This window comes from Cricetulus griseus, unplaced genomic scaffold, assembly GCF_003668045.3.
Source record: "Cricetulus griseus strain 17A/GY unplaced genomic scaffold, alternate assembly CriGri-PICRH-1.0 unplaced_scaffold_43, whole genome shotgun sequence".
NCBI lineage: Eukaryota > Metazoa > Chordata > Mammalia > Rodentia > Cricetidae > Cricetulus > Cricetulus griseus.
In genome coordinates this window covers 104473-176561 of record NW_023277175.1, presented here as the reverse complement: position 1 = coordinate 176561, position 72089 = coordinate 104473, and the positions used below count along the sequence as shown (strand labels likewise).

The 72089-nt window shown below is 40.6% G+C and overlaps 1 protein-coding gene across 1 annotated transcript; it reads left to right on the top strand.

The window, feature by feature from the left end:
• Positions 1-12038: 12038 nt before the first annotated feature.
• LOC113838580 (zinc finger protein 2-like) lies at positions 12039-50784 on the top strand. Its single transcript, XM_035453853.1, has 3 exons — positions 12039-12677; positions 39669-39795; positions 49463-50784. The coding sequence occupies exons 1-3, from the start codon at positions 12039-12041 to the stop codon at positions 50782-50784; spliced, it is 2088 nt and encodes a 695-aa protein (XP_035309744.1).
• The last annotated feature ends 21305 nt before the right edge of the window (positions 50785-72089 follow it).

Sequence of the window (72089 nt, the reverse complement as noted above, 5' to 3'; positions counted from 1 at the left end):
TGTTAGATATTAGGATTGCTACACCAACTTGTTTCTTGAGGCCATTTGATTGGAAAAATTTTTCCCATCCTTTTACTCTGAGGTATTGCCTATCTTTGAAATTGAGGTGTGTTTCTTGTAAACAGCAGAAGGATGGATTCTGTTTTCGTATCCATTCTGTTAGCCTATATCTTTTTATGGGTAAGTTAAGACCATTGACATTTAGGGATATTAATGTCCATTGTTCATTGGTTCTTGTTTGTTTTGGATTTATTGTTGGTGGTGTCATTGTGTGTGGATTTCGCCCTCCTTTCTTTTTGTGTTTGGTAAAATTAGATTATCTATTGCCAGTGTTTTTGTGAGTGTAGTTATGTTCGTTGGGTTGGAGTTTTCCTTCCAGAACCTTCTGTAGTGCTGGATTTGTGGATATGTACTGTTTAAATCTGTTTTTGTCATGGAATATCTTGTTTTCTCCATCTATACTGATTGAAAGTTTTGCTGGGTACAGTAGTCTAGGTTGACATCCATGATCCCTTATTGCTTGTAGGGTATCAATCCAAGACCTTCTGGCTTTCAGAGTTTCCATTGAGAAGTCGGATGTGATTCTGATTAGTTTGCTTTTATATGTATGATACTTGGCCTTTTTCTTTCCTGCTCTTAATAGTTTCTCTTTATTCTGTAGATTTGGTGTTTTGATTATTATGTGTCTGGGGGACTTCTTTTTGTGGTCCAGTCTGTTTGGTGTCCTGTAAGCTTCTTGTACTTTCATAGGCATATCCTTCTGTATGTTGGGGAAGTTTCCTTGTATGATTTTGTTGAATATGTTTTCTGTACTTTTGAGCAATATTTCTTCACCTTCTCCTACACCTATTATTCTTAGGTTTGGCCTTTTTACGGTGTCCCATATTTCCTGGATATTTTGTGTTAGGGATTCGTTGGACTTGAGGTTTTCTTTGGTTGATGAATGTATATCCTCTAGCGAGTCTTCAGTAGCTGAGATTCTCTCTTCCATCTCTTGAATTCTGTTGGTTATACTCACATCTTTAGTTCCTGATCATTTATCCAGCCTTTCCATTTCCAGCATGGCCTCATTCTGTGTTTTCTTTATTGTGTCTATTTCAGCTTTCATGCTTTGAACTGTTTCAAGAGCTTTCTTCACTTGTTGCGATGTTTTTTCTTGGATTTCTCTAGATTCTTTAAGAGATTTATTTATTTCTTGAATTTTTGTTTGTCTTTTCCTCCATTTTGTTTAATTTTTTGTTTGCTTTTTCTTCTATTTCTTTAAGCGATTTACTTGTTTCCTCTTTAAAGGTCTCTATCATCTTACTGAGATAATTTTTGAGGTCCATCTCATCTTCATGCTCTGTGTTGGGCTTTTCAGATCTTGCTGGAGTGGAGTCCCTAGATTCTGGTGGTGTCTTTCTCTTGTTCAGTGAAATCTTATTCTGTCTTCTTCCCATATCTTCTTTAAGTGGGTGCAGGTGGGGACTCTCTATCTCCTCTTGTGACCCAGTGGTGTGTGGGGGCCAGGAATTCAATGTCCACAACTCTGGGTAGTCTTGACTCTCCTGGTAGTCTCCTCACTAGTTCCTGAGTTGGTTGGTGGAATGGAAGAGTGGGGTGCTAGCAGATTCAGGGAGCAGGGAGCTCCTCCCTGCCTGGGTATGTGTACTCCAAGCCCACAGGCGAAGGCCCGGGTGGAGGGGTGGGGTGGTCGGGGTGAGTGATGTTTTGGGTGAGAGTTGGGAAAGGGCAGAGACTCACTCACTTAGTTCCTCGGTCGGTCGGCAAATGGGTGGTAAACTTCTTTAATCCCAGCAATACTGAACAGAGATAGGTGGATATCAGTGAGTCCAAGGTCATCCTTTTCTATAAAGGGAGTTTAGGACATGCATGGCTGATTGTTACTTAGGCAAACACAGTCTCAAAAAAATGAAACTAAACCAAAACAAAAAAATTACACCATCAAAAAAAAATGCAAACTGAAATGGTCATTTTAAAAATATGAGCTGGATGGGATGGTGTATGCCACTAATTTCAGCACTCCCAAGGCAGAGGTAGGCAGATATCTGGGGTTTTAGACCAGCCTGATCTACCAAGTAAGTTCCAGGACTGCTAGTGTTACACAGGGAAACCCTGATTCCAAAAACAAATATACATATTTGTTTTTGGAATATATATATGTATATATAATATATATATATATATATATATATATATATATATATTATTTCCAACCCACACATATGCATATATACACACACTGTGTGTTTCTATGCATGCACACCTAAACACTTTCCACTCTCACCACCTAACTCTCTACTACTCTGGTCCACAATTTCAACCAATCTCTCCACTATGTTTTTCTCTACTGATTTTGCTTGAGAACCACTGGATTAACCAGGGACTTTTGTGAGACTGAGGATTTGGAGTTACGTGTTGGAGCATGGCCTCAGCAGAGGACTACAACTAAAGGCAAAGTATCTCTTCCTAAAATGCATCCATAGACAGCATTTGAGAGGTGAAGGTGGGGCTCTGTGAGCCTTTCCCTTTCCTACACTGATTTACTGATTGTGGTCTAGGATGAGGTCAATGTAAGTAAGTTCAGCTGTTGTTGGTTAGTGATCACAGCGGCTGTGTGGAATCTAGAGAGTGGCATGTCTTAGACTTTCCTTCTCTTTCCATTCTTATTTCCTTTTTCCTCTGCTTCCACAGTGATCCCAGAGCCAAAGATTTAAAGTGTGACTGATTTCTTAGGGCAAGAAACACATACCTGTAGAGATGCTGTTCTTGTAATAAAAAAAGGATGCTTGCCTGAATAATATATTAGTTGTAACTTTTTTATTTTAGACAAAAAGTGTAAGTGTAGTGATATTTTGCTTGTAATTTACCCAGTAAGCTTTCCTAAATCAGAGTGTAGAGCTAAGCCACGAGTTAAGCTCACTCCTAGTTAAGACCAAAATCAATGGTTAGCCACACACCTAAGGCACTAGTTATTCATAGAAGCAAGGAAGTGGTGGCCACACCTTTAATCACAGGACTCGGGAGACAGATGCAGATGGATCTCGGTGAGTTCAAGGCCACCCTGGCCTACACAAAAATGAATCATTGTAAAAGAGAAAGGGAGCTCACACTTTTTATCCTAGCAATTAGGATAAAGAGCCTTTAATCCCAGCACTAGGGAGGTGGGAAGAGGAATGATGGATGGTTGGAGATAGGAATATAAGTCAGGAGGAGACAGGAGCAGTTCAGTCTGAAGTTTGGTGGAGAGCATTGGGGTGTGAGGATTCCTTGAGACAGGATCACCCATTTTGACTGAGATAGAGGTAAGAACTAGGGGCTGGCCTCTTTGCTTTTCAAATGTTAAGGAAAGCTTTATTGGTTAGATGACAAAATAATACAACACACACCTTACTTATTTTCTGTATCTGGTAGAGCCATTAGTCTTGGCATTGACCTAGGGGTGGGTGTGGATAATGTGGTGGTGGGGGGGGGGGACTCTAGGCACCTTAGATAGCTTCAGCCACAGAATGCCAGTATGTTTTTGGATTACTAAAATAATAAGACTACCATCTACTGATGACAACAGGACAGTGAACGATGAACTCAGACTTGGGCAATTAGCATGGGCTGACGACTGACATATTGATACAACTATTTTTATTTTGGGAGGTGGGGGAAGAGGGTTCTGAGGCAGGTTTTCCCTGTGGCTTTGGAGGCTGTCCTGTAATTAGCCCTTGTAGCCCAGGCAGGTCTCAAACTCACAGAGATCTGTCTGTCTCTGCCTGCCTCTGCCTTGGCCTGGGCCTCTGCCTCCTTAGGGCGGGGATTAAAGGCGTGCACAAACATCGCCCGTTTTTTTATTTTCTATTTCTTTTATTTTGTTTTTTGAGACATGGTTTCCCTCTATTGCTTTGGATCCTGCCCTGGAACTCGCTCTGTAGAACTAGGCTTGCTTTGAACTCACAGAGATCCACTGGACTCTGCCAGGAGAGGGCTGAGATTAAGGGCATGCACCTGCTGTTCAGAATCCAAGTTCATGAAATGTCTCTCCCCAACTCACAATTGCAGTATTTGCTTTTGGCTTGCCAGATTTATGTTAAAGATGAGGCTCTATCATTGAGAATTTAGCTTGTTTGTGTTTGGTGTAAATTGAAGCCAAGGAGTTTGGTAGTTTTAAGTTCTGGTTCGGCTACCTGGTTTTATCTGAAGGATTCAGACTCACTATGTAGGTCAGGTACTGGGGTGCAGAGTTCTCCTACACTCGGTTCTGCTCTGGACTGGCAGCAAATATGTGGATAGGCTGTGTGGAGCCGGTCTAGGGCATGCTGGAATTAACTGTGTGGAAGACAATTTGAGACAGTGGGAGGGACTGGTGCATTGTGGCAGGACTACTCACCTGAAAAGAGAACTTGGGAGGGAGTTAGACTTTAGATGGTTGAACTGAAAAACTGCAGAGTGAAAGAGGCTTGAAATTTCTCAGTAATTGGATTTTGGGATTCCAAGTAAGTGAGGCGTGGGAAGTTTCACAGTGAAGATAAAGAGATAAGTGTCAAATACAAAGTACCAGATATAATATAAATTCCAGGACTTCAATGTGGGGAATTCCTGGTGCAGACCGGGGTGGTGAGAAAAAGGGCAGATACTCATTGTGAATCAAAAACTAAACAGAGTGAGTCAGAGGTTCCAGGTCAGTAGTCATGGAAAGTCACAAGTCAACAGGACAGTAGCAGTATCTTTGACAGCTTGGTGGCAAGCGCCTTTAATTCAGCCACCAGGGAGGAAATGACAGGTTAGATGTAAGCTAGACTGATCTCAGTAGTGAGTTCTATGACAGCCAGGGATTCATGCTGAGATCTTATCTCAGGGGGAAAAAAGGAAAAAAAAGAAATTTGTCTTCTCCTGCAGTGTTTTTAATGTTGCACCTTATAGCCTGGAAAAACATAATATGCTATTTTATGGTATCAGATCACATTACTTTCACAATTATAAAAGGTATTACAAAATGGATGGTTTTGACACAAGCCCTTAATCCTAGTATTTGGGAGTAGTTGCAGATCTTAGAGTTACTTGCCAGACTGATCCACAGTGGGAGTGTAAGAATAGCTGGTATTAATTAGTAACCCTGACTCCAAGGGTAGATGAAGAAAAATAAGATGAAAAGGTATTATCATACAGTATAAAATTAGAAAGCATCTTTTTGAGTAATTACAATAACTCATCTACATCAAAAAATCTCAACAGGAGTCTTATGTTTTTTGGTCCAAAATATATACTCTGTTCATGAACACATGATCAAATTTCGAATTTTGTTCCTGTGTTTGCTGTTTTTGAGACTTGAACTCAAGGCATTGCTCTGTCTTGCCCAGGACTCACCCTGTATAACAGGATGTATTTGACCACAAGAGTTCCATCCATCTCAGTCTCCCAAGTACTAATATTAAAGGTGTGCATAAATCAACCGTTAAAGCTTGGGAGCTAGCAGCCAGTAAACCATAGATGCCAGGCAGTGGAGGCCCACACCTTTAATTCCAGCCCAAGGGATGAGAAAATAAACAGATACCAGTTCAAGGCCACCAAATGCTACAGGAGATTTAATCAGTCTCAAAAAGAATATGGAGCCCACACCTTTAATACCAGTCCTTGGGGGTCACACACCTTTAATCCAGCACTAGGGAGGTAGACACATTAAGTAATTTGGTTGGGCAGAGAGGGATATATAAGGCAGGAGCATATACCAGTTAAGACCATTCAGTCAGAGAACTTCTAGAAACTGGATCTCATCCTTTTGGCCTGAGGATTCAGGAGAGGTAAGAAATCTCACTAGAGGTTGGCATTTGACTTCTCTGATTTTTCAATTTATAGTGATATCTGACTCTGGGTTTATTAAGACTAATTAGAAGTTTGCCTACAAAACCTATTGTGTTCTATTGTGTGGTCTGTTGAGGCCCAGTGGTGTGTTCCTTGACTTCTCACAGAAGGAGGGTCAATGCCAGCAACCTGTTTACAGGGCTCCATTCTGAGAGGGTATTCTACCCAATTGCAGCATTCTACTTTCTGTGGGCTAGAATAGTTTCCTTGCAGTCTCCTTGCTCGTCCTCAGTGTTTCTTGGAAAATTGTTCTGCAAATGTGATTCCCGTTGACAGTTTTAAGTTATTCATCAAATTTGGTCCATAATAAATTGAATACTTTATTTTTGTATGCTTTTGTGATCCCAATCATTCAGCTCCATTTCTGCACCTGAAATTTGACTAAGAAGTGACTGGAAGTGGCACTCAGGTTACACCTCACTGAAAATACTTACCAGGTATTTTCAGTATTGTGACTCTGCGTGATGAGTGAGAATCGTTAGTAGAATCTTGCATCTTTCTCAGTTGAGTACAGTACTGAATTAGAAATCTAGGTGCTTTCTGAATGATGTCTTTCTCAAGTGTAAGGTAAACAAATGATAACCCAGACCCACTCACCTGTGCATCGAAACTAAAATCCCAGGAAAAGAGAGATTGAGGAGGCAGTACCTAAAGATATGTGGGACATGAACTCAGTTATTTCTCTTTTTTGGTTTTTTTGAGACATGGTTTCTCTGTGGCTTTGGAGGCTGTCCTGGAGCTAGCTCTTGTTTTCAAGTCTGGTTTGAACTCACAGAGATCCTCCTGCCTCTGCCAACCCAATGCTGGGATTAAAGGTGTGGACCACCACAGCCCAGCTCTTGAACTCAGTCTTGCTTCATTCTGATTTACAAAAAATCAATCCACACACATCCACTGAGAAAGACCTCATAATTATCCTACTATACCTATGAGAAGACTTGTACATGAGAATTGATATTAGGAGGCAAATCAATTTTATATTAAAATAAATGTAAGTCTTGCATAGTAATTTTAGGTTCTCCTCCCAGAACTGTCTTTCACTAAACCCAGAATATGGCTAGGTTTCCAGTACTAGGCATGATTTCCCTCCTGTTGAAACTGCCTCGAGTCCAATTAGAAGCTGTTGGTGTCCAACAATGTATGTGTGGACTCTTGCACCCTTTGTGTTTTGGTGCAGTGTAGATCATTGTTTTCATCCATAGTTGTCATAGTTGGGTAGGACTGTAGGCTCCCTCCTTTAAAAGCTTGAATGTTGCCTTATGATACCATGAAAACTAGTCCCCAGTAAGGAGGATTTAAATTCTGGTCCATCTCCAGGCCTCTGGCTGTGAATGAAGCACATGGCTTCTTCAGCAGTAGGGGCTCAGCTCCAACCTGTGGGTGGCAAATGTAGACAATCCCAGAAGCCTGTACTGTTTAGGGAATCTCAAGGGCAGCTGTGACCAACAACTTCAAAGCAGGCTGCTGTGGGTGGTGTGTGACAAAATCTATCACTATTGTGAGGAGCATCATCAGCTGAGATGGGAAATTTTCATTTATACTCTAACTGTACATGCTTACAGACACATGTGTACTGTAGGCAGTTTTGGTAGATGATAATAGTAAGATTCCTTATGACCTTTTCCAGACATCATGACTTCTATTTTACTCATCTGTCTTCATGTCTCTCCCTACTCCATACTTTTCTCTCTCTCTCTCTCTCTCTCTCTCTCTCTCTCTCTCTCTCTCACACACACACACACACACACACACACACACACACACACACACACCTTTATTCCAGTTCCCCATTTTTAGATCATTGTTCCCTAGTTTTATTATGTCTATTACTCCACCTCACCCCATAGTGGTCTCTTTTTACTCCTCTGGTTACTGCAGTCACTCCAGGTTGTGGACTCACATCTGAAGATTTGGAGATGAGAACTTCTTGTAAGAGAGAAGTGGCAATGTCTGTCTTTCTGGGTCTGGGTTTCTCCACACAATATGATCTTTTCTTGGTCCATCCATTTAGCTGAAAAGATCATGATTTCAATTCTCTTTACAGCTTAATAGTATTTCATAGTGTATGTGTACCACATTTTCACTATCCATTTATCCAAGTCAAGGACATTTAGAGGGTTCCATTTTGTAGCTATTGTGACTAGAGCAGCAGTGAATACGGATGAACAAGTATCTGTGTACAAGGATGCTGACTCATTTGAGAATTTGCCAAGGAGTGGAAGGGATGGGTTGACTTGCAGAATTTATTTAGGTGATGATTTTTTTTTGAGAAATATCCATTTCGATTTCCAGTTTTGTTGGATTTTTGGTAATGACATATTTATAGACTATGCTTTCCCTTTTTAGTGTTGATGCAGCCTGGACTGTTAGCAGTATTTTCCTTCCTTCTTTGTGAGGATTAGTAATTTGCTGTTTTGCCCATAGATGACTACCTCTGGGATTTAATATTCATCATGTATAATTTATCATTGCCAATTTTCTCATGGGTAAATCCTCTGATACTCCTGTATAAATTTTGCCACTAATTGTTATCTGTAAAACTGCTTTAGTGAAATCAATGATCTTAACTTGAGAGTATTTTGAAATACACTTGGGTCTCCATCAATTTTAAGATATATTTTTTCTGGATATAATATAGTTTATACTAATTTTTCCTTCAAGCTTTAAATGTCATTCAAGGTTCTCTGGATTTAGCATTATAACCTGGATACCTGGTACTTTTTGGTTGGGTTTTATCATGTGATGTGACATTTTGTCTAACACCCATATGTACTAATTTTTCCTTTCTCTTTTTGGTCACTTATATGAAAGGATAGCAAGCCATCTATCTGCTCATTGTTCCTGAAAAAAAAACTCACATAAGAAAAACAGAGAGAAATGGCTGAATCTCCAGTAACCATGTCACAGGTCAGTGGACATGTCCACTTTTCTAAAAATATTGTATGTTTAGATATTGCAAGTCATTAATTTTTGCCAGTGGTTAATATTTTAAATTTTATTATGAAAATTGACATTTAGTATATGCCACTTCTGAATGCATCCACATTTATAGTTATGTTTACTTGCTTAAGTACAACTTAAACACCATAGGATGTATATTTGGACATTGTACTTGGATTTATCTTGTGGGACAACCAGGTCTCCAACAATGACACAGAGACCTATTGTTATTTATGAAAACTTGGCCTTTAGTTTAGTCTTGACCCTCTTATAACTCAAATTTACCTTTTTATATGAATCTATGTTCTGTCATGTGGCGTATTACCTGTCCTTCTTTGCTCACATTTTGCTATTGGTCTTGATGGAATCTACTCCACTACTAGATTCTTCCTGAGTTCTCTCTTTCTAAGAAAGTCTGCCTTAGTTAATGTTCATTTGGCTCTTTATTAAACCAATCAGGTACATTAGGCAGGAGAGGCGATACATACACACACAGTCATGCAATGTAAACACATATCCTGTAACAGGACTTCACTCAAGTTTTAAAACACTTCAGAAATGAAATATTCTTCCAAATATTAGAAATTGTTATTTAGCCTAAGTTGACATATTCCTATTTTAGCAGGGAAATTTTAGATTATGTCAAATGTGGTTGATGTGGCTTTTTCTATCTCCTTGGTAAGGTCTCAAAAATATGTGTAAAAGTAATCACATAGATTACCTGTTCTTCTATGTTAATGTTTAAAACAACAGAATTCAGTGACATTACACACATAAGTACTGTGGAAAAAAGAGAAAATTATTTGCCTGTGAACTATGAATTATGCCTTCCTTTATCTGCCACTTTTCTGTGTAATGGAATGGCAAGGGTCCTAAGGTCCAAACATAGAAAGTGAGCATGTTAGAATAGAATCATGTAAAGTCAAAGAATGCACAGAATTAATTAAAGGGCTGTATGTCATCATGATCTACAGGTAAAGCAATTAAAGCACATTTCCTCGCCATAAGTATTCCTTCTGATTCATGTACACTCTGACCCTGTGGGACATAAGCATAGCATCCATAACAGATAATAACAATGTCCAGACTTTCAATGTGTGTAGTTTTGTGTATAGGGCTTGTGAGCCTGTTGTGTCAAACCATTTTCACTGAGGTAGAACATTCATTATAAAAGATGACTATATTAAAGTCATCGATTTGATTAATAGTGTTCATCATCTACACCCCTAAATTCCTCTAGTCTTCTTACCTACAGTAATGCACCTAGCCAAACAATCTCTTGTTTCAGGATCTGTTGACATTCAAGGATGTGTCTGTGGACTTCTCCCGAGAGGAGTGGCAATGCCTGGACTCTTCTCAGAGGGCTTTGTACGTTGACGTGATGTTGGAGAATTACAACAACTTGGTCTCTGTGGGTAAGAATATTTTGCTTTAAAATTCATAACTAATACCTTGTATGTATTGGCACTATTGGTTGTACACTCTATGTTAAGTTGCCTTAGAAGCAGCAGGAATTCCTGGAAATTTTGGAAGAAGAAAAGAACCTTTTGATGGTACTTTGGGTTTTTTTTTCTTTCCATTGTGCATGTAAAATGTGTCAACCATGCCTCATTTTGATTCCATAATGCATTCAAAAAATTAGAATCATATAACATTTATACCCTTATATTAAAGCTCTACATCCCCAGTTATATGTAACATGGTACAATACTAAGAAAAATCTCAAGATGTACACACTTTAAATTCCCCTAAAGTTCTTGAAGATTCTGACAGGAAATAGCACCTGGAAAACATACCTACATTGCTCTACCCTATGTTCTCTTCATGTGCTGAGCAAATTATTTTGTTAGATATCTGAATTCTTTCACAAATTGCAATGGCCACAGGATACTTCACAAAGCTTGTGGATTCTTGTATTCAACGTAGGCCTGGCAAGCTTTTGGGAGCAAATGAGATACCCCTGTGATGTAGAGTGGAGAGAATGCAGAGTAGGCTTAGGAATGAGCAACACAACAGTGAATTCTTCAGGTAAAAGGGAAAACAAGAGCTGAGAATGCTATTGCCATGTTCAATTCTACTTGAAAAGATTTCTGATCATTACTTTTAGTGTAGCTTTCTGGTACCTGGATGCATTGTGAAAGTTGTAACTACTACAAGAGCAAATAACACCTTAACTATGATGAGTAGTACAAAGTGTAATTTGATTTAATGTTCTTGACATCAGATTAGAATAGTTGTACAAATTATAAGCCTAACTTGGGTGCAAGAAAAAGGATTTTTATTTAATAGCCTTCCTTGATGTCTGTCTTGATATTGATCCTTCATTTTCTTCCTAGTAGAGAATAGACAGACTTCCTTCTGCAAACTCTCTCAGGAGCTAGTGTACTGGCTAGGCTCAAATAACCCTAAGAAGAAAGTTAAGAAGCACAGCACCATGAGGAGCTCAGACAATGGAGAACATAAATATCCAATAGCTGCCCTTGAGAGCCCTGTCTCAAATGATCTGAGCCCCTGATATCTGGCAGAATACTGCCTTTCCTTCTGCTACTTTAAAGAATCTAATATGTTTTTCCAGGGGGAAAGTAAACCCTGTGACATTTTAACTAAGACTGTTTTTAAAGAAATTTGGTCTTATGAACCCTACTCTTCATTGCCTCTCAATAAGTATGAGTACAGTGAACCTGGGATTGGATTGAACACTTCTTCATCAGATTCAGAAGATTTATTTAAAGATAAACACATGTATTCTATATTTAATGAGTCAATGAGCACATCTCAAAGCTTACTATTTCTCTTCACTTTCCTGATCCATCTGGTACCATTACATATTTGCAATAACGATGAGATGTCAGTTGTGATTCACTGACATTAAAGACTACCAGTCTGATTTGGAGATAACACATTAAATTTCAGGTTAAGAAAAATATCTAAGTGCTTGCTGGTTGAATTTCACAAATGAGAGAGCTAAGAGAGATGGTCATTTATCAGATGTTTCATTTTGGAACAATTCCTAATCATATAACCTGAATCATTTTGCAGAGAACTATTACATATGTGATCCTGTCCATCAACATAAGAAGACTGAAAAGAAGTCTTGTCAGTGTACTGAGTTTGGCAAAATTCTTCATGACCCCTCCACATGTGCTCTTTTCCGAATGAGAGAAACCACAGAAAATTCTAATGACTATAGATGCAGTAGTCCTGGGGAAGCCTCTCTTGACTTATCAAATGCAGATAGACATGAAAACATGCACACTGGAGAACAACCTTGCACTTCTAAAGACTGTGAGGAATCCTTAAATTTGAGTTCCAGCATTACTGAAGATCACAGACTCTATACCACAAAGCAAGAACACAGGGAGGAAGAATATGATAAATGTTTTAACACTACATATACTCATTTGCAACAACCAAACTACACTGGAGAGAAACCATACCAGTGTGAGCAATGTAAGAAATGCTTCACTACTGCCTCCTACCTGATTGTGCATCACAGAATTCATACAGGAGAGAAGCCTTACACATGTAAGTACTGTGACAAGTCCTTTGTTATGAAGTCAAATCTTACAAAACATGAGAGAATTCATACCGGAGAGAAGCCTTACGCATGTGAAGATTGCAACAAGTCCTTTAATGTGAGTTCAAATCTTACACTGCATAAGAGAATTCATACAGGAAAGAAGTCTTACAAATGTCAGGGCTGTGACAAATCCTTCACTACTAGGTCAAGTCTTACACTGCATCAAAGAATTCACACTGGAGAAAAGCCTTACACCTGTAAGGACTGTGGCAAATCCTTTGCTGTGAAGTCAACACTTACAGAGCATCAAAGAATCCATACTGGAGAGAAACCTTACACATGTAATTACTGTGACAAATCCTTTACTGTGAGGTCAACTCTTACAGTGCATAAGTGAATTCACACAGGACAGAAGCCTTACAAATGTCAGGAATGTGACAAATCATTTACTACTTGCACATATTTTAGAGAACACCAGAAAATTCATACTGGAGAGAAATCTTATAAATGTGGAGAATGTGGCAAATGTTTTACCACATGCACATATCTCCGAAAACATAAGAAAATCCATGCTGGAAAGAAACCTTACAAATGTGAAGAATGTGACATGGCCTTTGTCCACAGTTCAAATCTTAGAAAACATTGGAACGTCCATACTGGAGAGAAACCATACACATGTTCACCATGTGAAAAATCATTTTCCTCCAAGAGAAATCTTAGTACACATCAGAGAGCCCATACTGGAAAGAAAACATAAAAAAATGTCTGTGGTAGACTTTGGGGAACCCATTTGAGGGCCTTGCCCTCCCTGGGGAGTGGAGAGGGGATGGCTAGAGGCAGGTGGGATGTTGGGGTCGAGGGAAGGGAGAGGGAGCAGGGATTGACATGTGAAGCAAGCTTGTTCCTAATTTGAACTAATAAAAGAATTTTTAAAAATATCTGTAAAGTGACAAATCTTGGCCTACATAAAAGAAAAATTTTAGAACACCTCAGATAGTTCACATGGGAGAGAGAGGTATTACAGATACAGAAATGTAAGTAGATGTGTTCTAAGCTATGAACAGCTACCAAACATCAGAAAATTCATAAAACAGACAAACTTCACCAAAGTTAAGATTGTAGCATTATTATATCCACCTTTCAAATATTAGAAGACATCAGAGTTTATACTGAACAGACAACCACCATTGTAAATCATGTGAAATAGTATTTATACAGTATTCTTGACTTACAAATCCAAGGTATACATAATGGAAACATAACGATAAGGGAATTTTTTAAATCCTTTATGTAAGTTTTAAAACATAAAATAACACAGAGTTCATATTGAAATAAAATTCTGCCAAGGTAACCGTGTGAATTGTTTTTAATGTATGTGGGTTGCTTGTATACAAGGATTTCTGTGCACAACCTGCTTGTTTGTTGACTGTGGAGGCCAGAAGAGGGCATCATATTCCCTGACATGTACTTAAACACAGAGCTATGTATCTAGTTCAACATCCAAAAATTGAGAAAGCCATGCAAAGTGGTACTTACCTGCAATCATAGTACTCAGCAGGCAGAGGCAAGAAGAAATCTGTGAGTCTGAGGTCATCATTGTCTACATAGTCAGTTCTAGGACTGTCAGGAGTTGATACCTAGTGTTAATAATAAGAAGAAAAATGACAAAACATATTAACATAAAAATGTGACAAAGACCTCTAATTGTGCTGTCCATCACATAACTCATATTTTCAAGAACTACATAAAATTTTACCATATATAAAACCTCTGTGATATTGGCCATTAGAAGTTACACACACCAAACACATTCAAATCAATAAGTCCCTTGCCTAGTGTTCAAATTTCTCACAAAAGCAAATCCCACCAAAAATTAAACACAAAAACTTCTCCAATAATATCTCATCATTTGCTCACTTTCAAATTCTTCATAGTAGATTTAAAACTTAAAATATAAAGATGGTGAGTTAGTGCAAAGACAGAAGCTGTCCGTGTTAGTGCAGCCATTTCTGATGGGAATGGTGAAAGCCATGGTTCCAGCCCAAGATCCAGCAAACCTGATCTATATGATGACCTAACCTAATTTAGGCTTTGATCTCCACATGTTGCAACCTTCGGGTCATTCTTAATTGTACACCTTGGGAATATTGGAGTGATGGAAATTCTTAGGAATAACTTATGACTTCTCCAAGAAGTACTGCTTCTAAACTTCCCCACAAATATTATGTGCATACTACCTTTTGGTTTTAGGAATATAGCCTAATATACAATTTTAAGGTCTTCCTTATGCCTGAGAGGATGTGTTGTACATAAAAAACAAGAGCTCAAGACGGGTATTGGTGGCATACATCTTTAATCCCAGCACTCAGGAGGCAGAGGCAGGCAGATCTCTGTGAGTGTGAGGCCAGCATGCTCTCCAGAGTAAGGGCCAGAAAAGGCTCCAAAGCTACACAGAGACACCCTATCTCACAAAAAAACAAAAACAAAAACAAGAAGCAAGAGGTCTCTTGTTGAGGCCCTGAGATATACTTGCAATATCCAATCCTGTACTTAATCAAGAATAACATAATCAGAACAGAGTACAAGTCTTCCTACAAAGTATTTAGGTCATTTTGTGTTACACCCAATAATTAAGTTATAATGGCTGAAGTTGCCTCTGCCCTACACAGGGAATCATATCGACGGGAAAAGATTATTGTAAAACCTGATCAAAGAATGAGGTGTCAGGACCTTCATTTCTTATAAATTTGGGTTGTGTATGGCTACTGTGTTGTCTTATGACCATGGAATAAAACTACCAAGATTAGACATATACATTAATTTTATAAAGATATAGAATATGAATATTGTGTTATTCCCAAATATAGAACATTGACTGCAGTAGCTATGTACTGAGGATCTTTCTTGCACACAGTGACCATTAAGAGTTAATAAAAGGTCTTTTCAAGCCATCACCATGGAGGGCAGGTCAAAGACCCGAGCTTACATGGGATTAGCTTGTTAACCTACAATAAAGCCTCATGCAGTTTGCAGCAAGCTTTCCAATCTGCCTGGTGATTGGGGTGACCACAGTCCTGGGCTAACCACAGAGGCCTGAGTTTTCTGGGGGTCTAACATTTGGGGGTGCATCCTGGATTTGCAACCACCCCTCGATTCGATTTTGGAGGTAAGATGATTCGAGCTCGCAACTTATATGTTCAATGTTATGTCCATGTTTGATGTCTCTTGCTGTTTTGTTGGTTTGGTGCCATGATTTGAATTTGATCTGTGCTAGCGCAGGAATTGTACTTGTATTTGGGAATTTGTAATTTGGACCTCATGGGGAAACAGATGTGTTCAGAGACTCTGAGGTCCGGCCCTGGATGAAAGTCTGAGGGTCATTTGATTTGGACCATAGGGAAAGAAGACATGCCCAGAAACAGGCGTGTTTCTGGAACCCTTGGTTCCACCCTAAATGAAAGTCCAAGGGTTGTTTGTAATTTTGGTTTGGTGGCATGTCTGTGTCTGTAATTTGTTCTGCCACACAGTTTGTCCTGTCTCTTGTGTCTGTCCTGTTTTTCCTGTTTGTGTCTGTCTCCATACTAACCAGCCCCAACCCCAGATTCTGTGATCTGGAGATGTGCCAGAGGATCACAGACTGCTGCCCTGTGGACACCAAGGAGGTCTTTTTATTAATGTTTGTACTTTAAGAGCCTCAATTTAAAATCATATTTAAGCAAAGCCTGACAATGTAAAGTTCTTGTTTTATAAAAGATGCTAATCTATTAAAACCTGTTACACTTTATCTTTTCAGAAGTAAGTTTAGGGCATTGGTGGCACCCGCTTATAAGTTCAGGGTGTTGGTGGCACACACCTTTAAGTTTAGGGCATTGGTGTCACACGCCTTTACTCCCACCACTTGGAGGCAGAGGCAGGTGGATCTTTGTGAGTTCAAGGCCAGCCTGGTCGGCAGAGCGAATTCCAGGACAGGCTCCAAAGCCACAGAAAAACCCTGTCTCAGAAAGAAGTTTAAGCAAGCAGTTAAATTTGTACATGAAGCTACTGTTTAGGGCTAGAAGGTAACTCTATGCAGTTTTAAATTGAACTCAGCTAAGTTTCAAATATTTTACTAAGTTTAAACGAGTTACAGGGGGCTGGAGTGATGGCTCAGATGTCAAGAGAACGGAATCCTATTCCAGAGGTCCTGAGTTCAATTCCCAGAAATCACATGGTGGCTCACAACCATCTTTAATGGAATCTGGTGCACTCTTCTGGTGTGCAGATATACATGGAAGCAGAATATTGTATCCATAATAAATAAATAAAATTTTTTAAGAGAAAACAGTTACACCTGCTGAAAATTAATTACAGAAATAAGAGCTTACCTAGCAACTGAGTGAAACCAAGGCAGAAGCCTGAAGCAGAAAACAACGGGAAATTTGCTCCTTACTGTGTGGTTCCCTGTGGCTTGCTCTGCTACCTGAATTTAGACAGCCCACCCCTACTGGCCCAGGGACATACTACCCACAATGGGCTCCTGCAACAATTTAACATCAAGGTTTCTCTGTATACTAGCTCTGGATGTCCTGTAATTTGCTCTGTATACAAGGCTGGCATCAAACTCAAATATGTCTGTGTCCCTTGCCTCTGGAGCACTGGGGTTACAGGTATGTGCCACCCACCCCTTTTATTGTTTTGTCTTAATTTTTGAGACAGGGTTTTTCTGTGTAACTTTGGAGGCTATCCTGGCTATCACTCTGGAGACCAGGCTGGCCTGCAACTCACAGTCAACCAACTGTCTCTGTCTCCGGAGTGCTGGGATTAAAGCCATGCCCCAGCAATGCCTGGCCTCAGGACCCGTGGAAGTGCAGGCAGTGCTCTTAACCTCAGAGGCATCTCTCCAGTTGTAAATCAATAAATATTTTAAAAAAAACCTATCTTGTGCCTTTGGGCTTTTACTTTTCTCTATGTCTTTCTTTCCTTCTTACTCCATTGCTGGCAGAGTGGCTGGTGTTCTCTCTCCCCCGTTTCCTCTCCTTCCCTTTTCCACTGTCTCTTCTGTATATTCTCTCTGATCACCAGCCTCGTCTATCCTTCTCTCCTACCCAGCTATTGAGAGTTCAGCTATTTATTAGATCCTTCAGTGGTGTTAGGTAGACAAAGTAACACAGATTCACTGAGTTGAACAAATGAAACAGAAAAGAATGTAACACATTTTTACATCAACAAACAAATGTTCTACAGCATAAAAGAATGTAACACACTTTCCACTAATATCCCACAACAGCTGTGAGCTGCCATGTGAGTGCTGGGAATTGAACCCCATTTCCTCTCCAAGAGGGGCCAGTACTCTTCACAGCTGAACCATCTCTCCTAGCCCATAGAATAATGAAATAATTATATAGAATATCTGGCGGAGATTGTAGGGACACACCGTAACCATGCCTCCTAAGGGCTGGCAACAGGTGTGCTTGATCACGCCTGTCAGGGTGTGGTCAAGGGCAGGCCAGGATAGGTTCTTGAAGGCTGCAACCCATGGGGACCTACTCTTTCTGGCTTCCCTGCCTTGCTGCCTTTGGGCAACCTCTGGCTTGTGCTTCGCTGGTGTATCTGAATAGAGAAAATCTATATCCAATTGACCACTGGTCCATCTCTAACAGGAGATTGGTTCATCTTACAGGTTTCAGAACAAATACCACTAAACAAAGTGTAACCTATTTTCTACTTGGCTTTCCGTTACTGTGATAAACAGCTTGACAAAAGTCGACTTCGGAAGCAAGAGTTTATTTTACCCGACAAGATAGAGCTCTTCACTGAATGAAACCAAGGCAGAAGCCTGAAGCAGATCAAAACCACGGAATATTGCTCCTTACTGTTTTCTTCTCTGTGGTTTGCGCTGCTAGCTGATTTTAGACAGCCTAGACCTACTCAGGAAGGAACAAACTACCCACAATGGGCTGCTGCAACGAAAAACCATTAAGGTTTCTCTGTATAACACCTCTGGATGTGCCATAAATTGCTCTGTAGACCAGGCTGGCCTCAAACTCAGAGGTCTGTGTGCCTCTGCCTCTGGACCACTAGGGTTAAAAGTATGTGCCAACACAGCCCCAACCCACCCCTTTTTTTCTTTTGTTTTCTTTTTTTGTTTTGTCTTGCAAGACAGGGTTTCTCTGTGGAGCTTGGGAGCCTATCTTAGCACACGCTCTGAAGACCAGGCTGGCCTCGAACTCACAGACAAACACCTGCCTCTGTCTCGCGAGTGCTGAGATTAAAGGTGTGCTCCACCAAAGCCCAGCCTCAAGACGCCTGGAAGAGCAGACAGTGCTCATAATATCAGAGACATCTCTCAACCCTAAACCAATAAATGTTTTAAAAAAAATACTACCTTGTGCCTCTGGGCATTTACTTTAATCTATCTCTTTCTTTCATTCTTACTCGGTTGCTGGCTGTGTGGCTGGTGTTCTCTCTCTTCCCGGTTTCCCCTCCTTCCCATTTCCTCTTTCTCTTCTGTATATTCTCTCTGATCACCAGCCCTGTCTATCCTTCTCACCCACCCAGCTATTGAGAGTTCATCTCTTTATTAGATCATTCAGTGGTTATAGGTAGGCAAAGTAACACAGATTCACTGAATTAAACAAATGCAACATGAAAGAATGTAACATATCTTTACATCATCAAACAAATGTTCTACAGCATAAAAGAATGTAACACACTTTCAACCAATATCCCACAACAGCTGTGAGCTGCATTGTGGGTGCTTGGAATTGAACCCTGTGTCCTCCAAAGAGGGGCCAGTGCTCTTCACAGCTGAACCATCTCTCTAAGTACATAAAATAATAATATAATTATATATAATTCCTGTGTGAGATTGAAGGGAGACACCGTAACCATACAACCTAAGATCTGGCTACAGGTGTGCCAGGTCAGGATAGGTTCTTAAAGGGCTGCAGACACATGGGTACTCACTCTCTCTGTCCTCCTTGCTTTGCTGCTTCTGGGCACCCTCTGGCTTGTGCTTTGCTGGTGTATCTGAAGAAAGAAAACCTATATCCAATTGACCACTGGTCGATCTCTAACTGGAGATTGGTTCATCTATCAGGTCTCACAGGTCTCAGAACAAATACCACTGACCAAAGTGTACCCTATTATCTACTTGGCTTTCCATTACTATGATAAACAGCATGACCAAAGTCGACTTCGGGAAGCAAGAGTTTATTTTACCCTACAGGTTAGAGCTCCTCACTGAGTGAAACCAAGGCAGAAGCCTGAGCAGATAAAAACCTCGGAAAATTGCTCCTTACTCTTTTGGTTCCCAGTGGCTTGCTCTGCTAGCTGATTTCGGACAGCAAGGCCCTACTCACAAAGGAATGTACTACCCACAATGGGATCCTGCCACAAAAAAAAAAAAAAAAAACCGATCAAGGTTTCTCTGTACAACAGCTCTGGATGTCCTGTAACTTGCTCTGTAGACCAGGCTGGCCTCAAACTCACATGTCTATGTGTCTCTGCCTGGAGCACTTAGGGTTAAACTTATGTGCCAACACAACCCCAACCCACCCCCTTTTTTTGTTTTGTTTTCTTTTTTGGTTTGTTTTTCAAGACAGGGTTTCTCTGTGTACCTTTGGAGCCTATCTTAGCACTCCCTCTGGAGCCCAGGCTGGCCTCCAACACACAACAAACCCCGGCCTCTGTCTACCGAGTGCTGAGATTAAAGGTGTGCTCCACCAAAGCCCAGCCTCAAGACCCATGGAAGAGCAGCCAGTGCTCATAATCTCTGAGACATCTCTCAACCCTAAATCAATAAATGTTTTAAAAAATACAACCTTGTGACTCTGGGCTTTTACTTTTCTCTATCTCTTTCTTTCTTTCTTTCTTTCTCGGTGGCTGGCTCTGTGGTTGGTGTTCTGTCTCCCCTGTTTCCCCTCCTTCCCTTTTCCTCTCTCTCTTCTGTATATTCTCTCTGATCACCAGCCCCGTTTGTCCTTCTCTCCTACACAGCTATTGAGAGTTCAGCTCTTAATTAGATCATTCAGTGGTGTTAGGTAGGCAAAGTAACACAGATTCACTGAATTAAACAAATGAATCATGAAAGAATGTAACATATCTTTCCATCATCAAACAAATGTTCTACAGCATAAAAGAATGTAACACACTTTCAACTAATATCCCACAACAGCTGTGAGCTGCATTGTGGGTGCTGGGAATTGAACCCGGTGTCCTCCACAAGAGGGGCCAGTGCTCTTCACAGCTGAACCATCTCTCTAAGCCCATAGAATAATAATATAATTATATAGAACTCATGTGTGCGATTGAAGGGAGATACCATAGCCACGCCTCCTAAGAGCTGGCTACAGGTGTGCCAGGTCAGGATAGGTTCTTAAAGGGCTGCAGACCCATGGGTACTCGCTCTCTCTGGCCTCCTTGTCTTGCTGCCTTTGGGCAACATCTGGCTTGTGCTTCTCGGGTGTATCTGAATAAAGAAAACCTATATCCTATTGACCACTGGTCCAACTCTAACTGGAGATTGGTTCATCTTTCAGGTCCCTGAACAAATACCACTGGCCAAAGTGTAACCTATATTCTACTTGGCTTTTGTTTCTGTGATAAACAGCATGATCAAAGTCGACTTCGGAATGCAAGAGTTTATTTTACCCTACAGGTTAGAGCTCTTCACTGAATGAAACCAAGGCAGAAGCCTGAGCAGAAAACAACGGGAAATTTGCTCCTTACTGTGTGGTGCCCTGTGGCTTGCGCTGCTACCTGATTTTAGACAACCCAACCCTACTGGCCCAGGGACATACTACCCACAATGGGCTCCTGCAACAATTTAACATCAAGGTTTCTCTCTATACTAGTTCTGGATGTCCTGTAACTTGCTCTGTATACAAAGCTGGCATCAAACTCAAATATGTCTGTGTCCCTTGCCTCTGGAGCACTGGGGTTGAAGGTATGTGCCACCACAGCCCCACCGATCCACACCCCTTTTTAGGTTTTGTCTTGTTTTTTGAGACAGGGATTTTCTGTGTAACATTGGAGCCTATCCTGGCTATCACTCTGGAGACCAGGCTGGCCTGCAACTCACAGTCAACCAACTGCCTCTGTGTCCGGAGTGCTGGGATTAAAGCCATGCCCCAGCAATGCCTGGCCTCAGGACCCCTGGAAGACAAGCCAGTGCTCTTAACATCTGATACATCTCTCCAGCCGTAAATCAAAAAATATTAAAAAAAAAAACTACCTTGTGCCTTTGGGCTTTTACTTTTCTCTATCTCTTTCTTTCCTTCTTACTCCATTACTGGCAGGGTGGCTAGTGTTCTCTCTCCCTGTTTCCCTTCCTTCCCTTTTCCTCTGTCTCTTTGTATATTTCTCTCTGATCACCAGCCCCATCTATCCTGCTATCCTACACAGCTATTGAGAGTTCAGCTATTTATTAGATCCTTCAGTGGTGTTAGGGAGACAAAGTAACACAGCTTCACTGAGTTGAACAAATGAAACAGAAAAGAATGTAACACATTTTTACATGAACAAACAAATGTTCTACAGCATAAAAGGATGTAACACACTTTCCACTAATATCCCACAACAGCTGTGAGCGGCCATGTGAGTGCTGGGAATTGAACCCTGTCTCCTCTGCAAGAGGGACCAGTGCTCTTCACAGCTGAACCATCTCTCCAAGCCTATAGAATAATAATATAATTATATAGAATATCTGGAGGAGATTGTAGGGAGACACCGTAACCATGCCTCCTAAGGGCTGGCTACAGGTGTGCTTGATCACACCTGTCAGGTCTTGGTCAAGGGCAGGCCAGGATAGGTTCTTGAAGGCTGCAGACTCATGGGGACCTGCTCTTTCTGGCCTCCCTGCCTTGCTGCCTTTGGGCAACCTCTGGCTTGTGCTTCGCTGGTGTATCTGAATAAAGAAATCCTATATCCAATTGACCACTGGTGGATCTCTAACTGGAGATTGGTTCATATTTCAGTTCTCAGAACAAATACCACTGACCAAACTGTAACCTATTTTCAACTTGGCTTTCTGTTTCTTTGATAAACAGCATGACCAAAGTTGACTTCGGGAAGCAAGAGTTTATTTTACCCGACGGGTTAGAGCTCTTCACTGAGTGAAACCAAGGCAGAAGCCTGAAGCAGATAAAAACTTCGGAAAATTGCTCCTTACTGTTTTGGTCCCTGTGGTTTGCTCTGCTAGCTGATTTTAGACAGCATAGCCCTACTCACAAAGGAATGTACTACCCACAATGGGCTCCTGCATCAAAAAACCATCAAGGTTTCTCTGTATAACAGCTCTGGATGTCCCGTAACTTGCTCTGTAGACCAGGCTGGCCTCAAACTCACACGTCTGTGTGCCTCTGCCTCTGTAGCACTAGGGTTAAAGGTATGTGCTAACACAGCCCCAACCCACCCCTTTTATTCTTTTGTTTTCTTTTGTTTTGTTTTGTCTTGCGAGACAGGGTTTCTCTGTGTAGCTTGGGAGCCTATCTTAGCACACGCTCTGGAGACCAGGCTGGCCTCAAACTCACAGAAAAACACCTGCCTCTGTCTCCCAAGTGCTGAGATTAAAGGTGTGCTCCACCAAAGCCCAGCCTCAGGACGCCTGGAAGAGCAGACAATGCTCATAATATCAGAGACATCTCTCAACCCTAAACCAATAAATGTTTTTTTTTAAAAAAAAATACTACCTTGTGCCTCTGGGCTTTTACTTTAATCTATCTCTTTCTTTCCTTCTTACTCGGTTGCTAGCTGTGTGGCTGGTGTTCTCTCTCTTCCCTTTTCCCCTCCTTCCCTTTTCCTCTCTCTCTTCTGTATATTCTCTCTGATCACCAGCCCCGTCTGTCCTTCTCTCCCACCCAGCTATTGAGAGTTCATCTCTTTATTAGATCATTCAGTGGTTATAGGTAGGCAAAGTAACACAGATTCACTGAATTAAACAAATGCAACACGAAAGAATGTAACATATCTTTACATCATCAAACAAATGTTCTACAGCATAAAAGAATGTAACACACTTTCAACCAATATCCCACAACAGCTGTGAGCTGCATTGTGGGTGCTTGGAATTGAACCCTGTGTCCTCCAAAGAGGGGCCAGTGCTCTTCACAGCTGAACCATCTCTCTAAGTCCATAGAATAATGATATAATTATATATAATTCCTGTGTGAGATTGAAGGGAGACACCATAACCATACAACCTAAGATCTGGCTACAGGTGTGCCAGGTCAGGATAGGTTCTTAAAGGGCTACAGACACATGGGTACTCACTCTCTCTGGCCTCCTTGCTTTGCTGCCTCTGGGCACCCTCTGGCTTGTGCTTTGCTGGTGTATCTGAAGAAAGAAAACCTATATCCAATTGACCACTGGTCGATCTCTAACTGGAGATTGGTTCATCTATCAGGTCTCACAGGTCTCAGAACAAATACAGCCGACCAAAGTGTACCCTATTTTCTACTAGGCTTTCCGTTACTGTGATAAACAGCATGACCAAAGTCGACTTCTGAAGCAAGAGTTTATTTTACCCTACCAGTTAGAGCTCTTCACTGAGTAAAACCAAAGCAGAATCCTGAAGCAGAAAAAAAACTCAGAAAATTGCTGCTTACTGTTTTGGTCCCTGTGGTTTGCTCTGCTAGCTGATTTTAGACAGCTAAGCCCTACTCACGAAGGAATGTACTTCCCACAAATGGCTCCTGCAACAAAAAACCATCAAGGTTTCTCTGTATAACAGCTCTGGATGTCCTGTAACTTGCTCTGTAGACAAGGATGGCCTCAAACTCAGTGGTCTGTTGCCTCTGCCTCTGGAGCACTAGGGTTAAAGGTATGTGCCAACACAGCCCCAACCCACCCCTTTTTATGTTTTGTTTTCTTTTTTGTTTTGTCTTTCAATACAGGGTTTCTCTGTGTAGCTTGGGAGCCAACTTAGCACAAGATCTGGAGACCAGGCTGGCCTCGAACTCACAGACAAACACCTGACTCTGTCTCCCGAGTGCTAAGATTAAAGGGGTGCTCCACCAAAGCCCAGCCTCAAGACCCCTGGAAGAGCAGCCAGTGTTCATAATCTCTGAGACATTTCTCAACCCTACATCAATAAATGTTTTTAAAAAAATTACTACCTTGTGCCTCTGGGCTTTTACTTTTCTCTATCTCTTTCTTTCCTTCTTAATTGGTGGTTGGCTCTGTGGCTGGTTTCCCCCGTTTCCCCTCCTTCCCTTATCCTCTCTCCGTTATGTATATTCTCTCTGATCACCAGCCCAGTCTATCCTTCTCTCCTACCAAGCTATTGAGACTTCAGATCTTCATTAGATCATTCAGTGGTGTTAGGAAGACAAAGTAACACAGATTTACCGAATTGAACAAATGCAACATGAAAGAATGTAACTTATCTTTACATCATCGAACAAATGTTCTACAGCATAAAAGAATGTAACACACTTTCAACTAATATCCCACAACAGCTGTGAGCTGCCATGTGAGTGCTGGGAATTGAACCCTGTCTCCTCTGCAAGAGGGACCAGTGCTCTTCACAGCTGAACCATCTCTCTGAGCCCATAGAATAATAATATAATGATGTATAATTCATGTGTGAGATTGAAGGGAGACACCATAACCACGCCTCCTAAGAGCTGGCTACAGGTGTGCCAGGTCAGGATAGGTTCTTAAAGGGCTACAGACACATGGGTACTCGTTCTCTCTGGCCTCCTTACCTTGCTGCCTCTGGGCACCTTCTGGCTTGTGCTTTGCTGGTGTAACTGAATAGAGAAAACCTATATCCAATTGACCACTGGTCGATCTCTAACAGGAGATTGGTTCATCTTTCAGGTCTCAGAACAAATACCACTGACCAAAGTGTAACCTATTTTCTACTTGGCTTTCCATTACTGTGATAAACAGCATGACCAAAGTCGACTTCGGAAGCAAGAGTTTATTTAACCCTACGGGTTAGAGCTCTTCACTGAGTGAAACCAAGGCAGAAGCCTGAAGCAGAAAAAAACCTCGGAAAATTGCTCCTTACTGTTTTGGTCCCTGTGGTTTTCTCTGCTAGCTGATTTTAGACAGCCAAGCCCTACTCACGAAGGAATGTACTTCCCACAATGGGCTCCTGCAACAAAAAGCCATCAAGGTTTCTCTGTATAACAGCTCTTGATGTCCCGTAACTTGCTCTGTAGCCCAGGCTGGCTTCAAACTCAGAGGTCTGTGTGCCTCTGCCTCTGGAGCACTAGGGTTAAAGGTATTGCCAACACAGCCCCAACCCACCCCTTTTTTCTTTTGTTTTCTTTTTTTGTTTTGTCTTGTGAGACAGGGTTTCTCTGTGTAGCTTGGGAGCCTATCTTAGCACTTGCTCTGGAGACTAGGCTGGCCTGGAACTCACAGACAAACACCTGCCTCTGTTTCCCAAGTGCTGAGATTAAAGGTGTGCTCCACCAAATCCCAGCCTCAAGACCCCAGGAAGAGCAGCCAGAGCTCATAATCTGAGACATCTCTCATCCCTAAATCAATAAATGTTTTTAAAAAAATACTACCTTGTGCCTCTGGGCTTTTACTTTTCTCTATCTCTTTCTTTCCTTCTTACTCGGTTGCTAGCTGTGTGGCTGGTGTTCTGTCTCCCCTGTTTCCCCTCCTTCCCTTTTCCTCTCTCTCTTCTGTATATTCTCTCTGATCATCAGCCCCATCTGTCCTTCTCTCCTACCCAGCTATTGAGAGTTCAGCTCTTTATTAGATCATTCTGTGGTGTTAGATAGGCAAAGTAACACAGATTCACTGAATTAAACAAATGCAACATGAAAGAATGTTACATATCTTTACATCATCAAACAAATGTTCTAAAGCAAAAAAGACCAAAACTATGAAAAATAGGTATAGAAGAAGGTGAAGAAACACTGCTCAAAGGTACAGAAAACATATTCAACAAAATCATACAATGAAACTTCCCCCAACATACAGAAGGATATGCCTATGAAAGTACAAGAAGCTTACAGGACAGCAAACAGGCTGGACCACAAAAAGAAGTCCCCCCGACACATAATAATCAAAACACCAAATCTACAGAATAAAGAGAAAATATTAAGAGCAGTAAAGAAAAAAGGCCAAGTAATATACAAAGGCAAACCAATCAGAATCACACCGGACTTCTCACTGGAAACTCTGAAAGCCAGAAGGTATTGGATAGATACTCTACAAGCACTGATGGAGCTACTGTACCCAGAAAAACTTTCAATCACTATAGATGGAGAAAACAAGATATTCCATGACAAAAACAGATTTAAACAATACATATCCACAAATCCAGCACTACAGAAGTTTCTGGAAGGAAAATTCCAAACAAACAAACATAACTACACTCACAAAAACACTGGCAATAGATAATCTAATTTTACCAAACACAAAAAGAAAGGAGGGCAAAATCCACAAACAATGACACCACCAACAATAAATCCAAAGCAAACAAGAACCAACAAACAATGGACATTAATATCCCTAAATATCAATGGTATTAACTTACCCATAAAAGGATATAGGCCAACAGAATGGATATGAAGACAGAATCCATCCTTCTCCTGTTTACAAGAAACAAACCTCAACCTCAAAGACAGGTGTTACCTCAGAGTAAAAGGTTGGGAAAAGTCTTTCCAATTAAATGGGCTCAAGAAACAAGCTGGTGTAGCAATCCTAATATCTAACAAATTAGACTTCAATCTAAAATCAATCAAAAGAGATGAAGAAAGTCATTTCATACTCATCACAGGAAAAGTCCATCAAGATGAAGTCTCAATCCTGAATATCAATGCCCCAAATACCAAGGCATCCACATTTGTAAAAGAAACATTACTAAAGCTCAAATCATACATAAAACGACACACACTTATAGTAGGAGACTTCCACACCTCCTTACACCACTAGACAAGACCACCAGACAGAAACTTAAAAAGGAAACAAAGGATCTGACAAAAGTTGTGACCCAACTGGGTTTAACAGATATCTATAGAACATTCCATCCAAACACAAAAGAATATACCTTCTCCTCATCGACACATGGAACCTTCACTAAAATTGACCACCTAGTTGGCAGCAAAAAATCTCCACAGTTACAAAAGAATTGAAATAACCCCCTGTATCTTATCAGATCACCATGCATTAAAGCTAGAATTCAACAGCAATATGAATTGCAGAAAACCTTCATACTCGTGGAAATGAATAACAGCCAATGGGACCATTCTGCGTTGAGGAAGAATTTATAAAGAAATTAAAGACTTCCTAGAATTTAATGAGAATGTAGACACAACATCCCCAAACTTATGGGATACTCTGAAGGCAGTGCTAAGAGAAAAGTTCATAGCACTAAGTGCTCAAATGAAGAAACTGTCACATTAGAGAATTGACAGAACAACTGAAAGCTTTAGAGCAAAAAGAAGCAATCTCACCAAGGAGGAGTAGATGCCAGGAAATAATCAACCTGAGGGCCAAAATTGGTAAAGTAGAAACTAGGAAAACAGTACAAAGAATCAATGAAACAAAGAGTTGGTTCTTTCAGAAGATCAACAAGATAGACAAACCTCTAGCCAAACTAACCAAAAGGCAGAGAGAGAGCTGGCTAATTAACAAAATCAGAAACGATAAGGAGGATATAACAACGGACAATGAGGAAAGCCAGAGAATCTTCAGGTCATACTTTGAAAACCTGTACTCCACAAAATTCGAAAATCTAAAGGAAATGGACAGTTTTCTAGACAGATATCACTTACGACAATTAAACCAAGAACAGATAAGCAGTTTCAATTGACCTATAACCCCTAATGAAATAGAAGCAGTCATTAAAAGCCTCCCAACCCAACAAAGCCCAGGGCCAGATGGCTTCACTGCAGAATTCTACCAGAAATTCAATCAAGAGCTAATTACAGTACTCCTCAAACTGTTCCACACAATAGAAGCAGATGGGATATTGCCAAACTCTTTCTACAAGGCTACAATCACTTTGATACCCAACGCACACAAAGATATGACTAAGAAAGAGAACTACAGACCGATATCCCTCATGAACATCGATGCTAAAATACTCCATAAAATATTGGCAAATAGATTCCAAGAACATATCATAAAAACCATCCACCATGATCAAGTGGGCCTCATCCCAGGGATGCAAGGAAGGTTCAACATATGAAAATCCATCAATGTAATCCATCATATAAACAAACTGAAAAAGAAAAACCACATGATCATCTCACTAGATGCTGAAAAAGCCTTTGACAAAATCCAACATCCCTTCATGATAAAGATCTTGGAGAGAACAGGAATAACAGGAACATATCTAAACATGATAAAGGCAATATACACCAAACCAATAGCCAACATCAAACTAAATGGAGAGAAACTCAAAGCGTTTCCTCTAAAATCAGGAACAAGACAAGGCTGTGCACTCTCTCCAAATCTCTTCAATATTGTGCTTGAAGTACTAGCTGGAGCAATAAGACAAGAAAGGGGGATCAAAGGAATACAAATTGGAAAGGAAGAAGTCAAACTTTCACTATTTTCAGATGACAGGCTAGTCTACATTAGTGTCCTGAAACACTACACCAAGGAACACCTACAGCTGATAAACACCTTCAGCAAGGTAGCAGTTGTATACAAAATTCACTCAAAAAAAATCAGAGGCCTACTATATACAGATGAAAAACCCAATGAGAAAGGAATCAGGGAAACATCACCTTTCACAATATCCACAAGCAACATAAAATATCTTTGGGTAACACTAACCAAAGAAGTGAAAGACCTGTACAATAAGAACTTTGAGACTTTAAAGAAAGAAATTAAAGAAGATACCAGAAAATGGAAAGATCTCCCATGCTCTTGGATAGGTAGAACTAACATAGTAAAAATGGCAATCCTACCAAAGGCAATCTACAGATTCAAGACAATCCCCATCAAAATCCCAACACAGTTTTTCACAGACATTGAAATTACAATACTCAACTTTATATGGAAAAATAAAAAACCTAGGATAGCCAAAACAACACTTTACAATAAAGGATCTTCTGGAGGTATCACCATCCATCCCTGACTTCAAGCTCTACTATAGAGCCATAGTTCTGAAAACAGCTTGGTATTGGCACAAAAATAGACAGATAGACCAATGGAATCGAATTGAAAACCCTGAATTAACCCACGCACCAAAGAACACCTTATTTTTGACAAAGGTGCTAAATGTATACAATGGAAAAAAGATAGCATCTTCAACAAATGGTGCTGGCACAATTGGATTCGGACATGCAGAAGATTGCAGATAGATCCATACCTGTCACCATGAGCAAAACATAAGTGCAAATAGATCACAGATGTCACCATATTTCCAGCCACACTGAATCTTCTAGAAGAGAAAGTAGGAATTACCCTTGAACTAATTGACACAGGAGACCACTTTCTTAACATTACATCAGACGCACAAACATGGAGATTGAAAATTAATAAATGGTACCTCCGGAAACTGAGAAACTTCTGTAAAGCAAAGGCCACAGTCAGCAACACAAAACAATAGCCCACAGAATGGGAAAAGATCTTCACCGATCCACATCTGACAGAGGGCTGATCACCAAAATCTACAATGAACTCAAGAAGGTAGCAATTGTTTAATTGCACCAAACAATGCAATTAAAAGTTGGAGTGCAGAACTAAATAGGGAATTCTCAACAGAGTCATCCAAAATGGCTGAAAGACACTGGAGACAGTGCTCAACATCCTTAGCCATCAGGAAAATGCAACTCAAAACCAATCTGAGATACCATCTTACTCCTGCAAGAATGGCTAAAATCAATAACACCCATGACAATCAATGCTGGAGAGGATGTGGAGAAAGAGCCACTCTCCTCCATTGCTGGTGGGATTGCAAACTTGTACAACCTCTTTGGATATCAGTATAGCAACTTCGCAGGAAAATGGGAATCAGTCTACCTCAAGATCAAGAAATTCTTCTCGTGGGCATATACCCAAAGAATGCACACTCATACACTAAGGACATATGATCAACTCTGTTGGTAGCAGCATTATTTGTATTAGCCAGAACCTGGAAGCAACATAGATACCCCTCAAATGAAGAATGGATAGAGAAAATGCGGTTCATTAACACAATGGAATCTTGAAATTCACAGGTAAATGGAAGGAACTAGAAGAAACCATACTGAGCGAGGTAATCACAAAAAGATAAACATGGTAATTACTCACTCATTTTTGATTTTTAGACATAGACCAAAGAATCACTAGTCTACAATCCACACTGCCAGAGGAGCTAGGAATCAAGGAGGACCCAAAGAGAAGTCCCTCGATGAAGGAATTGGAACAAAAACCCCTGAACAAAGTGGGAGCCCAGGGGCAGGGACAGGAATGAGAGGCTTCATCATGTTGCTGTTTGAAGCAGAAACAGGCACCCACAACTAACCACTGAACCATACTACTGGAAATCAGTTTTGCACAGGGATGAGGAAAGGAGCCAAGACAGGCTTGGACAGACCAGCCGAAGGAGTGGACCTGACCTACTGATAGCAGGGAGACCCTTATCATAAATCTGGGGAAACAGCAATGAGCCGAATCAATCCCTCTGAATGTGGGTGCCAGCTCGGAGGCCAAGACAGTCTATGTGACCTCTAACAGCAGAGCCAGTCTTTATCCATAGAGCACAATGGACTTGGGAGTCTATTCTCTATGAAGGGATACTATTGTGCCCAGATAAAGCAAGGAGGGCATAGGCCATCCCCTAAACGATACGACAGACTTTGAAGGTCTCTAGTCGGGAGCCTCACTATCCTTGAGGAGTAGTTAGGGGTGGCTGGGGGGAATTGGTGGGGAACCTGGGTGTATGAGAGGGCGAGGGAATTCAGGGATGGATATGCAAATATGAGTAGTAATTAAAAATTTAAATAAAAAACACTAAGTAACACATGAAAAAAGGAGATTCCCCTTGCCTCAGAGTTTTAACTGCTATTAAACCAGATAATATCCAGGGTGTGTGGCATACTTCTTTAATCCAAGAATTATAAAACAGCAGAAGGTGGATCTCAGCCATTTACACTTTTCTATAAAAAGTATTTCACGATATCCAAATCTGTTACTCAGGTGAACACAGCCTCAAGAAATAAAAAAGCAAAACAAAACAAAGCACTCATAAATATACAACCGAAAAGAAAATAAAGACTGATATGGTCATTTAAAAAACTCTGAGTCATGTAGGATTGTGTACTGCACTCGGCCAGCAAACCCATGGCAGATATCTGGGATTTTAGGTCAGCAGGATCTGCAAAGAAATTTCCAGGACTGCCAGTATTACACAGAGAAACCTCTATTCAAAAATTTTTTCAATTATTAATTATTTGACACCCCCACACATATGCGTATATACACACAGTGTCTGTGTGGTTTTGTGTATGCATAGCTCAAATACTCCCCACTCTCAGGACCTACCTCTCTGTTACCCTGGTACACAATTCCAACCAATATCTCCATAGTGCTCCTCTCAATTGTTTTTGCTTGAGACCCACTAGAATAACCAGGGAATTTTTTGAGATGGTGGCTTTGGATCTGTGTGCTGGAGTTTAGTGGGCTTGGCAGAGGACTACAGCCACAGGCAATGTACCTTCCCCTAGAATGCATTCATAGAGAGAATTTGAGAGATTAAGGGTGGGGCTCGGTGGGGCTTTCCCTTTCTGAAACTGACTGTGGTCTAAACTGAGGTCAATGCAGGTCAGCTCAGTTGCTGTTGGTTACTGATTACAACTGTGTGGAGCCCAGAAAATCTCATGTCTTAGCCCATTCTGCTCTTTCCCTTTTATTTCATTTCTTCCTCCTCTTCCTCAGTGTTTCCAGGCCATAGGTTGAAGGTATAAGTGATGGTTAAGGTCAGGAAACATATATCTATGGAGATATTGTGTTTGTATTCAAACAAATGAAGTTTGCCTGAATAACATATTAATTGTATTTTTTTATTTTGGACAAAAAGGCACATATAGTTATAGGTCTTTAATCTAAAAATAAGCTTACCTGGAAATCAAAGTGAAGGGCTAAGCCACTAATTATCCACATTCCTAGTTAGCATCAAAGCCATTGGTTGCCCAGACAATTAAGGCACTAATCAGTCCTTGAGGCTAGACTTTGGTAGCCACGCCTTTAATCCCAAATCTTAGTCAGATGTGAGTTCAAGCCCACAGAATGGTGAATCAGTTTAAAAAGAGAAAGTGAGGTCAGACCTTTGATCCCAGCAATTAGGATCTCAAGCCTTTAATCCCAGTACTAGGGAGGTGGGAACAGGATTGGTGGAAGGTTGGAGAGAGGAATATAAGGCAAGAGGAGACAGGAGCAGCGTAGAATGAGGTTTGCTGGAGAGAATTGCAGTCTGAGGATTCCTTGAGAGAGGATCGCACATTTAGCCTAAGGTACAGGTAAGAGTTATCAGCTGGCTACTTTTTCTAATCTTCATGCAAACTTTCTTTGTTAAAGTTCAACAAAATAACACATACCTTACTTTTTTTCTGCTTCTGGTAGGGCCATGAGTCTCAGTAGTCACCTCTAGTTGGGTGTGGCTAGTGTATGTATGTGGTGAGTGGGGGTTAAGCACCTTACTTAGCACCAGCAATAGAAGACAAACTTGTTTCTGAGTTAGTAAAATGATAAGACCACCATCTAATAGTAACAGCACTATAGTGTGGGAAGTACTCAGTCCTGGGCTGTTAGCAATGGCTGACCACTGACTTATTAAGACCCACATTTCTTTTCAAAATCCAAGTTCCTGAAATGTCTCTCCCCACAACACAATTGCAGTATTTGGTTTTGGCTTGTCATGTTTGTATTGGTGATGGGACGCTGGATTCTGAGTTTAGCTGTTAACTTATCTGGTTAATTTTACCTCATGAATCTGGTACTCAAGTCAAGGGTAGGCTGCCTGTTTTTACTTGAAGGATTCATACTAACTGTAGGAAAGTGTTGAGGGCCAAATCTCAGGGCTTGGCATGAGATCCTAGGCCATTCTTGGCAGGCCACATAGTTAACCTTTACATAGCAGCTCCTTAGAACCTCAGCTCAAGAAAAGAAACAACATGACACAGTCCTCCACACACAGGCTCAGTCACCTAGGCAACCCTCCCTGGACCTCTTACTCATGAGCTCTTGACCCTGCCAAACATCCTCTTTGTGGCTTCCCAATATCCTGCCTATACTAACACCTAGCTCACAAACAACCCATTCTGCCCCTCCCCACATCCTGATTATATAAGCTAGCCTGAGAAAAGTAAAGTTTGCCACTTGATCAGAATCCTGTCTTGTGGTCATTCATTCTGCGTCTCTTGTCCCCATTCCCTATCCCTGACTCTCTTGACCCAAGTTGATGTCCAGAAGGTCGGGACATGAAAGAGATACAGGGGCAAAGGGTCCTCCTACCTCCAGTTCTGGTCTAGTTTGCCAGCAAGCCTGGGGCTACTCTGTGCACAGCAGTTCAAGTGTATCCTGGCAACTGGAGTTGTGCGGAAGGGAGTCTGAGGCAGTGGTAGTCACTGTATAATTGTTGCAGGACCAATTACATGTCAAAAGAAGGAAATGCTGACCTGGGACACAAGAAGGAAGGGTCCAGGGGCATGATTACTTTCTCTTCTGTTTATAAGGAATCTGGCTCTGAATTTCTGCTGTGGATGTCTTACCCTCATGAACAAATTTCACATTACATAAACTGGACTATTCTCCTTTATATGGATATTCATTGTCAAAATATTCTTATAGAATCATGTAGTTGAATATGTGAGTTTATGTGTTGATATTTGCCAACTTTATCCCTTTGCTACCACAGAAAGGAAAAAGCTCTTCCAATAAACAGTCATCCATGCTGACTTCCACATTAAATTGCTTCTCTATTCAAGAAAGTGGCACATAAAATTAGGGCCTTGGAATGTCCAACCAGTAAAGGTAATCAAATCCAAAAATAGAGGATTTTTTTTAATTCCATGGATATGGTTGTAAACACTGACATTTAAAATTGAAATTTTTACCCAGCATTGAATTTTCATCTGAGAAATATGCACTGTTATGTAAATATAGCATTCTGAGAAGTGCTTTGACTGCTTGTTGATAAACAGCTTTTATCCCACCAATCGTAAGTCAAATACAGCTGGATCTCAGTAAGATATAGGCTAGCCCCCTCTCCATAGTGAATTCCACAAAAACTAGCCTTCATGGTAAGAACTTTTCTGAATAAAAAAGAGAAATGAATAAATGTGTACTTTTGTGCTGAATCATTGATGTTGCACCTTAGACCCGGGAAAGACACAGTATACTGTTTCATAGTATCTGTATTTTCCCAGTTAGAAAAGGAGTTTTAAACCAGGTGATGTTCGCACAAGCCTATGATCCCAGCATCAGGGAAGCAGAAGTGGCTGGATCTTGGAGATCCTTGGCAGATTGGACTGGATGAAGTTTAAGGAAAGCTGGGATTACAAAGAGAAACTATGTCCCTTACCCTCCTCCCCACCTGTGGGTAGAGGGGAAAAAAAGGTACAAATGAGAAGCTATTATAGTGTGGGTAGGATAATATTAGAAAACATCTTTTCAATAATTACTATAACACATCTACATTTAGAAAAATGTCTACAACAGACTATTGTTTCCCTGGTCAACATAGGCACTCTGTCCATGAACATATGACCGAACTGTTATTTTTTTTTAATCTTGTCTTCACTGTGGTTGAAAGCTGAACTTCAAAATGTGGCTCTGTCTGACCCTGACCTCACCATTGAGACCAGGATCAAGTGGACTTCAAAAACATCCACCGACTTGTTTCTGCAAAAATTCTAGGATTGAAGGTGTACACCCGCACTACTGTTCAAACCGGTGGCGATATTTTGTTTGTGCGCTAACAAAAAAATGCTTGCCTGAAGATCATAGTGTAGTGAGTCATAAAGGCCAAGGAGTTGTAGCACACACCTTTAATCCCAGCCCATGGAATGAGGAAACAGAATTAAAGGCCACCCTCCTCTACCTAAGATTTAATCAGAGTAAAAGAGAAACAGAGCTCATACCTTTAATCCAGTACCTGGGAGTCACACACCTTTAATCCCAGCACTTGGGAGGTGGAGACAGGAAGTAACTGGGCTGGGTAGACAGAGGTATATAAGGCAGGAACAGACACCAGTTCAGCCCACTCAGTCTGAGGACTCCTAGAAACTGGGTCTTCCTTTTGGCCTGAGGATTCAGTAGAGGTAAGTAGTCTCAATACAGGTTGGCTTTTTTACTTCTCTCATTTTTCAGTATTTACCCTGATATCTGACTCTGGATTCATTAAGATGAATTAGAACTCTGATGAAAAACATGTGTTTGATTTTGTGGTCTGTTGACACCCAGGGGTGTGACTGTGTACCTGTCAGAGGAGAAGGGTTAAGGCTTGCAGCCTGCTCAGATGGCTTGTCCAGAGAATGGATGCAGCAGAGTAGCAAGAGTCTGCTTTCTGTGGATGAGAATAGTTTAGATGCAGGACCCCTTGCTCCTCCTGAATGTTTCTTGGGAAATTATTTGTTAAGTGTATTTCCTTTTGGCAGATTTTCATCAAATTTGGTCCATGATAAATTCAATAATTCATTTTGTGTGCGTCTGTGATCCCAATAATACAGTACCATTTCTGCTCCTGAGGTTGACTCAGAAATAATTGGAAGTGGCATTCAAGTTACACTAAATGGAAAAGTTTTCTCCGTATTTTCAGTATTATGACGAGGCATGACAACAGGAGAATTACTTGTAGAATCCTGTATGTTTATCTACTTGAATACAGTTCTTCCTTAACAGTATGGGTGCTTTCTGAATGATCTCTTTATCACCTTGGGGACAACTAATCCCCCAGATCTGCTCACCTGTGAAGCCAAATGCATGCCCCTGGAATGTGGAGAAGGAAGAGACAGTAGCTAAATATCCAGTGGGACATGAATTCACTTTTGCCACATTCTGTTTCACTGGAAATAATTCTATAGACTTCCACTAAGAAAGATCTCAGAATCATCATGGTATAGCTATGAGAATACTTTCTACCTAAGAACTGGTACTTGGAGGCAAATCAATTTTATATGAATATTCATGCACAGTGGTTTTAGGTTCTCCTCCAAGATCTATCCTTCTCTATCCCAAGAAATAGGCTAGGTTTCCAGTACCAGACATGACTTTCCTCTGGATGAGAACACCTTAAATCCAATTAGAATCTGATTGTTACCATCAATGTATGTGTTGTGCTCCTACACCCTTGGTGTTATGATCGTGTAGTGTAGATCATTGTTATGACTCAGAATTTTCATAGCTGGGTAGGACTTTTGGCTCCCTCCTTTAAAAGCTTGCAGGTTCCCTTATGGTACCATGAAGGATAGTCCTCAGGGAGGAGGTTTTAAAATCCGGTCCATGTCAAGTCTCCTGGTTGTGACTGAAACACATGGCTTCTTCAACAGTAGGGGCTCAAGGTCTACCTATGGGAGTCAAGCGTGGCCAACCACAGTAGACTGTACTGTTTGGAAATCTCAAGGACAGGATTGACCAATTGATGACAAAGCAGGCTGCTGTGTGTGCTTGTGAGAAAATACATGGCTCTTGAGACGAGCCTCACGAAGTAAGACAGGAAATTATCATTTATACACTAACTGTATAGGCTTACAGAGACTTGAGTGCATTATAGGCATATTTGTAGATAATAGATAGAATCCTTACGACCTTTTCAGATATCCTTACTGTTATTTTATTCTCTCTCCTTCTGTGTTTATGGCTGTCCCTTCTCCATTAATCCTGTTTGTGCACGCTCTCCATCTCCGTCTCCGTCTCCGTCTCCGTCTCCGTCTCCGTCCCCGTCTCCGTCACCGTCCCCGTCCCCGTCTCCGTCTCTGTCTCCGTCTCCGTCTCCGTCTCCGTCTCCGTCTCCGTCTCCATCTCCGTCTCCGTCTCCGTCTCCGTCTCCCTCTCCGTCTCTCTCACACACACACACCTGTAATCTATTTACCCCTTTTTATATCATTGTTTCCTCTTTATTTTTCTATTACCCATTATTCTCCCACTTTCCACAGGATTTTCCTTTTACTTGTCTGGTTTTTCCAGGCAATCCTGGTTGTGGACTCACATCTGAACATTTGGAGCTAGGAACTTCCTATTGAAGAGAACATGCAACATATTTCTTTGTGGATCTGTGTTACCTCAATCAATTTAATCTCGTTAGGGCCATCCATTTAGCTACAAAGCTCATTTTTTCAACTTTCTTCACATCTGACTAGTATTACATAGTGACACATATTAACACATTCTCACTACCCATTCATCCAGTTCAGGGACATTTAGGTTGTTTCCATTTTGTAGCTATTGGGAATTGTTCAACAATGAATATGGCCAACAAGTATCTGTGGAGAAGGATGCTGAGTCCTTTGAGAATATGGCAAGGAATACAAAAGCAGGGGCAACATGCAGAAATTATTTAAGCTCCGTATTTATTTGTGAGAGTATTCACTCTCTGGATTACCATGGGGGCTAGGTTTTTGATCATGGCATTTTAATTCACTGTGTTTTTCTTCTTGATGGTGTTGCTGGTTGGAGTTTTGGCAGTATTTTTCTTCCTTCCATGTGAAAATTATTGGCTTGCTGTCTTGCCCTTGTATGATAACTTCCCAGTTCTCTGGGATTTACTATTATTCACATGAAATTTAAAATTTCCCAGAGTCTCATGGATAAATCCTGATTCTCCTGTGTAAATTTTGCCTCTAATTTTTGTCTGCAAAGCTGCTTTAGTGAAATCAATTATGGTAACTTGAGACTAACTTGAATTGCACATATGTCTCCATCAATTTTAACATTTTTTTCTCTAAGTAATAATATGGTTAATACTGATTATCTCTTCAAACTTTAAAAGTCTTGCCATACTTTCCTTTATTTGGAATCGTTTTCTGAACACCTTGTTGTATTCATTTTCCTGGATATTTTCATATGACTTGACATTTTTTCTAAAAGCTTTCTATATTAATATTTTTGTTTCTTTTTGACCCCTTATGAAACGACAGCGAGTCATCTGTATATTCATTTTTCCTGAAAGAGAAACTCAAATAAGACAAACAAAAAGAAATGGCTGAATCTCCAGTAAGCGTATCTAAGGTGAGTGGTTATGTCCACTTTTCTAGAAAGGTTGGATATATGTTCAGATTTTGCAAGCATTTAGCTTTCTGTCATTGTTTATATTTTAAATGTTATTATGAGAAACATAGACACATATTCACACAGTATGAACAAATCTTGTAACAGGACTTCCTTCAAACTCATAATATTTCAGATATGAAATATTCTTCCACTTTCTGAAGATTTTTGGGTTTCTTAAAAATTTTATTTATTATATATACAATATTCTGCCTCTATTTATATTATCACACCAGAAGAGGGCACCAACTCATAATGAATGGTTGTGAGCCACCATGTGATTTCTGGGAATTGAACTCAGGACCCAAGGAAGAGCAGTCAGTGCTCTTAAACTCTGAGCCATCTCTAGCCCCCTTTCTGAAGTTTCTATTAGGTCAAAGTGGGATGATTCCTATTTTTATTAGGAAAATTTTAGATTATATCTAATGTTATTGATGTGGAATATTCTATCTGCTTTGTACTGGCTCAAAATATCTTATAAAAGTAAACCCATCAATTAGCTGTTCTTATATGTTAATGATAGTACTGATAGCATGCATTGTTGTTACATACAGTGTTACTAGGGGAAAAGTGAAAATTCCTTGCCTAAGAGCACAACTATGAATTCTAACTTCTTTATCTACCACTTTGTTCTTTAATGGAATGGAATAGGACCCATAGTTCAGACATATAAGCTGAGCCTGTTAGAATACAACCATGCAAGGCAGATACACACAGGGTTCATGGAGTGTCAATGTTTTAACATGATCCACAGGTGCAGCCATGAAAGCCCATTTACTCATCGTGAATTTTCCTTCTGAGACATGTATACTGTGATCCTGTGGGGCATAAACACAGCATCGATAGCAATAGCTAACAATGTCCAGACCTTAAATTTGTGTGGTTTTCTGCATATCAACTGTGAGCTTGTGTCAAATGTTTTCACATACTTAGAAAATCCCTTTTATCCCAGGGGAGCTGATGGGGAGTGCAATTGGAGGGGGGCCAGTGGGAGGCATTGGAAGATGGGAGGGAGAGAGAACTGAGATTGACATGTAAAAAAGATCGATTCATATAAAAAAAAAGAAAAACCCTTGTAGAATGTGACTATATTAAAAAGATCATTTTGAGTAATCAGTCTTCATCATCCATATACCTAATTTCCTCAAGTCTAATTATAATCTGGAAAGCACTCTATCTTTGAGTTCATGGTCAAGCAATGTTTTTGTTTCAGGATCTGTTGACATTCAGAGATGTGTCTGTGGACTTCACCAAGGAGGAGTGGCAATGCCTGGACTCTGATCAGAGGGCTTTGTACATTGATGTGATGCTGGAGAATTGCAACAACCTGATCTTTGTAGGTAAGACATTTTGCTGCTTAATTCCTAAATAATCCATTGTAGATATTGGAACAGCAGGAGACAAGGAAAATTTTGGTACTAGGAAGGAATGTTTACATCGAATTTGATTTTCTTCCATTTTCAAAGTTAGAGCTGTCATACTTCCCTCATTTTGGGTTCATGATGCATTCAAAGACTGATATATATATATATATATATATATATATATATATATCCAGAATTTAAACCTTCATGTTCATAACTGTACCTGACATGGTTTTAATTTTGAGAAAAACTAAAGATGTGTAAACACAATTTTCTAAATTTGGTGAAGATTCTGACTGGAAAAGTAATAGGAAATCATTCCTGGATTCCTCTACTTTGTGTTCTCTCCATTTGCTGAGCAAAATATAGTGATAGATGTCAGTATTCTTTCTAAAAGTTGTACCATGGGTCATGAGCTACCTCACAGCACACATGGATTCCTACATGCAGGGTAGCCCTGGTCAATTCCAGGAGCAAATGATATTACCCTGGAATGTGGAGAATAGAGAGGAGGGTGGGGTAGGGGATGAGCAAGACAACAGTGGTGGCTTCTTGTGAAAGAGAAAGCAAGAGTTGACAATATTTTTATGATATTTCTTTGCACTGGAAAGTATGCCTGATCATTTTACTTAGTATAGCATCCTGGTACCAGGAGGCATCCTGCCTGTTGTAACTATTAAGACATGTGTCTATTGCCACCAGAGTTATGGTGGCAATACTACTACAAAATGCAATTTGGTTTGACTATCCTGACATCTGAATAGAATAATTCTATAAATTATGAACCTCAGATGGGTCCTTGAATTAGGATTATTTTTTAAATGCCTTCCTTGATGTCTGTATTTATATTCCACCCTACATTTTCTTCCCAGTGGAAAACAAACAGACCTGCCTTCTGGGAAATAGTCTCAGGATTTGGTGTACAGGCAAGACTTGAGAATAACCCTAGGAGGAAAGTTAGGAGAAACAGCATTGTGTGGAGCTCAGACAATGGCAAATAAATACAATCATTAGTTGTCCATGGCAGTACTGCCTCAAATCTGAGCCTATGGTGTCTGGCAGAATACTGCCTTTTCTTCTATTCCTTTGTAAGAAACCAATGTGTTTTCTGGATTAAAGACATCATCCTGATGCTTTTCATTAAGACTTTAATCTTCAAAGGTATTGGGTCTTTTGAACAGTACTCCTCATTTTCTAACACTTAATAAGTATAAATACAGTGAGCCTGGGATTGAAGTAAACCATTCTTTCTCAATATCTCATTTAAAGTAATCAGTCAGTGATCTAAATTCCAAAGTGACTTATTGATTCCTCAATTTCCTGATCCATCTTGTACCATTAGACATTTTCAATTAAGATGAGATATCTATTGAATTTCACAGACCCTTGAAGGCTGTCAGACTAGTTTTTCAGAATATATTCAATTACAGTGAAAGAAAAACTGTCTGTGTAGTTGCTTGTTGACATATTTTGAGAGAGAATATAGAGAGATAGTTACTTATCAAATGTTGAATCTTAGAACAAGCCAACTTAATATGACCATATTCATTTTCCAGAGAACTATTACAGGTCTGATCCTGTCCATCAACGTGTGAGGATACAAAAGAAGTCTTGTCAGTGCAGTGAGCTTGGCAAAGTACTTCATGACCCCTCCACATGTGCATTTAATAGAACATGTGAAAATACAGAAAACTCTAATAACTACAGATACAGTAATCACGGGAATTCATCTACTGACTCACCAAACCAAGATGGACAGGAAAGCATGCACTCTGAAGAAGAGCCTTGCAATTCTAAAGACCATGGGAAATCTTTAATGATTTTTTCCAACATTACTCAAGATCAGACAATCTGCACTGCAAAGAAAGTGCACAGGCAGGGAGAAAGGTCATTCCAGTGTGTGATATGCAAGAAAAGCTTCGGGAATGCCTCAAGACTCACTGTCCATCAGAGAATTCATACAGGGGAGAAGCCTTACAAATGTAAGGACTGTGACAAATCATTTAGTCTGAAGTCAACACTTATAAAGCATCAGAGAACTCATACTGGAGAGAAACCCTACAAGTGTACCACCTGTGACAAATTCTTTACCCAGTGCTCAAGTCTGAAAACACATAAAAGACTTCATACTGGGGAGAAACCTTATAAATGTAGGGAATGCGACACATCCTTTACTGCCAAAAATACCCTTACACAGCATCAGAGAATTCATACTGGAGAGAAGCCTTACAAATGTAAACAATGTGACAAATCCTTTACTGAGAAAGCAACACTCATAAGGCATCAGGGAATTCACAATAGAGAGAAACTTTATAAATGCGGAGAATGTGGTATACCTTTCACCTCTTGCCAACATCTTCGAGATCATCAGAAAATTCATGATGGAGAAAAACCGTACAAATGTGGAGAATGCGACAAATCTTTTAGTAAAAGCATATATCTTAGTAAACATCAGAAAATCCATACTGGAGTGAAGTCTCACAAATGTGATGAATGTGACATGGCCTTTCTTCAGAGGTCATATCTTAAAAGACATCAGATAGCCCACACTGGAGAGAAACCATACAAATGTGTGCAATGTGACAAATCCTTTGCCTACATGAAAACTCTTAGATCCCATCAGAAAATCCATACTAGAGAGAACCCTTAAAATTTCTGGTATGTAAAAACTCATTTGCCTACACGGAAAATCTTAGAACACTTCAAGAGTTCACACTGCAGAGAGACAATACTGCTTGTCCATACAACAAGGACATATGTTCAACCATGTTCATAGCAGCATTGTTTGTAATAGCCAGAACCTGGAAACAACCTAGATGCCCCTCAACTGAAGAATGGAAAGAGAAAATGTGGTACATTTATACAATGGAGTACTACTCAGCAGAAAAAAGCAATGGAATCTTGAAATTCGCAGGCAAATGGATGGAACTAGAAGAAACCATCCTGAGTGAGGTAACCCAATCACAAAAAGACAAACATGGTATGTACTCACTCATATATGATTTTTAGACATAGAGCAAAGGTTTACCAGCCTATAATCCTCTACCCCAAGGAAACTAGAAATCATGAATGACTCTAAGGGATAAATGGACCCCAGGAATGGGAAATGGCATGAACTCCCGAGCTAATTGAGAGCATGAGGGTAGGGAAGTGGGTGCTGCCACAATAAGAGCACAAGATGAAGAGTAGAGGAGAAGAAATGGAGGAGCAGATATATTGAGTTGGGGGAAGAATAGAGGAGAGAGAGCAGGATGAGAGATACCGTATCAGAGGGAGCCACTATAGGTCCGAGAAGAGATCTGGAACTAGGAAGATCTCCAGAGACCTACAAGGATGACACGATCTGACAGTCTGGGCAGTGGAGGAGAAGTTGGCCTAGAAACCCTTCCCCTAGAATGAGATTGATGAATACTCTCTATGCTATTCTAGAGTCCTCATCCAGTGGCTGATGAGAGCAGAGACAGACATCCACAGAAATACACTGAGCTGAAATCTGGAACTCAGTTGAAGAGAGGGAGGAATGAAGAACGAAGGGGTCTGTACCTGGTTGGAGAAACCCACAGAAACAGTTGGCCTGAAAAAGGGAAAGCATATCGACCCCAGATGCTCTTTGGGAGGACAGTACAGGACTAATCCAGCCCCCTGATCATGGATGCCAATGGGGAGGCCCCTGCACTCCTGGGATTTTTAGACATAGAGCAAAGGTTTACCAGCCTATAATCCTCTACCCCAAGGAAACTAGAAATCATGAATGACTCCAGAGGGAGGTGGACTGGCGTTTTGCCCTGGTGGGTGGGAGGGACTTCGAGAGCCCATCCCACTTGAAGGGATTCGCTCTGTCTCTGAACACATGGGGAGGGGCCTAGGCCCAGCACAGGAAGATTTGGTGGACTTGGTGGAACCCTGGTTGGGGGCCCTACCCTGCCTGGGGAGTGGCGGGTGGATGGGGTGGGGGGTAGGTTGGAGGTGGGGGAGAAGGAATGGGGGTGGGGGAGGGAGAGGGAGAGGGAAAGTATATGTGAAAATATTAATAATTTAATAAAAAAAGAAAAAAAAAAGTAAGGAATGTGACAAATATTTTCCTAGTTGCTCATATCTTAGAGCACATCAGAAAAGTCATACTGGAGAGAAATTTCACAAGTGGTAAGGCTTTGGCATATCTTATATCCACCTGTCAATTGTTAGAAGATATCAGAGAGTTCCTACTGCCCCGGAAAATAGAAACACCATTGTAAATCATGGGACATAACATTTATATGGTATTCTCAATGTACTAATCTCAAATATACACAGTTAAATCATAAAGAAATTGTGAAAGTCTTTCATGTAATTTTAATCTTATTAAAATATATACAAGTAAACTTCTGCAATGGTAACTGTTTTGATTATTTTTATGTGTATGTGTGTTTTTTCTACAAGAATTTCAGTCCCATGATGGTATCCCAGCTATCAGTCTGGGGAGCAAGAGTTCCCCAGTGTTCATGTCAGCTGTTTCTGTGGTTTCTAAACAGTGATTTCTAAGAATGTCAGGACTACATATATCCTGTCTCCATTAATAGTAATAATAACAATCATAATAATGCCAAAATACACTAACAAAAATGTGACAAAACCTTTACTTCTGAATTACATCATAAAACTCCTATTTCTGAAAGATCACATCAATGTATACTATATATAATCTCTATGTCTTATTATTCATTAGAAATTATAGCCAGCCAATGCAATCACTTTGAAAAGCCCGTTACCTACTGCTCAAATTACAGACATAAAACCAAATGCAACACAAAAGAAAAAAAAGTTCTCCAATCAGGTCTCATTGATTGTTCACTTTCAAACTTTTCGTAGGAGAATTAAAACTTAAATTAGAAAGAAGGCGAGAAAGAGTAAAGAGAGAAGCTTTCCAACAATCCCAAAATATGACCAAGTTGTTATAGAGATTCCCCAACAAATGTCAGCTCAGCTGAAAATGAAGAAACATTTTCAATGAACTGTCATTTCTGAACGCCATTCAGAGGCTTGTTATGGATGTTTGCATTTGAACTACCATACATTTTTGAAGGGTAAAAAGAAACAAAACACTTGCTGTTTTCAGTTAATCATGATCTGGATGCTATCTAGAAATAAAACCTTCCATAAAAGAATATAAAGGCACTTTCAACAACAGAAAGACTAATATGACACCAACAGAATCTAGGGATTCTACACGAACGAAACATGAATGTCCACATACAGATGAAGAATAAAATGAAATTAAAAACAACTTTATGGTTTTTAAGTGTGTGTGTGTGTTCCATATGCGTGGATATGTGCAGGGGCCAGAATAAAGCATCAGATTCTCTGGATCTGGAGTTACAGGTGGTGTGAGTTATCTGATTTGGGTGCTGGGAACTAAACTTGGACTGCTTGGCTAGTAGTGCAGGCTCAACAGCTAAGCCATCTCTCCAGAACCTAGGAATGCTAATTTAATCTTGATTTTCTTGATAGCAAATGCAGCAGAGAATCTTCCTCAGGTTTCTTCGTCACTGGATTTTTCTACTTCAATTTTTTGTTTATTCTTATTTTTAATTGTCTGTTATTTTTGTTTTATAGAATCTCTTTATGTGTCTTGATATGTCCCACATCAGATATGCATGAGATAAACATATTCTCCAACCCTGTGGGTCATGGTTATGCTCTCTTAATGCTATACTTTGACAAATTAGAAAATGTTAACCTTAAAAAAAAAACAACTTTATGAAGGTAATAGAGACCCTCAAAGAGGAATGTGAAAACCCCTTAAAGAACAAAACAAAATCCAGGGAATCAAATGGTCATACTTCAAAAACATGTATTCCACAAAACTGGAAACTTTAAAGGAAATGGGCAATTTTCTGGATAAATGTCACTTACCAAATTTAAATCAAGAACAGATAGGTAATCTAAATAGACCCATAACCCCTAATGAAGTAGAAGCAGTCATCAAAAGTTGGGACCATAAAAAGCCCATGGCCAGATGGTTTCAGTATAGAATTCTACCAGAAATTCAAAGAAGTTCTAATACCAATACTCCTCAAATTGTTCCACACAGTAAAAGCAGAAGGGTCACTGACAAACTCTTTTTACAAGACTACAATTACTCTGGTACCCAAACCACACAAAGACTCAAGGGAACTACGGACCAATCTCCCTCATGAACATTGATGAAAAAATACTCAATAAAATGCTGGCAAATCAAAGGTAGGGGACAAGCAGTAAGGGCTTTTATATTTTATACCTCATGTGCATGGAGAGAATATGTGAGTGGACAGTGACAGTGACGCTGAGTCACTGAAGGTGGACGGCAAGAGCACTGGATCTGGAAAGTGGATGCTTCTTGATTTACCAATAGTAACACCTTCAATTCAAACCTAGGCATGGGCATTAGACCAAACCTCCACCTCACAGAGAGACGGGGCAAAAGGAGAGGGAGATTGTTTCAGTGATCCATTTGTTTTCAATGGCTTCCTGTAAGGAACTGTACATCCCTTTCCAATTCTCAAAAACAACCACCCAACAATTCAATTGATTTTTCACTAGCAAAACATAGATGCTCCTTGTACATCTAGAGAAATGATGAGGTTTGTTTTCAGGGGGTTTTTGTAGTCCTTTCTAGAACCTTAAGCAGTCCTGAACAAACAGCAAGAGAGTAGTCAGAGGGAGGCTCTTGAGAGTCAACAATTCTAAAACCAGGATTCTTGTCAAGGTGTTGGAGCCAGGCACTCCAGGAAAGATGATTTACATGGGATGAGGTTGCAGCCATCACTGCCTGCTTTAAGATGGTCTTTGCTTCTGAGGACAACATTCATAAGATATGGTACTTTGATTTTTCCACTGCAATTCCTTCCTTCCACCAACAGATTTTAGCAACATACTGCTCAGAAAACAAGAGGGAAAAAGGATACTCACTGATGGGGAATGTACTTCTGTGTACGTTCATCTTATTGATTGTTGAATAAAGTACTGTTTGGCCAAAGAGGCAGCAATGAGTTAGACGGGACTAGGAGTAAAGGAGGATTCTGGGAAATGTAGTAAAGAAGTGGTGATCCAGGCAGGAGGTGACATAGCAGAGAGACTCATATTTAAGCAAGGACAAGCAGGAAGTGGTTCCTTTTCCCCTTTGCTCTCCATCCAGCTCTCTGCTCGAAGTCACCATGTGATCCCGGGGATGAGGATGCCAAAGGAAGGTGTCTGATAAGATAAGTCTTATAAAATATATGGATTTTGATAATTAAGACTGAGATGAGCTAGCAGATGAGAAATCCTAGTCATTGGCCAAGCAGCATTTGTACCAGGAAAATAAAATGCTGGCAAATCAAATCCAAGAACACATCAAAAAATCATATGATACGATCAAGTATGATTCATCCCAGATGCACGTATGCTTCAACATATGAGATTCTGGAAGTGTAACCCACCATATAAACAAAATGGAAAAAGACAACCACATTATCATCTCATTCGATGCTGAAAAATCCTTCAACAAAATACAACACCCCTTCATGATGAAGGTCTTGGGGAGGTCAGGGATTACAGGAACACATTTCAACATAATAAAATCAGTATATAGCAAACCAACAGCCAACATCAAACTACAAGCGATTCCTCTAAATTGAGGAACAAGACAAGGCCATCCACTCTCTCCATATCTATCCAATTTTGTACTTGTATTTTTACTTAGAGCGATAAGACAACAAAAAGAGATCAAGGGAATACAAATTGAAAAGGAACTAGTGCAATGTCAAGGTCTCGATTTATTGGGGCTTAGAGTGGGCTTAAATAGCCCTGCAACAATAGAATTGGGGGGAATAACAGAAGGAACATCAGGTATTTGCTGGGACTGGAACATTCTTCTTATCAGCCAAACATCTAGTGGTCTTCCTTGGATCAGCAACAGAAAAGCCCCAGACCCTTTCTCGGAACAGAAGCAGTTAGCAGTACCACTTGGCCAAACTGTGTCTAATTACAGGTTACAGGAGGCTCACAGAGCTGGCTTTAAGCCAAAAACTTAAAGGTCATTAAAAGGCTTACAAAGGTGGGCTTTAAGCTGCATAGTTTTGGGCCCACCGCCCATTACAACTTCTGTCTAGGGAACCTACACCAGCAATACCTGACCATCAAAACACAGATGAAGCCAAAGAGAATTACCTTAAAAACATCATCATGAAAAAGAGAGAGGCCCCCAAAGGTGATATGAGAAAATCCCTTAAATAAATGGAAGAAAAAACAACCCAACACTCCAGGAAATCAAAAAATCACTTAAGGATACAGTTCAAGAGCTAAAAACTGAAATACAGAATTTTAAGAAAGCACAATCTGAGGGAGTGCTCTAAATAGAAATGCCAGGTAAACAATCAGGAACTACAGATGCAAGCATAACCAAGAGAAAACAAGAGATTTGTGAGAAAATCACAGGCATTAAAGATACACAAGAAGAAATAGAAACATAAACCAAAGAAAATCTTAAGACCAACAAATTCCTAATACAAAATGTCCAGGAATTATGGGACACAGCTTTTGGGAGCAAATGAGATTCCCCTGGGATGTAGAGTGGAGAGAATGCAGAGTAGGCTTAGGAATGAGCAAGACAACAGCGTAGTCTTCTGGTAAAAGGGAAAACAAGAGCTCAGAATGTTTTGCCATGTTCAATTCTACTTGAAAAGTTTTCTGATCATTACTTTTAGTGTAGCTTTCTGGTACCTGGATGCATCGTGAAAGTTGTATCTACTACAAGAGCAAATAACACCTTAACTATGATGAGAAGAGTAGTACAAAGTGTAATTTGATTTAATGTTCTTGACATCAGATTAGAATAGTTGTACAAATTATAGGCCTAATTTGGGTGCAAGAAAAATGGTTTCTCTTTAATAGCATTCCTTGATGTCTGTCTTGATATTGATCCTTCATTTTCTTCCTAGTAGTGAATAGACAGACTTCCTTCTGCAAACTCTCTCAGGAGCTGGTGTACTGGCTAGGCTCAAGTAACCCTAAGAAGAAAGTTAAGAAGCACAGCACCATGAGGAGCTCAGACAATGGAGAACATACATATCCAATAGCTGCCCTTGAGAGCCCTGTCTCAAATGATCTGAGCCCCTGATATCTGGCAGAATACTGCCTTTCCTTCTGCTACTTTAAAGAATCTAATATGTTTTTCCAGGGGGAAAGTAAACCCTGTGATATTTTAACTAAGACTGTTTTTAAAGAAATTTGGTCTTATGAACCCTACTCTTCATTGCCTCTCAATAAGTATGAGTACAGTGAACCTGGGATTGGATTGAACACTTCTTCATCAGATTCAGAAGATTTATTTAAAGATAAACACATGTATTCTATATTTAATGAGTCAATGAGCACATCTCAAAGCTTACTATTTCTCTTCACTTTCCTGATCCATCTGGTGCCATTACATATTTTTAATAAGGATGAGATGTCAGTTGTGATTCACTGAAATTAAAGACTACCAGTCTGATTTGGGGATAACACATTCAATTTCAGGTTAAGAAAAATATCTAAGTGCTTGTTGGCTGGTTGACTTTCACAAATGAGAGAGCTAAGAGAGATGGTCATTTATCAGATGTTTCATTTTGGAACAATTCCTAATCATATAACCTGAATCATTTTGCAGAGAACTATTACATATGTGATCCAGTCCATCAACATAAGAAGACAGAAAAGAAGTCTTGTCAGTGTACTGAGTTTGGCAAAATTCTTCATGACCCCTCCACATGTGCTCTTTTCCGAATGAGAGAAACCACAGAAAATTCTAATGACTATAGATGCAGTAGTCCTGGGGAAGCCTCTCTTGACTTATCAAATGCAGATAGACATGAAAGCATGCACACTGGAGAACAACCTTGCACTTCTAAAGACTGTGAGGAATCCTTAAATTTGAATTCCAGCATTACTGAAGATCACAGACTCTATACCACAAAGCAAGAACACAGGGAGGAAGAATATGATAAATGTTTTAACACTACATATACTCATTTGCAACAACCAAACTACACTGGAGAGAAACCATACCAGTGTGAGCAATGCAAGAAATGCTTCACTACTGCCTCCTACCTGATTGTGCATCACAGAATTCATACAGGAGAGAAGCCTTACACATGTAAGTACTGTGACAAGTCATTTGTTATGAAGTCAAGTCTTACAAAACATGAGAGAATTCATACCGGAGACAAGCCTTACACATGTGAAGATTGCAACAAGTCCTTTAATGTGAGTTCAAATCTTACACTGCATAAGAGAATTCATACAGGAAAGAAGTCTTACAAATGTCAGGGCTGTGACAAATCCTTCATTACTAGGTCAAGTCTTACACTGCATCAGAGAATTCATACAGGAGAAAAGCCTTACATCTGTAAGGACTGTGACAAATCCTTTATTGTGAAGACAAAACTTAAACAGCATCAGAGAATTCACACTGGAGAAAAGCCTTACACCTGTAAGGAGTGTGGCACATCCTTTACTGTGAAGTCAACACTTAGAGAGCATCAAAGAATCCATACTGGAGAGAAACCTTACACATGTAATTACTGTGACAAATCCTTTACTGTGAGGTCAACACTTACAGTGCATGAGCGAATTCACACAGGACAGAAGCCTTACAAATGTCAGGAATGTGACAAATCATTTACTACTTGCACATATTTTAGAGAACACCAGAAAATTCATACTGGAGAGAAATCTTATAAATGTGGAGAATGTGGCAAATGTTTTACCACATGCACATATCTCAGAAAACATAAGAAAATCCATGCTGGAAAGAAACCTTACAAATGTGAAGAATGTGACATAGCCTTTGTCCACAGTTCAAATCTTAGAAAACATCAGAGAGTCCATACTGGGGAGAAACCTTACACATGTTCACCATGTGACAAATCCTTTTCCTCCAAGAAAAATCTTAGTACACATCACAGAGCCCATACTGGAAAGGAAATGTAAAAAAGGTCTGTGGTAGTCTTTGGAGAGCCCCTTTTGAGGGTCTTACCCTGCCTGGGGAGTGGAGAGGGGATGGCTAGATGCAGGTGGAATGTTGGGGGGACGGGGACGGGGACGGGACGCGGACGGAGAAGGGACGGGACAGGGACGGAGAAGGGATGGGACGGGGACGGAGAAGGGACGGGAAGGGGACAGAGAAGGGACGGGACGGGGACAGAGAAGGGACGGGACGGGGATGGAGAAGGGAAGGGACGGGGACAGAGAAGGGACGGGACGGGGACGGAGAAGGGACGGGACGGGGAGGAGAAGGGACGGGACAGGACAGAGAAGGGACGGGACAGGACGGAGAAGGGACGGGACGGAGAAGGGATTGACATGTGAAGCAAGCTTGTTCCTAATTTGAACTAATAAAAGAATTTTTAAAAATATCTGTAAAGGGACAAATCTTTGCCTACATAAAAGAAGAATTTTATAACACCTCAGATAGCTGACATGGGTGAGAGAGGTATTACAGATACAGAAATGTAAGTAGATGTTTGGTAGCTGTTCATAGCTTAGAACACATCAGAAAATTCATAAAACAGACAAACTTCACCAAAGTTAAGATTGTAGCATTATTATATCCACCTTACAAATATTAGAAGACATCAGAGTTTATACTGAACAGACAACCACCATTGTAAATCATGTGACATAGTATTTATACAGTATTCTTGACTTGCAAATCCAAGGTATACATAATGGAAACATAGCGATAGGAACATTTTTTAAATCCTTCATGTAAGTTTTAAAACATAAAATAACACAGAGTTCATATTGAAATAAAATTCTGCCAAAGTAACCGTGTGAATCATTTTTAATGTATGTGGGTCACTTGTATACAAGGATTTCTGTGCACAACCTGCTTGTTTGTTGGCTGTGGAGGCCAGAAGAGGGCATCATATTCCCTGACACTGTACTTAAACACAGTTGTAAGCTATGTATCTAGTTCAACATCCAAAAATTGAGAATGCCATGCAAAGTGGTACTTCCCTGCAATCATAGTACTAAGCAGGCAGAGGCAAGAAGAAATCTGTGAGTCTGAGTTCATCATTGTCTACATAGTCAGTTCTAGGACTGTCAGGACTTCATACCTAGTGTTAAGAAGAAGAAGAAGAAAAATGACAAGACATAGTAATATAAAAATGTGACAAAGACCTTTAATTGTGCTGTACACCACACACCTCATATTTTCAAGAACTACATAAAATTTTACCATATATAAAACCTCTGCGACATTGGCCATTAGAAGTTACACACACCAAACACATTCAAATCAATAAGTCCCTTGCCTAGTGTTCAAATTTCTCACAAAAGCAAATCCCACCCAAAATTAAACACAAAAACTTCTCCAATAATGTCTCCTCATTTGCTCACTTTCAAAATCTTCATAGCAGATTTAAAACTTAAAATATAAAGATGGTGCCTTAGTGCAAAGACAGGAGTTATGCGTGTTAGTGCAGCCATTTCTGATGGGAATGGTGAAAGTCATGGATCCATCCCATCATCTTTACCAAGATCCAGCAAACCTGATCTATATGATGACCTAACCTAATTTAGGCTTTGATCTCCACATGTTGCAAGCTTCAGGTGATTCTTATTTGTAGACCTTGGGAATATTGGAGTGATGGAAATTCTTAGGAATAACATGACTTCTCCAAGAAGTACTGCTTCTAAGCTTCCCCACAAATATTATGTGCATACTACCTTTTGATTTTAGGGATATAGCCTAATATATAACTTTAAGGTCTTCCTTATGCCTGAGAGGATGTGTTGTACATAAAAAAGCAAGAGCTCAAGACGGGTATTGGTCAGGAGGCAGAGGCAGGCAGATCTCTGTGAGTTTGAGGCCAGCATGCTCTCCAGAGTGAGTGCCAGGAAAGGCTCCCAAGCTACACAGAGAAACCCTATCTCACAAAACAAAAACAAAAACAAGAAGCAAGAGGTCTCTTGTTGAGGCTCTGAGATATTCTTGCAATATCCATTCCTGTACTTACTCAAGAATAACATAATCAGAACAGAGTGCATGTCTTCCTACAACGTATTTAGGTCATTCTGTGTTACACCCAATAATTAAGTTATAATGGCTGAAGTTGCCTCTGCCCTATCATTGAGGGAATCATTGAGGGGAAAAGATTATTATAAAACCTGATCAAAGAATGAGGTGTCAGATCCTTCATTTCTTATAAAATTTAGGTTGTGCATGGCAACTGTGTTGTCCTATGACCATGGAATAAAACTACCAAGATTGGACATATACATTAATTTTGTAAAGATATAGAATATGAATATTGTGTTATTCTAATATATAGAATATTGACTGCAGTAGCTATGTACTGAGGATCTTTCTTGCACACAGTGACCATTAAGAGTTAATAAAAGGTCTTTGCGAGCCATCACCATGGAGGGCAGGTGAAAGACCAGAGCTTACATGGGGTTAGCTTGTTAACCTACAATAAAGCCTCATGCAGTTTGCAGCAAGCTTTCCAATCAGCCTGGTGATTGGGGAGACGCCAGTCCTGGGCTAAGACCACAGAGACCTGAGTTTTCCGGGAATAAAACATTTGGGAGGGTGCATCCTGGATTTGCAACCACCCCTCACCTGAGTGGATTCAATCATGGAGGTAAGATGATTCGAACTCGCAACTTATATGTTCAATGTTATGTCCATGTTTGATGTCTCTTGCTGTTTTGTTGGCTTGGTGTCATGATTTGAATTTGATCTGTGCCAGTGCAGGAATTGTACTTGTAATTGGGAATTTGTAATTTGGACCTCATGGGGAAACAGATGTGTTCAGAGACTCTGAAGTCCGGCCCTGGATGAAAGTCTGAGGGTCATTTGATTTGGACCATAGGGAAAGAAGACATGCCCAGAAACAGGCATGTTTCTGGAACCCTTGGTTCCACCCTGGATGAAAGTCCAAGGGTTGTTTGTAATTTTGGTTTGGTGGCATGTCTGTGTATGTAATTTGGTCTGCCACGCAGTTTGTCCTGTCTCTTTTGTCTGTCCTGTTTTCCCCGTTTGTGTCTGTCTCCATACTAACCACCCCCAACCCCGGATTCTGTGATCTGAAGATGTGCCATAGGAACACAGACTGCTGCCCTGTGGACACCCAGGAGGTACGAATGGAGGCCAAGGACCCTTGGACCCTCCTAATTTAGCGGCTATTGTAGCCACCTGGTTCTGCCACCGGTTTTCCCAGAGCCATTGCCTTATAAGCACCTCAGGCAGATTGGTTTGTCATCTGTTCTTTCCTGTCTATTCTGTCTGTGTTTTCATCATTGGTTTTCAATTCAGGATCTACCACGACACCCCCTTCCGTTGAGTCACGTGGTGCCACACTAGGTAACTTTCTTCTCCAGTCTTTGTTTCTGTACAGTTTTCTGTAAGGCTAGGAGTGTTGGAATTGGCTGGGTGACTGAGCAGGTTTGTTATCTGTGTTATCTGATGTGTTGTGGCCAAGTCCCCTGACTGCTACTCTGAACTCCAACCATTGCTTCGGCCCTTACAGCTGAGCATGGCCGATGTAGGTGAGTCTGCTTTTCTATCTTCACCTGCCATTCTGTGAGGCATGCGAAGTGGGGCTGTCTCTGCCCCAACTGCCATCCTGTGGTAGGTCCTGGCTTGCCGCTGGAGTTTTGCTACTCTGAGCACATGGCTGCAAGGCTGCCATCTGCCTGGCGGACCACCTTCTCTATGCTCCACCCACCTGGTATGCAGGGGGACTGTGGGGTCTTTTTCCCACCCCTGCATTGGCTGAGTGTCTGGTATCACCAGCAGCACTCCCCCACCCAGGAATCTGCCTTGAGCACATGGATCTTGAGTGGGTGAACCATCTGGCCTATTCAGGACTTTCAAAAAAAAAAAGAAAAAAAGAAAAAGGCCTTAAAGTTATTAAAAACAACAAAAGGGGACTTTGATATGAATTTTTATGTTGACTGAAAAATGAGAGAGAATGTACTAAAATAATAAAGAAAAAAAGAGAAACTTGTCTAAGAATGTCTAAGAAAATCAGAGGAATAAACCAAAAGTACAAAGAAAGTTATAGAGGGTTAAAGGAAGTCGTAGAAGGTCAGAGAAAAGGTTGTTAAAAGAGAAAATGTAAACTGTTTGTTATGGTTTCTCATGTCTACAAATAGTCAATTTTAAAAATCGGTAACATAAGTTATTATTTTAACCATATTAAGTTAATTCTGTTTAAATATCCTGTTTATTTCTCAAGTAAATTATGTATACTTTTTTTAAAATGTTATGTTCCCTGGCATAACCTAAGTTCTGTTACAAGCATGTAGCTAAAATAAATGGTGAGGGTCACTGCCATTTTGTAGCCAGCCACGTGGCACAAAATGACTGGTAGCCATTTTGCTAAAGTTAAAAAAAGATACTTAAACCACCATCTTGATTAAAGATGACTGCATGGAAATTAGATGTACCATCTTAGAAACAAGTTTTCAGTTAAGATTTAAAATCTTAATGCTTCTATAAATTACAGAAAGACAATAAGGGAATTTAATTTTTTTAAAAGCAGTTTTTTAAATGTCTTTTTTTAATGTTTGTACCTTTAAGTACAATTTAAAATCATTTTTAAATTTAAGCCTCAATTTAAAATCATTTTTAAGCAAAGCCTGACAATGTAAAGTTTTTGTTTTATAAAAGATGCTAATCTATTAAAACCTGTTACAGTTTATCTTTTCAGAAGAAAGTTTAGGGAGTTGGTGGCACCTGCCTTTAAGTTCAGGGTGTTGGTGGCACACACCTTTAAGTTTAGGGTATTAGGATCACACGCCTTTAATCCCACCACTTGGAGGCAGAGGCAGGTGGATCTTTATGAGTTCAAGGCCAGCCTGGTCCGCAGAGCGAATTCCAGGACAGGCTCCAAAGCCACAGTCTCAGAAAGAAGTTTAAGCAAGCAGCTTAAATTTGTACATGTAGATACTGTTTAAGGGTTATAAGGTAACTCTTTTTTACTAAGTTTAAAAGAGTTACAGGGGGCTGGAGTGATGGCTCAGATATCAAGAGAACTGAATCCTATTCCAGAGGTACTGAGTCAATTCCCAGAAATCACATTGTGGCTCACAACCATCTGTAATGGAATCTGGTGCACTCTTCTGCTGTGCAGATATACAGGGAAGCAGAATATTGTATACATAATAAATAAATAAAATCTTTTAAAAAAAACAGTTACATCAGGCTGAAAATTAATTACAGAAATAAGAGCTTACCTAGCAACTGAGTGAAACCAAGGCAGAAGCCTGAAGCAGAAAACAACGGGAAATTTATTCCTTACTGTGTGGTGCCCTGTGGCTTGCTCTGCTACCTGATTTTAGACATCCCAGCCCTACTGGCCCAGGGACATACTACCCACAATGGGCTCCTGCAACAATTTAACATCAAGGTTTCTCTGTATACTAGCTCTGGATGTCCTGTAACATGCTCTGTATACAAATGAAAGACCCCCCGAAGAGGTACTTTCGAAGAAGGAGACCTGCACCCAGGAATCAGCGAGACCACGAGCTTGGATGCAAAACTGCAAGAGGTTTTATTGGAGATATGGGTACCTGGGCGACTTAGCTTCTGTGAGGCCAAGCACCCCGAGCCAAGGGAAAGGGGTCCTTATATAGGGAAAAAGGCACAAGCTAGGAGCAGGGATTCTATTGGATAATTCTAATGAGGCATTGTACAGAGCTATTCCCATTGGTCAATTTATATGAGGCGCTATACAGGGTTATTCAAATGAGGCAAAGTACAGAGTTATTCAAATGAGGTGAAACATAGAGTCTTTCAAATGAGGCGAAATACAGAATCATTTCTATTGGATGGTTCAAATGAGACACAGAGCCATTCCAGATCAGCATATTCTCAAGGTCTGGTGTCTGGTACAACAGACTCATTTCCCCCTCCCTCCGCGTCCAGATGGCTGACCTTGGGGGTGGAGACCTTGGGACGGAGTGTTTCTCATCGGGCGGGGGCTCAGGGGCAGGGCTCCAGGCCGGCTCACTTGGTGTTTGTTCTCGTGCCAGCCCACCTGGAGCTCGCCCTCGTGCCGGCCCACCTGGTGCTCGTTCTCGGGCCATCCCACCTGGTGCTCGTTCTCGGGCTGGGCCTGCAGCGGATGGCGGGGGAAGTAGAAGCCGCCGGGGGTGGGGATCGGGGAAGCCGCCGACAGGAGGAAGAGGAGACAAACTTGAGAAAGAAAGGGCTAAGGGGCAGGGGTCTTTCACAAGGCGGGCATCAAACGCAAATATGTCTGTGTCCCTTGCCTCTGGAGCACTGGGGTTAAAGGTATGTGCCACCACAGCCCCACCCCTCCGCACCCCTTTTTTTTTGTTTTGTCTTGTTTTTTGAGACAGGGATTTTCTGTGTAACTTTGGAGCCTATCCTGGCTATCACTCTAGAGAACAGGCTGTCCTGCAAATAACAGACAACAAACTGCCTCTGTCTCCGGAGTGCTGGGATTAAAACCATGCCCCAGCAATGCCTGGCCTTAGGACCCATGAAAGGGCAGCAAGTGTTCCTAACCTCTGAGACATCTCTCCAGCCATAAATCAAAAATTAAAAAAAAAAAACTACCTTGTGCCGTTGGGCTTTTACTTTTCTTTATCTCTTTCTTTCCTTCTTACTCCATTGCTGGAAGAGTGGCTAGTGTTCTCTCTCCCCTGTTTGCCCTCCTTCCCTTTTCCGCTGTCTCTTCTGTATATTTCTCTCTGATCACCAGCCCCATCTATCTTCTATCCTACCCAGCCATTGAGAGTTCAGTTATTTATTAGATCCTTCAGTGGTGTTAGGTAGACAAAGTAACAAAGCTTCACTGAGTTGAATAAATGAAACAGAAAAGAATGTAACACATTTTTACATCAACAAACAAATGTTCTATAGCATAAAAGATTGTAACACACTTTCAACTAATATCCCACAACAGCTGTGAGCTGCCATGTGAGTGCTGGGAATTGAACCCCGTGTCCTCTCCAAGAGAGGCCAGTGCTCTTCACAGCTGAACCATCTCTCCAAGCCCGTAGAATAATAATATAATTATATAGAATATCCGGAGGAGTTTGTAGGGAGACACCGTAACGATGCCTCGTTAGGGCTGGCTACAGGTGTGCTTGATCACCACTATCTGGGCAAAATCAAGGACAGGTCACGATAGGTACTTAAAGGCTGCAGACTCATGGGGACCTGCTCTTACTGGCCTCCTTGACTTGCTGCCTTGCCCATGCTCTAGCATGTGCTTCGTTGGTGTTTGTGAGAATTTCAGTCTATATCCAATTGACCACTGGTCGATCTCTAAAAGGAGAATGGTTCATCTTTCAGGACTCAGAACAAATACCACTGACCAAAGTGTAACAATTTTCTACTTTGTGTTCCGTTACTGTGATAAACAGCATGACCAAAGTCGACTTAAGAAAGCAAGAGTTTATTTTACCCTAGAGGTTAGAGCTCTTCACTGAGTGAAACCAAGGCAGACGCCTGAAGCAGCAAACAATGGTAAATTTGCTCCTTACAGTTTGGTCCCTGTGGTTTGCTCTACACAGCTGATTTTAGACAGCCTAGCCCTCCTCAGGAAGGAATGTACTATCCAAAATGGGCTCCTGCAACAAAAAAACCATCAAGGTTTCTCTCTATAACATCTCTGGATGTACCATAACTTGCTCTGTCGACCAGGCTGGCCTCCAAATCAGAGTTCTGTGTACCTCTGCCTCTGGAGCACTACGATTAAAGTTATGTGCCAACACAGCCCCAACCACCCGCTTTTTTTTTTTCGTTTTCTTATTTTGTTTTGTCTTGCGAGACAGGGTTTCTCTCTGTAGCTTAGGACCCTATCTTAGCACACGCTCTGAAGACCAGGCTGTCCTCGAACTCACAGACAAACACCTGCCTCTGTCTCCTCAGTGCTGAGATTAAAGGTATGCTCCACCAAAGCCCAGCCTCAAGACCCTGGAAGAACAGCCAGTGCTCATAATCTCTGAGACATGTCTCAACCCTAAATCAATAAATGTTTCTTTTAAAAAAATGCTACCTTGTGCCTCTGGGCTTTTACTTTTCTCTATCTCTTTCTTTCCTTCTTACTCGGTTGCTGGCTGTGTGACTGGTGTTCTCTCTCACCCATTTCCTCTCCTTCCCTTTTCCTGTCTCTCTTCGGTATATTCTCTCTGACCACTAGCCCTGTCTATCCTTCTCTCCTACCAAGCTATTGAGAGTTCAGCTCTTTATTAGATCATTCAGTGGTGTTAGGAAGACAAAGTAACACAGATTCACTGAGTTAAACAAATGCAACATGAAAGAATGTAACATATCTTTACATCATCAAACAAATGTTCTATAGTATGAAAGAATGTAATACACTTTCAACTAATATCCCACAACAGCTGTGAGCTGCCTTGTCTGTGCTGGGATTTGAACCCCGTGTACTCCACAAGAGGGGCCATTGCTCTTCACAGCTAAACCATCTCTCTAAGCCCATAGAATAATAACATAATCAAATATAATTCATGCTGTGATTGAAGGAAACACTGTAACCATTCCTCCTAAGAGCTGGCTACAGGTGTGCCAGGTTAGGATAGGTTCTGAAAGGGCTGCAGACCCATGGGTACTCGCTCTCTCTGACCTCCTTGCCTTGCTGCCTTTGGGCACCCTCTGGCTTGTGCTTCGCTGGTGTATCTGAATGAAGAAAACCTATATCCAATTGACCACTGGTGGATCTCTAACTAGAGATTGGTTCATCTTTCAGGCCTTAGAGCAAATACCACTGACCAAAGTGTAACCTTTTTTCTACTTGGCTTTCTGTTTCTGTGATAAACAGCATGACCACAGTCGACTTCGGAAAGCCAGAGTTTATTTTACCCTACAGATTAGAGCTCTTCACTGAGTGAAACCAAGGCAGAAGACTGAAGCAGCAAACAACAACGGTAAATTTGATTCTTACAGTTTTGATCACTGTGGTTTGCTCTGCTAGCTGATTTCAGACAGCCTAGCCCTACTCACGAAGGAATATACTACCCACAATGGGCTCCTGCAACAAAAAACCATCAAGGTTTCTCTCTATTAGAGCTTTGGATGTCCCGTAACTTGCTCTGTTGACCAGGCTGGCCTCCAACTCAGAGTTTTGTGTGCCTCTGCCTCTGGAGCACTAGGGATAAAGGTATGTGCAAACACAGCCCCAACCCACCCCTTTTTTTCTTTTGTTTTTTTGTTTTGTTTTGTCTTGCTAGACAGGGTTTCTCTCTGTCCCTTGGGAACATATCCAAGCACGCTCTCCAGAGACCAGGCCTGCCTCGAACTAACAGACAAACACCTGCCTCTGATTCCCCAGTGCTGAGATTAAAGGTGTGCTCCACCAAAGCCCAGCCTCAAGACCCCTGGAAGAGCAGCCAGTGCTCATAATCTCTGAGACATGTCTCAACCCTAAATCAATAAATTTTTTTTAAAAAAAATGCTACCTTGTGCCTCTGGGCTTTTACTCTTCTCTATCTCTTTCTTTCCTTCTTACTCGGTTGCTGGCTGTGTGACTGGTGTTCTCTCCCCCGTTTCCTCTCCTTCCCTTTTCCTCTCTCTCTTCGCTATATTCTCTCTGATCACCAGCCCCGTCTGTCCTTCTCTCCTACCAAGCTATTGAGAGTTCAGCTCTTTATTAGATCATTCAGTGGTGTTAGGAAGACAAAGTAACACAGATTCACTGAGTTAAACAAATGCAACATGAAAGAATGTAACATATCTTTACATCATCAAACAAATGTTCTATAGCATAAAAGAATGTAACACACTTTCAACTAATATCCCACAACAGCTGTGAGCTGCCTTGTGTGTGCTTTGATTTGAACCCCGTGTCCTCCAGAAGACGGGCCACTGCTCTTTTCAATGGAACCATCTCTCTAAGACCATAGAATAATAATATAATCATATATTATTCATGTCTGAGATTGAAGGGAGACACTGTAACCATACCTCCTAAGAGTTGGCTACAGGTCTGCCAGGTCAGGATAGGTTCTGAAAGGGCTGCAGTCCCTTGGGTACTCGCTCTCTCTGGCCTCCTTGCCTTGCTGCCTTTGGGCACCGTCTTGCTTTTGCTTCGCTCTGGATGTCTGGAACTTGCTCTGTTGACCAGATTGGCCTCCAACTCAGAGTTCTGTGTGCCTTTCCCTCTGGAGCACTATGGATACAGTTATGTGCCAACACAGCCCCAACCCAGCCCTTTTTTTCTTCTTTTTTTTTTTTCATTTTTTCTTGCGAGACAGGGTTTCTCTCTGTAGCTTGGGAGCATATCTTAGCACAGGCTCTGGAGATCAGGCTGGCTTCGAACTCTCAGACAAACACCTGCCTCTGTCTCCTGAGTGCTGAGATTAAAGGCGTGCTCCACCAAAGCCCAGCCTCAAGACCCCTGGAAGAGCAGCCAGTGCTCATAATCTCTGAGACATCTCTCAACCATTTTTTTAAACTTAGTATTTTCTGATTCCAGAGCCCATAGCCAAACGTTTCCATCCTCCTCTGACACTTTTACGACTTTCTTTGACCTGCTCTAAATGTTTTAACGTTACCTTACATTCTTTCTCTGATTCTCTCATACATCCCCATCTTAGACAAACCTCTCCTTTTCTCGTTGTCTCTTTCTTCTGCCCTCTCGTCAGTTAGTCTCACCCAGGGGTGTATGGTTGAAGTGAATGCCTTATCTTCTTATGTCCTCTAAGTCTTGAGTCTAACTTCTTAGTATAGTCCCTTACACTGAGCCTCTCTGACCCTCGGCACTCTTAACTGCTTGGCCCTTTTCCTGTTTATGTGGGGTGTACCAGCTCTCCTTTTATGTTTTTTTAATAACTTTATAAATTTCTTACCTCGATACAACTCTCCCGTATTACTGTTTATTGCTCAGAAAAGTAGAGTGGTACTCTCAACACCTTAAGCTCTTTCCAGTGATCTTCTGTACTGCATTGGTATATTCTGTGGTCATCCAAATTTGCACCCCCATTTGACCTCTCCTACAACTACTGTTCTACCGCATTTGGTCTTCTTTCATCAGACTGAGCATGCCAAGCCTGCACATAGCCATCACATCTATACACCATCCATTTTTTAGCCTGATTTCTCCATCTCAGTCCTTAGCAGGAACCAGAGTGTTGGAACAGCATTCCCTGCCACTGACAGGAAAACTTTAAATGGCTATTAGTATTATTATTATTTAGTTGACATTAAAACCTTTACAAAAGTCCCCGTTTTCTTAATTAATAATATATGTACCATTTTTTTTTAAAAAAATGATGACAAATAAATGTAACCTGTTAGGTTTAGATGACTAAAACCCATATATACTTTTTTTCCTGTGGAAACAAAAGCATCATTTTTTTTTAATATAATGTAACTTTGACTTTCATTTTAATGTCACAGCTTCCCAAACTATACAGAATGGCATAATTTAACATAACTTGGCTGAGGAAGAAAGGGAGGCAGCACTGGTGGGCATAAAGTGTCCTTGGCTGTCAGTGTTTTTGAAAAACAATTTTTATTATCTTAATCAATAATTTATAACCAACCCTTGAATCTCATTATAGATGGTTGTGAGCCACCATGTGGTTGCCGGGACCTCAGGACCTCTGGAAGAGCAGTCCATGTTCTTAATCTCTGAGCCATCTCTCCAGCCCTATTTTTGCTGTTTAATGCTTACAGGAGCCAGTAATTTATATACATACCTAAAAATTTATATCTGAGCTCTGGTCATTAAATTTGGGTTATCAGAAATTCAGATGTTGTTTTAGTAAAGATGGTATTCAAACTATTTTATGGTTTAATCTGTTAAATTTTAAACTAGTTAAAAAGTTAAAACTAGCAACACTGGCAACTGATAATATAAATTTAACAGTCACCCATTTGATAATGGTTTTAAAGACATAGAGTGCTTTATTTGTTTTCTCTTGATATTTTTGTTTATTTAATTTTGAGATGTGTAATTGTAGTATTTTCTTTTTTATTAGTTAAAATTAGGAACAAGCTTGTTTCACATGTCAATCCCTTCTCCCTCTCCCCCTCCCCGTAACTATTGCCCCTACCGCCAACCTACTGATACCCCATCCACCCTCCACTCGCCAGGCATGGTAGGGCTCTCAACGGGGGCTCCCCAAAATCCACCACATCATCCTGGGCCTGGCCTAGGCCCTCCCCCATGTGTCCAGGCCAAGAGTGCGTCCCTTCATATGGGATGGGCTCTCAAAGTCCCTTCTTACACCAGAGAAAAAATACTAATCCACTACCAGGGGCCCCCTAGAGTGCGGAGGCCTCCTCATTGACATCTATGTTCAGGGGTCTGGATCAATCCTGTATTGGCCTCATAGGTTTGTGGATTCTCAATTTGATTCCATTGGTCTATCTTTGTGACAATACCAAGCTGTTTTCAGAACTATTGCTCTATAATAGAGGTTGAAGTCAGGGATGGTGATGCCTCCAGAAGATCCTTTATTGTACAGAGTTGTTTTGGCTATCTTTTTGTTTTTTTTTTCCATATAAAGTTGAGTATTGTTCTTTCAAGATCTGTGAAGAACTGTGTTGGGATTTTAATGGGGATTACATTGAATCTGTAGATTACTTTAGGCAAGATTGCCATTTTTACTACGTTGATTCTACCTAGCCAAGAGCATGAGAGATCTTTCCATTCTCTGGTATCTTCTTTAATTTCTTTCTTTGAAGATGCAAAGTTCTTACTATACAGGTCTTTCACATTTTTTTGGTTAGTGTTATCCCATTTTGATGTTGGCTTTTGGTTTGGTGTATAGTGCTTTTCTCATGTTTAGGAATGCTCCTGTTATTCCTGTTCTCTCCAAGATCTTTAGGATGAAGGGATGTTGGATTTTGTCAAAGGCCTTTTCATCTTCTAGTGAGATGATAATGTGGTTTTTCCTCTTAAGTTTGTTTATATGGTGGATTACTTTGATGGATTTTCATGTTGAACTATCTTTGCATCCCTGGGATGAAGCCTACTTGATCATAGTGGCTGATTTTACTGATGTGTTCTTGGATTCCATTCGCCAATAATTTGTTGAGTATTTTTGCGTTGATGTTCATGAGGGATATTGGTCTGTAGTTCTCTTTTTCAGTTGTATCTTTGTGTGGCTTGGGTATCAAAGTGATTGTAGCCTGGTAAAAAGAGTTTGGCAATGTCCCTTCTGCTTCTATTGTGTGGAACAATTTGAGGAATATTGGTATTAGCTCTTTGAATTTCTGGTAGAATTCTGCAGTGAAGCCATCTGGCCCTGGGCTTTTTTGGGTTGGGACGCTTTTGAAACTACTTCTAGTTCATTAGGGGTTATTGGTCGATTTAAACTGCTTATTTAAACTGTTCTTGGTTTAATTCTGGTAAGTGATATCTATCCAGAAAATTGTCCATTTCCTTTAGATTTTCGATTTTTGTGAAGTACAGGTTTTCAAATTCTGAACTGATGATTCTCTGGATTTTCTCATTGTCTGCTGTTATATCCCACTTTTTGTTTCTGATTTTGTTAATTAGAATGCTGTCTCTCTGCCTTTTGGTTAGTTTGGATAGAGGTTTGTCTATCTTGTTGATCTTCTCAAAGAACCAACTCTTTGTTTCATTGATTCTTTGTAATGTTTTCCTAGTTTCTACTTTATTGATTTCTGATCTCAGTTTGATTATTTCCTGCCATCTACTCCTCCGTGGTGACTTTGCTTCTTTTTGCTCTAAAACTTTCCATTGTTCTGTCAATTCCTAGTGTGACTTTTCTCCAGTTTCTTCCTGTGGGCAATTAGTGCTATGAAATTTCCTCTTAGCACTGCTTTCAGAAGTCCCATAAGTTTGGGTATGTTGTGTCTACATTCTCATTGAATTCTAAGAAGTCTTTAATTTCTTTGTTTTATTTCTTTCTCAACCCAGGAATGGTGCAATTGGGTGTTATTCAATTTCCATGAGTTTGTAGGTTTTCTGAAATTTGTATTGATGTTGAATTCTAACTTTAAAACATGGTGATCTAATAAGATACAGTGGGTATTTCAATTCTTTGTATCTGTGGAGTTTTGCTTTGTTGCCAACTATTTGGTCAATTTTAGAGAAGGTTCCATGTGGCACTGAGAAGAAGGCATATTCATTTGTGTTTGGATGGAATGTTCTATAGATATCTGTTAAACCCAGTTGGGTCATAGCTTCTTTTAGATCCTTTGTTTCTTAAGCTTCTGTCTGGTGGTCCTGTCTAGTGGTGAACTCGGGGTGTTGAAATCTCATACTATAAGTGTGTGTGGTTTTATGTGTGGTTTGAGCTTTAGTAATGTTTCTTTTACAAATGTGGGTGCCGAACTTAAGAACCGTTCTGAAAGAGGTAACCCAATCACAAAAAGACAAACATGGTATGTACTCACTCAGCCATATCTCCAGCCCTAAATGATGTTTTAAATAGGATATATTCCTGGAATGGGCATTGGGAAGAATTATAATGTCAAATCATAGTTTATACAGGTTGTACAAAAAACAAGATACAATTACCCAAAATTAAAATAAAGACTTCTGGGGGGCTGGAGAGATGGCTCAGCGGTTAAGAGCACTGACTGTTCTTCCAGAGGTCCTGAGTTCAATTCCCAGCAACCACATGGTGCCTCACAACCACCTTGAATGAGATCTGGTGCCCTCTGCTAGCATGCAGGCAGAAGACTGTATACATAATAAATAAATAAAATAAAATCTAAAAAAATTTATTTCAATATGAACTCTGTGTTATTTTATGTTTTAAAACTTACATAAAGGATTTAAAAAATTTCCTTATCGTTATGTTTCCATTATGTACACCCTGGATTTGTAAGTCAAGAATACTGTATAAATGCTATGTCACATGATTTGCAATGGTGGTTGTCTGTTTAGTATGAACTCTGATGTCTTCTAATATTTGAAAGGTGGATATAATAATGCTACAATCTTAACTTTGGTGAAGTTAGTCTGTTTTATGAATTTTCTGATGTGCTCTAAGATATGAACAGCTACCAAACATCTACTTACATTTCTGTATCTGTAATACCTCTCTCTCCCATGTGAACTATCTGAGGTGTTCTAAAATTTTTCTTTTATGTAGGCAAAGATTTGTCACTTTACAGATATTTTTAAAAATTCTTTTATTAGTTCAAATTAGGAACAAGCTTGCTTCACATGTCAATCCCTTCTCCCTCACCCTCCCGTGCCCCCCCAACATCCCACCTGCCTGTAGCCATCCCTCTCCACTCCCCAGGGAGGGCAAAGTCCTCAAATGGGCTCCCCAAAGTCTACCACAGACCTTTTTTACGTTTTCTTTCCAGTATGGGCTCACTTATGTGTACTAAGATTTTTCTTGGAGGAAAAGGATTTGTCACATGGTGAACGTGTACAGCTGATCCTCCTACTTGGGGACAGCTTAAGAAATTGAGTGAAGAAGGAGCAGCAATAGTTCATCTGGCTGAGAAACCTTAGAATGCTACAACTTTGTTCCTTGCTATGCTCTCTGTAGTAACTGTATAGGTAACAGGGCTAAATGTATTTACTGGGATTGTATTCCCAATCCTCCAGTTAACAAAGGGGTAAATTGTGGAGATATGGATGTTCCTACTGTCGTCAATTCATCCTCTGTGCTACCAGGTTCTTATGACCACAGGGGTCCTAGTAAGCCTGAGGAAGAGGGCTGGCAAGTAGATTACAAACTACACTGTGGAAGTGCAAGGAATCCCTGTTTGTTTGGGTAATGGATTTCACTGTCTAAATATAACCTTGCAATTTTGGCTACCTTTACTTAATCATAGTACTGCCCAGAATTTACATGATAAATTCTATGTGTTTCATGCATGTGGCTTTAGAGGACAGGAAATTATTTCTACTGGTTCCATAAGGCTACCATCTTGTAGATGTGGGTTTCCAATAAGGAATCTGACTGGATACATTGGCAACAATGTAAAGGTAAGAAAGTTCCAGTGCTTAATGTCTTCCACAGAGACATCATTGATTGGAGCAAGCTCTTATGGCTTCCCTCAAGGAAAGTATTCACACTCAGAGTTAAGACGGCAGTGATATAGTTTGAATGGAGATTTAGAACTTAGTCTAAATTAGTCTATGGGCCCTAGACTCATAGCTGGGAAACCAGCATAGTATTGATTCAGACCCCCTGAAAGTGGGTGTCCGTGAGGAGGCCTTGGCCTCTACAGGGCCTCTGGCAGTAGATCAGTATTTATTCCTAGTATAGGGATAGACTTTGGAAGCCCTTTCCACACAGAGGGATACTCTCTGAGCCTAGACACACAGGGGAGGGCCTATGCCCTGCTCCAAATGATATGACAGACCTTGAAGATCCCCAGGGAAGGCCTCACCTTTCCTGGTGAGCAGAAAGCAGATAGGATAGCAAGTTAGTGGGGGGCCAGGGAAGAGGGGGAGGAGAGGGAACTGGGATTGACATGTAAAACAAGCTTGTTTTTAATTTAAATAAAAAAGAGAATAATTAGTCATAATGTTTATGAGCCTATCCTGTCATGGAGTTGGGATGTCAGGTTCTATGTTAGAATTTGGCAGTTCAGTTCTGACTAATTTGTGGAAATTTGCAGGTGCCTTACACCCTCTTAAACTTTGGAAAGGAAAGATGAATGTTTATGACGGCAAGTATACTTTGTCCTTTAGATTGCAACAAAGTCACCCCTTTGTATCAAGTGTACCACATTACCTTATACAATTAAAAATGCCTCGCAATGGTACCCTAATGATTAGAGCATCACTTGAGAACATTGTACTCTCCATAATTGTACTGTTTGTATGTTATTGAATGTCACTTCCAAAGCTCATATATTCTTAGAACAATGCCAGGAATTTGGATACCAGAGAAGTTGTTGCGGCCATGGCAAGACTCACCTGTGTTAATTCACGTCCAGAAACTTGCTGAGAGAATATTAAAAAGAACAGGTCAGATGGCTGGAATAACTATTGATGTAATTACAGGAATTATTGCATTGACTGCTACAGCTTCAGCACCTGGAGTGGCATTTCATAAAGAAATCCTTCATAAAGAAATTCCAATTGCTGAATTTGTTTGAGACTGGCATCAGCATTCTGAAGAACTTGGCTCAGCAGTATCAAGTAGATAGTGATCGTAAGCAAGATTGCTGACTTTCTTCAAGTTGTGTTATTTTAGGAGATCAGTTAGAGACTCTAAAGGAAAAAATTAAGTGAAAATGTGATTGGAATGTTACAACTCATTGCATTACACGTTTGAAGTTTAATGAAAGCAAGTAGGATTGGGAAAAGATTAAAATGCAAATGCTTCTCAAATGATTTATGATTTACAACAAGGAATTAAGGAAACCTTTTCCATCAAGTTACCTGATGTATCTGGAATGGATGCTGTAGAAAGCCTTATAGATACCATAGCTTCATTTAATCCTATGAATCATTTTGATAAGATTTTTATTCTAGCACTTGTTATGCTTGTGTTGCTATAATAATTTTACTGGCTTTCAAACATATTCTGACATATGTACATAAGATTATGAGACAGCACGAAAGAGAAAAGGCTGTCTTCACTGTGCAGCTGCATAAACCAGAATGTGGTTAAATTACTTAAACAAAAAGGGAAATATAGGAATTTAGCAGAATCACTGTATATGAGGTAGATATTAGAATGAACATCTATTTTTTAGAAGTACTTTGACCTTGAAGAATCTTGTGGAAAATAATGATTGCTTCCTATGACCCAAAGAATTGTTTTGCAGGAGGGGCATTGCAGCCATACCATGACATTGGTCGTAAGACACTCCGTGCAACCTGGAGGCTTTGGTGTTTTTATGTTTTGCACACGATGCATAAATAATAGGCTGGACTCATGGAGCCATGTGGTGCACTTCTTCAGTAAGACTTGTAAGTTAAGATCAGGGACCTTGGAATGGGGAAACACTTTGTGTAAATGTAAATATATACACCTTTGCATGGCTGTTCAGGGTCGAGTCCATCAGAAGAGGGTGGACCTTCCTGCTGCCACAAATGCCTTAACATTTCTTCTTGAGAGAGCCTTCTTTCTTCAACTAGCCTGAGCTACACAGTACACCCTGACACTCAACAGTGTTTCAAAGTCCAAACTCTCTTCTGAGATTCAATCTCTTAACTGCAATCTCTCATAATATCAAAATGAAAAAGCAGATAAAACACTTTCTATAGATTATGGCACAGGATACACATTGCCATTCCAAAAGGAATGAAAGGGAATCTAGTGAATAAATACTGGATCAAAGCAAGACTGAAAACTAGCTGTGCAATTTCCAAATTCTTTATCTCCATCTCTAATGTCAAAGCTCTCTGTTAGGGACCATAAAAATAGCTTCGGTTAATCTTGGCTTGAGGTCAGAGAGTTCAAAATTATCCTTACTCTTCCAAGGTTAAAGTCATAAGATCTAAAGGTCTAAGGTGTGGCTACTGTAGGATTTTTGGTCTTGGTTATGGATGTCTTATATAAATAACAAGAAACTTGATCTGGGGTGTGGTTACTCTTAACCGTCAAGGCCAGATCATGAGTGATTTAGGCTAAGGTGTGATTCCCAATGTTTGGAGAATTAAGGAAGAAAGTTTGATTCTTCCTTGTATCATGATAAAGAAGTCTTTTGCCATTTCCTGCTTTTTGGTTGAGTATATTAGAATGTTGAAGAATAAACTTGGGGAATTCAGTATTCACTGGGCTGCCCTTCTCTGTTTCTGTCCTGTGACTCTGTCTTTTCCTTATCATCTTCACCTCCCATTTCTCAATCCACACTCCCTCTCTCAGGCATGGACATGGCTTAATACAGACTGGCACCACAAAGGCCAGCTACTACAGATTGCTAATACAGCTCTCTTCAAAGATGTAACTCATTTCAACTTTGTTGACTGCAACACACTTCTCTCTCTTGGACTTGTTCCACATCCTATTAGTAGTTTTCCTCAGCAAGTATCACACAGCTCCAGCATCTTCAGCATTTTGGCTTCTCTAAGGCATTCCAGGCTTCACCTTCATAGCTTCACACAATGGCCTCTCAAAGCTTCCACTCAGGGACACCCCTGATACCAACCTGGCCTCAAAAGCTTTCCTTAGTCATGGAGGGAGATTCCATAATCCCTTCTTTCTATCCCCGAGTCTAAAGTCAGAACTATTTGGCCAAAGCTGCCAAGTTTTACTGCTTGCTGGGGTTGAAACATGGCCCTCTCATTCAATTTTAACTTTCCCATCTTTCTGTTTTACACAAATCCTTCTCTGCCTAAACTTGGCTAGCTTGAAACTTGCTCTATAGATTAGCCTTGCCTTGAACTCTGAAATCTTCCTGCCTCTGCTTTCCCAGTGCTAAATCTGTGTACCACCACACTGGGTTCTTCGTGCCAGCCAAAGATCTCAGGGCTTGGCATGAGATCCTAGGTCATGCTTGGCCAGCCACAGAGTTGTATATTAACCTTTACAAAGCAGCTCCTTAGAAACTCAGCTCAAGAAAAGAAGCAACTTGACCCAGTCCTCCACCCACAGGCTCAGTCACCTAGGCAAGCCTTTCTGGACCTCTTACTCATGGACTCTTTACCATGCCAACATCCTCTTTGTGCTTTCCCAATATCCTGCCTACACTAATACCTGGTGCACAATCAACCCATCCTACCCCTCCCCATATCCTGCTTTTGTGACTATATAAGCTAGCCTGAGAAAAATAAAGTTTTCCACTTAATCAGAATTCTGTCGTGTGGTCGTTCATTTTGCATCTCTTTTCCCCATTCACTATCCCTGACTCTCTAGCCCCAGGTTGAGGTCCTGCAGGTCGGAACATGTCTAAACTTTTCTTTAATTCCTTTTCACATATTTGAAGCTTTTCTGGGTGGAATCTTGCCCTGAGGACCCTACTATTTTTTTGTTACATTTAATTCCAGGACTTCCTAAAGGTGTTTATCTCCTTGGATACAGTCCTTAGGTACAATGCACTTCCCAGTGAATGATTTCTCTTTAAACTGCACAATTGTATTACTGCCTGCTCAGCTTGTGCCTGTTCACTACATGTTTTCTGTTCCTCCTCACAATAGGTTTCCTGTGTACCCTCATAATAAGTTTCTCTACCCAGTAAAGGAAATCAAGCTAAATTGAAAAAGCACCAGCTCCAGATCCAACCCTTCCCCCAGCCTTAGTTCCTAGAGACTATGTTGTATGCAACAGGCCTAGGGCCAAAACTGAACACAAAGGAACTCCACACCCCGATAGAGACTCCAAACCCTCCTAGACACTTGGGTCCTGGGAACTGTTTGACCGCAAAAGATTCTCCTCTGTAGTCTCCAGGAAATTTAATTCTGAAAGATATTGGTACATAGGACATCTACAAGCCATAGAAACCACAGAATGTTCCCTCCCAGCACCAACCTATGAGAAAAATGGTACACAGGTATTACATGCCACAAAAATGGCTTTGAAAAAATTCTTGATTTTTTCCCAAATGTCAGCCAATCAGAAACTAACCCATACCTACTGATTTAATCCTGTAACTTTTGTCTTTAAAACCGAGCAGAAAACAGGGAACTTCACTCCCTCTGATGGCTACTGCATGGGCTTGCTAGACAGTGTACCCTCTGAGGTAGGATAGAACATTCAATAAACCTCGGGACGATAACAGGCAGAAGATAAGGAGAGGCTCCTAGACTATCCAGACTCTGTTAGCTGGTCTCAAGATGGCAGCTCAGAACTGGACAAAATGTCTAAGGTATATGATGTTAGGCAGGGACCTGATGAGAGCCCAGCAGCTTATTTAGAGAGACACCAGGAAGCCTTCTGCAGATATACTCCTTATGTTCCTGTAGCTGAGGGGACAGCATGGACAGTTATGTTCGCCTATGAAACCCAGGAAGTGCCTGACATCAAGAAAAAGTTACAATCATTAGACAGACTAGGAGAAAAGAACATTAGGGACCTAGTGAGAGTTGCAGAAAACATATACACTAAGGGAGAAACAGCAGAAGAAAAAGAAGAGTAAAGGCAAGAAAGAGAACTTGCCAAAATTCAAAAAGAACAGAATAGGCTAGAAAAAATTCTCCTGACCACTCAACCTCCCCGTAAGGAACCACAGAAGAGGAACAGAAGCCTAAACCAAAGGCAGGGAAAAACCAACGTGTATACTGTAAGAAGGACATTGTGGCAAGGACTGTGGGAAAGGACCAGACACCCCCCAAATGCCCAGGTCCTACTGGCATACACCGGGAACAGTGATTGAGGGTGACAGGGCTTGGCCCCCTCCCTGAGCCCAGAGTAACCCTAAAAGTGGAAGGGAAAACAGTTGACTTCATGGTAGA

Excerpts from the sequence above, each read along its gene's own strand:
- LOC113838580 (XM_035453853.1), top strand. The coding sequence starts at position 12,039 with ATGCACACTGGAGAACAACCTTGCACTTCTAAAGACTGTGAGGAATCC. Across the intron at positions 12,678-39,668 it reads ACTGTGACAAATCCTTTACT|GATCTGTTGACATTCAGAGA; the intron begins GTGAGGTCAACT and ends TTTTTGTTTCAG. Across the intron at positions 39,796-49,462 it reads CAACAACCTGATCTTTGTAG|AGAACTATTACATATGTGAT; the intron begins GTAAGACATTTT and ends ATCATTTTGCAG.